Here is a 72089-nt window from a genome sequence, read left to right as displayed (position 1 = left end):
GATCTGGGGTGTAAAAACTCGCTCAGCTGCATCATTTCTCACCAAAATTTCCTCTTCTATGATGTTACGATGGAGAGAAATAATTTTAAGCCTCTGTGTGTAAAGGCTGAGGAGCGAGATAATGCATGACGCTCTCGATGAAAGATACACTGCACCTTGCTTTCGGAAGGAGTTTCCAATGAATGAGTTAAAGCCAGATATTCTCGAGCCACCGCAGGTCTCGCATCATGATCTTCATTGGATTCTTGAACCTACGTAGCCCTCAGCCTTTTACACTTCCTGGTGTATTCAGAATGACGCTACCGTTTACTTGGCATTTTTATTTGTAAACAAATCTAAATCATAATATAATGAGAAGGCACCAAAGCCGCAAAGCAAACTTAATAAATTCGTTATTTCTAGACATGAATAAAAATAAAACCTATCGAAAGAAACAAAGCAGTGTAGTTAAATATTTAATCTACAAAGCGAAATCAGTAAATCCATGTACTGTAGCCAACTAAATTTAATGTTAGTGTGTATTCGTAAATTGAGGGTTGTTGCGCCTAATTCTGTCACTGACATAAACTCTCGAAAATACGTCTATCCAGAGTTGCAAAACTACTGTAGGTTATCATTGACTACCGTAGGTAAGTATAGACTGGGGTAGGTTCCGTGGTAGCTTTGGTCAGGTAAGGTTGCACCTACTTTAACAGTGTGTTGCACATCTATCGGGCGTTACCTCATAACGATCGCTTTCTTTACGTATGTGATCAGCGTCTTACTGTCCGCTCCCGGTAGCTGAGTGGTCAGCAAAACAGAATATCAGTCCTCAGGGCTCGGGTTCGATTCCCGGCTGGGTCGGAGATTTTCTCCGCTCAGAGACTGGTGTTGTCCTAATCATCATCCCCATCGACGCGCAAGTCGCCGAAGTGGCGTCCAATCGAAAGACTTGCACCCGGCGAACGGTCTACCCGACGGTAGGCCCTAGTCACATAGCATTTACATTTTATCGTCTTACTAGATTCCCCTAAAAATCGGAAGTGCTGAACCATCTAGAGACTGGCAAGGAACCCCATGAGCGCGTGGTCGCAAATTCAATCTTTAATAAGGCTCTTTTGAAAGTATTGTGTTAACAATTATGACAGGAAAAATATTAGCTGCTAATGAGTAACCACGTGCACCAAGAGGGCGACAGAAAATTAATGTTCAGGAGGTGCAGAGATCAACCTACTATGGGACATACACCGCCGTCCCTAAGTTTGGAAACGCCAAGTGGTTATGGCCATTCCAGGGTTTTTCTGAGCCTCTAGGAACTTATCATAGTTCTGACACAAGTGGGATATATGTTTCGGGTCGTTGTCTTGCTGCAAGACAAACCCGTTCCCAATCAGACGCAAACCAGGTGTCTCAGCATGTAGCTAGAAGAGGGCACTATTTTCCTTTTGGTTCATTTTCCCACCTAGTTTCACCAAATCTCCGACTTTATTGCCACCAAAAGATCCCAATACTCTAACAGAACCTCGTCCTTGCTTCACAGATGGAATTACGCACTGAAAATTCGATCTTTCACCGGTAAACGGCGTACGAATTGACGGTGTTTACTTCCAGATATTTCGAACTTGGATTCACCAGTGACTCTTTCCCAACCCACTGCTGACCAGTGTTGGAGTGTCGCAGCTCGCAGCTCACTGAAGCCTTTCCTTCTTGTTGACTGGGTGCAACAATGATTTTCTTGCTGCAGCATAACCCTGGAGGTGGTTTTCTGCCGTGCGCCGTCTCACTATTGACTCACTACTGCTGTATCCCTAGTTGCGCTTAGTTCAGCAGTCAGTTCACGGACATTTTTGCATCTGTTACGTTTGCCGGTCCCTACTAAATACTGGCGTTCTGATATTTTTCTGGTACTCCTCAGTGACGACGATCATCATTGCAGGTGTATTGTCTTGACAACTCCACTGCTGGAAACCTTGATATTTGTCGGACACTATTGTCTTCTTGCGACAAGTGATTATTTTTACCCGTGGATCATAAGGAACTTGAACTTTGGCGCCATTTTCAATTACTTTCGCTGCAGCTACTACCTTTTTTCGTGACGAGTCCTTCCTTCATACAAACGGAACTACAACGGAACGGAACTGTAAACACCGTTCCTCTACACAGACGTGCCGTCTACTCGCGCCAACTGGTCAAAATGGACACCGTTGCCATTCAAGGAATGTTCAAAACAAACCATTAACTTAACCATGAACACCGAATGAAAAATGGCACGTCACAATGATCACAAAGGTTCACACCATCAAGATCTAAGGCGAACTCATTGGAAGCTACAAACCATGCAGGATGTTCAGCTAGGTATCCACCCTTAAAGGACGTTTATGGAATCATATTGGTGTAATGGTGTTTGACAACTGATGAAATGTGACGGTGTGTAACCGAATGCGAAACAGTCTGTTGTGAAGCTTAACATGAAGCTGGCTAGCCTTTACGGCGTAGCTGCACATAGTGCGATAATATGTTTTATAGCTACGGAAGAAACAAATATCCAGAGGCTGAATTTGTCCAGTGGTTCCAACTGGTATGAACTGGAATGTCATACACTTCTCAGGGAGGATAGTTCGCTTTAAAGGAGTATTACTTTTACAAGTAAACCAGGAATCAAGCAAAAGAAAGTTATTTTAACCGCCTACTGGCCAAAAGCAGTGCTCATACCATAGTTGTAGTTCTCTTACACCTACTTCCACACTTGATTGCTGCGACGTAAATATTCCCCAAAGCCATTGCAAAATCTTGCACACGAGAAAGAATCGTTGGGGGCAGAGTAACTCGAACCTCTCGCAGCACAATAAATAAGTTTCCAGCCAATTTACCATCCAGATCAACAGTCGGTATAATTGTATACGAATGCGTTAAGGCAGTGACATTAGTTGATCTTGATGCGACTCTCTTGGTACCTCTAATTTCCGCGGTTCCTTTCACATGCATTTCCTCTTCAAATCCTGATTTTTCAGAGTTGAAAACAAGTTACTTTATCTCATTTACAAACTTTCGGACCATTTCCGCAGTCTGTTGTTTATCGACAAGTTGAAGCGTTGTTTGAAATTTCGTTATCTTACGTCCCCCAATTCTGTAGCACTGTTTGAAGTTATGCAACTATTCACTGCCTACCTTGAAATCACTCCAATCTATGTCGAGCGCAATTTGATGGCACAACGTATTAGGCTACTATCATGCGCATCCTGTATCGAGCATCTTTGAAAAACTCAAAGACCAGTCTTTGTAACATGTGCGGCTTGTACTCCTTTGAATATCCGTAGTTTTTCTTATGCACTACACGGTCATTTTGCTACTGACTTATTCTAAATCTGTTCATAATTGTTTTTTTTATTATGCTGCAGATGATGATCTATGTACGTGAGCTGGCCGGAGTGGCCGCGCGGTTCTAGGCGCTACAGTCTGGAACCGAGCGACCGCTCCGGTCGCAGGTTCGAATCCTGCCTCGGGCATGGCTGTGTGAAATGTCCTTAGGTTAGTTAGGTTTAAATAGTTCTAAGTTCTAGGCGACTGATGACCTCAGAAGTTGAGTCGCATAGTGCTCAGAGCAATATGTACGTGATTATGTTTAGTGCGCGATCCTTGGACAACGATTATCGTTTACTGCGTTTCACTGGAGACGAGATTTGTAGCTCCCTGTCTGACAAGGATAATAAACTACGTGCTCGACAGCTGTTTCATTACCATTTTTACATGTTAAGCACGTACCGGCATCAGTGTACTTCTCATATTCATTGTCCGCGCAGCCGAGCTTACACGACACCTCACATTGCAATCACTTACCCTGTAGAAATGCTAATTTACATCTGCCAATTCTTTATTGCTGTGCGAAATTCTTTGGGCTCCTTTCTGACGTAATGTAAAATTCGGCAACTGTTGTTGTAGATATAATGCAATGTTTGCTTTGTTTATCGTTGCCATTGCTCTGCTCTGCTTAGTTACTCGTCGTCTGAGCAGTTCAACTATTCTCTTTAGCCTCATGCTGTACTCAACATCGTATACCTACAGTCCTGGCTATCATTATCATTAGCAGCCAATACAGTTGTGTGGTAGACGTTTTGTTTGGGGCTGGGGGGGGGGGGGGGGGCATCAAATTATGTAAACGTCATTGGCCTTCTTCGACCTCGCTTTCAAGGGGATCCTTGTGAATGAAGGTATAGAAAAGGCCCGGTAACCTACCAAACTTTTTTTTTTCTCTCCATTGTTATCCTCCTGTCTGTTACTTGGGAATAAACATTACTTATAGCAAAACTGAAACTGTCATTGTTTAATTCAGGTTTCGTTCGAAAATTGTTGATTTGTAACGTGAAACAGAGGGATGTTGCGGTAAAAATAAAGAAAACAAGACAGATGTATCATAAAGCGATAGAAAACGCAGTTTCCTCAAGAAAATGATAAAATAAAAAACGCAAACAAAAATGTCTCAAACAACCCCTCAATACTTCCTCGAACTTATATTACACAGACTTCTGTTATTCATAAACAACCTCCGCATTTATCAATAATATTAGGAAACTCTTGCAGTTGGTCATTATGAAGAACTTTGTACTGAGTATAAAATAACGTACTTGCAAACAGTACTTGCATAAAAAGTAATTGCTTTGGTTATATGAAAGCGCAGAAAGTTACGTGATTAACCAATTTTTATTAAACATAAAATGCAATTGATTTTATGTGTTATCTGGAAGAATATAAAATACACAATAGACTAAAACTAAAAGATACGGGATTATAATTATGTGAAACAACCAAACAAATAAAGAAAAGAGACTCATTCGGCCTCCAGTTTCTCTCTTACAATTCATTTATGTTTCTTTCCTTGATAATGCTGCCAGAATCACCGGCGATCCTACCATTTACTACGTCTTTCATGTAGTGTACCAAAACTACTGAAGTGTAGTTCTGGTAGAGACCAACTCTACTTCTATCACTGAGTTTTAAAAAAATCCTCGAATGTAAATAAAACCTATCGAAAACAGCAAAGGTGTGTCAGTAAGTTTCTAATATACAATGCGATATCAGTAAATTCGTATATCCTAGCCAAGTAAATTCGCTGTTTGTCTGTATTCGTCAAGATAAGATTGCAGAACTTACTTTTGTTATTGACGTAAACTTGCTAAAAGACATGTGTCACTGTGTTTAAAAACCTAACAGCGCTGTCTATTGGCTGTTTGGTGTATTACAAAATTAATAGCACAGTCTAGTGTTTCTTTGATGTACTACAAAACTAATAGGGCAGTACACTGTGATGATTAAACTTCCAAACTACTAAGCTGGAAAGATGATTTTAGATAAAACTTTAAATTACCATATATTTTTTTCCGCGTTCCCATTTGGATGAATGTTGCCTATATTTTGCCCCAAGCTACGATGAAGTTACCTGTGAAAACCCCACGAAAAATGGTTTGTCGTTTTGGAGATTAGCGCGTTCAAACAGAAAAACAGACACGACGGTTTACAATTTTAATATTAGTATGGAAGATATAAAAGTCATTTAGCGTACAACATTCTCCAGAATACACAGATGAGTCGAAACACTATAACCACCAGTTAAATAGCTTTTTAGCTCACCTTTGCAACGCAGTATAACAGCGATCCGGCGTGGCATGGATTCAACAAGCTCTTGGTAGTTTTCCGGAATTTATAAGTACGGAGCTGACACCCAGATTTGGTCCACGGGGTTCAAATCAGGTGAACTTGGTGGCCAATCTATCAACGAGAATTCATAGTCATGCTACTCAAACCACTGTAGCACGATTCTGGCCTTGAGGCACAGACAGTTATCCTGCTGGAAGATGTCATACCCGGAGAAGGTAACAAGTATGAAATGATACAATTGTTCCGCAGTAATTTTCACGTAGTGTACAGTGTTCGATTACCACAACAGGTCCTATTTTAGGAAAAGCCGTTAGTCTGGATCGCTGTGTATTCAGACACTATCGTCGACTTGACACAACAAGAAACGAGTTTCATCCGACCATGCAACACGTTTTCACTGAGCCACTATCCAGCTCGACATTACCGTGGCCACTGGTAACCGTAATTGGTGAATTCTTCGAGCCACGTTGAGGATACGTAGGAAGCACCATAATTAACAACGTGCTCCGAGCAGTGTGCTACGCAGCACTTTTGCCTCTTCAAAAGTTATACTTAGTCATCAAGCTTACTACAGATCGCCCTCTTTCCTGCTTTACAGAGTGGAACAGTATCTGATCCCCACGTTATGGCGTGGGGCGCGGGCAGCCAACACCTTGTCGCCTATTCGTAGTTTCACGATCCATCATTCACTTTCCATTGAAGCCCACGACACTAGCACTCCCATCAGCCAACCAGCTTCACCGTTTCCGTTCTGCTCCTTCCCAGGAGCTTGGCCGTAACTATCTGCCCTTTGTCAAAGTCCCTTTCGTACTAGCCCAACACCGGCTCACAATGATATGCGATCATCCCGAATGCACACCCTGTCAAACACGTCCAGAACCATTAAAACTGGTATATTTATTGAAATGATCTGCGCTTTCTTACATAAAAGTATACATGACGAACTGATTACCTTCACCGTTTGGAAGTAGGTTAAAAATAAAGTTTGTATTTTTGCGGTGATAAATTAGAATAGAAACGCAAGTTTCAAACGATAACCTACTTGCCTTCGTCGGGAACAACTGACTGTCGTCAGGCTGCCAGAGCTGTTGCCTATGCTGCGGTGCTAGTAGCGCCTATTGTAGCTTAAACAACACAGCAAATTTATGTGAAGACCAAAACCCACAAGCATCCATCACAAAGATTATATACTGAAAGATAATAGGGATATTAATTTATATTCTTCAAGAAACGGAACAGTGAAGATTTTCATTACTCACTAGACGATCAGACTATTACATTTCCTACTTTACGTGGCCCTAAAACTAGCTAAATAGATAGGATCCTGTGCAAAAAAGGCATACGAACTATTTTCTGACCATCCAAATAGACAACTGAAATACTGCACCTATTAAATTACAGAAAGAGCCCCAGAGTCCATGGTATTTACAAGTGTAACAATGCTGATATATTATTGGTTTTTTCTTCCCATTTTATAATGACTGTCTCGGGTTGTTTGGCTGCATAACTTACTTAGAATTGACATCACAAGAAATCTGTTATGAACCAGCAGAAAAACCTGACGTTGCTTGCATATTCCTTTACAGCTGTGCATGAGACTTCATAGACTTGGCATTTATATTTAGCTTGCTGAAGCAGTATGAGTGGGGACGTGAGTGAAGAGCTTGTTTGCTTCACTAACCCAGGAGAGAGCCATGTAGAGCTGATCGTGCGAAAAGTAACTGACAGTAAGGTTCACGCCTGCAAAATGCTGCGTCTGACCTTGTGCTTTGTTTGAGGTAATGGCATGACACAAGCTCACTTGGAATTGTACACGTTTAAACCGAAATGATAAATATGAAATTTCGGGTATAAGAACTCGCTCACCTGCACCACTTCCTATCATAATTTCCGCTTCTGTGGTTTTACATTGGAGAGTAGAAACTTTAAGCTTGTGTGTGTGTGTGTGTGTGTGTGTGTGTGTGTGTGTGTAGGATTCTGAGAAGCGAGATAATGCACGACGCTCTCGATGAGAGCTACATTGGACCTCGGTTGCGGAAGAAGTTTCCAAAGAGCCAGTTAAAGCCTCATGCTCTCGAGCCACAGCAAGTCTCGCATCATGATCTTCATTGGATTCTTGAAATCGAATATTACTCGGTCTGTTAGTCATTCTGGTGTTTCAGAATTACTCGACCGTTTGCTAGGCATTTTGATTCATGAGCAAAAGAAAATCAGAATATAATTATTGGGTGTCCAAATCACAAAGCAAAGTTAATAGATTCGTTATTCCTAGAAAAGAATATAAATAAAAAGTATCGAAATTAGCAAAGGAATGTCAGTAAATTTTTACTACACAAAGCGAAATCAGTTACCCTGTGTATTTTAGCCAAGTAAGCTCAATATTAGTTTTTATTCGTAAAGTTAAGATGGCGACATTAAGTTTTATCATAGACGGAAACTTCCGAAAATACTTCTGTTCTGAGATGAAAAACTAACTGTGCCATCTGTTAGTTGTTTCTTGTACTACGAAAGTAACAATGTCATCTCTTGTTTCTTGGCTATATTACGCCATGATTAGACATCCGAACTACTGATCTGAGCAGACGATATTAGATTATGATTTTGTTTTTCGTGTTCCGAATTTGACGAAATAAAGCGTATATTTTAGTTCCATCTACGCTCAAGTTACCTGTGAAAATTCCATGTAGTTTCTTCTAGTAGGTCTGGGGAGTAACGTGTTCAAACAGACAGACAGAAATAATTTCATTATTAGTGTAGACAAATTTTCTAATGCTAAGTTACAATAAAGAGAAAAGAATGATGCTAAGTTTATTTTAATTTTGCAGTCTCTCATTCAAGAGAGTACATGAGGTAGTATATAGTAGTTGCTTGGAATGAAAGTTAATGTAGTTAAATAGTAAAGGCTTATGTCATTTTAGGTAAAGTATCTGAAGTTATTTTTCTTTCAGTTTTCAAGAGACTGCATAGGATTTACACTAATTGTCTATTTGTAGTAATCACTGAACACAATATCCGTTGAATCATTCATTTAAAAATGGTACCATGAGTGCTTTTGTTCACAAAAGTTCGGTTATTTTTATGTGGACTTTGACTTGATAACGTATCATGAAAGAATGAAGGGATTATCTTGTAAGGAGGAGTCATAATGAAAATAACAAGTAATGTAGACTGAATAGTTAAACTCTCAAAATAAACTATCTAAATCTGTGATATTATATTTGAAGTTCTCTTTTCTGAAACCTTTCGATGAACTGTACATAAATTTTATAATTTCTCTTTCTACAAAATGTGTAAGAATACTCTGCATCATGAAAAGATGTTCAATAGTTGCTGTATTAGCCGTATACAACGTCGTTCCAGCAATACTTCAACCATTATAATCTACATGTCGCTTATGTGAATCTGCCTCATCATGAATATCACAAACAGTTTATATGTTTCAAACAGGAAACCTCATTCTTCAAGTGGCTTAGAAGTTACACTTCCTTGGCATTTCATTTATAATGGAACTAAGATTCCGTAATTAATTTCGATGAAGTAGAATGACAAAGAAGGTCTAAAAAAAAGTGAGTGAATGCATGTGGAGAAATAGTAAACAATGTATCAAGAACCAAAAACTCTGTATCAAACTTGTGATGACCCTTGGACTGACGTAGTAACGCAATATGTGCTTCGAAGAATTAAACAACCTTCTTCTTTACCTCGTATTGTTACAGGAAGAAAGAGAATAAGTGACGTAAATGACTTGCTCTACCACTAGTCGAGTATGTAAATATCTTCAACACATTTTCAACTTCTTTGACACTAGGAACATACTTCGAAGTATGTCTGCAATAATAACTATATCTTCCACTTACAGTTTAACGCTGAGGTTTTGTCCAAGTATTATACACACATTATATGCAGTTTTATCTCCACTGTTCATTCACTGCAGCATTTTCATTTTCGTTCTTTTAAAAATAACTGGAAATCATAGAAAATAGATTTTTCTCTTTGTCCAGAAGCTGCTTGTTTCCTTTCAGATATCGCAGTTCTCAAAGCATCGGCTTCTGACATGTGGTTTGTTTGGCTTAGTCCTTACAGTTGAACTACATTTTCCCATGAGCTGAAGTAACTGGCGCAGTTTGATCTCCACCATCTTCCAATCTGGGTCTCCCACAAAACGACTGTCTGTATTCCCAGGTTTGTAGTCAACTACAGTTGTTTGGAGCTGAACAGATAGTTCTTCACAAACATGGAAAAAGTGAGAAAGAAATTGTTCCAGAGGAATCATGGAATAAAATAATTTGATTGAAACAGCTTCTTATTGCAAGAGCTCACATTACTGAAAGTATGACACACATAATAGTCACACGTCGAAAACAAAACTAGATCCGTACTTTTTACTAACATTGAATTAAATTGATCGTAAACAGTAAACTTCTACCACAAAAATTATTTTTTAATAGGAAGCGTGTAGCTAATGGATTCACACACACAGTTGGAGTGTTGACATTGATCACACAGTTCACACCTTCATTTATACTTTTTTACGTGAAACTTACACACTGGACAGTTAACATGCATTTAGACATCCATAATCAGATTTAGCAAACTCGTTTGAACAGAGTATTTAATGAGTCTGCACACCGATAATCGAGATTTTTCGTTATGATTGCTGTGCACCGTACAGATACACTCAGAGATTTACTATTTGTAATATTAATGCAACTTTGTTAGTACTTTCAGAGAGTGTTCTGACAGCCTAAAGTTCTCTCCTCGAATTCCACGAACTCGCTTTATTCTGCTTCCCAGTACGGGAAGGAGATCTCCCATTCTTCGTACTAGTAGCACTATTATCAATAGCTGTGTATACTACAAGGCGCGAATGCCTTCTTCTCCTATAATAACGCTGCATTACTAGTCGGTTCAAAAAATGTTTCAAATGGTTTTAAGCACTATGGGACTTAACATCTGAGGTCATCAGTCCCCTAGACGTAGAACTACTTAAACCTAACTAACCTAAGAACATCACACATATCCATGCCCGAGGCAGGATTCAAACCTGCGACCGTAGCAGCAGCGCATTTCCGGACTGAAGTGCCTAGAACCGCTCGGCCACAGCGGCCGGCCACTAGTCGGTGTCAATGCTGCTGCAAGTGCGATTGGTCGACGACAGAAAATAAATGAGACAGAGTTTGTTTCCGTATGGCTTAAAGGAGCCTTTAATTGTAGCAAGATTAAAGTTGTTGATGATGTGACTCATTATTATAGAAACTGCAACAAACTATATATCCTTTTCTTATCTCCCTTGAGATTTTTTTTTAAAGCAGTCTACACATTGATCTTTCCAAAAGTCGAGAAGCGATTCTTCTTGGTGTTGCAGCCCTCAGGGGCACCTTGGGATGCTCTCTGTGTGATCCACCTCTGGGAATCTGTGTGTGTCTCGCTGCCACTGCAACATACTTTGATACGTATGTGCCATAGAATAGTGTAATATGCGTATCTGCGATACTTGAGAAAGAGCGTTAAGTCCGGTACACTGCACTTATACATCACAGAGTGAAGTAAAGCAAGCAATCAAATATTTCACGGTGGTGATATAGATCTAACAAATATGCTTTCAAATACTCATAGTTTGACAGTTGTCAGCTTGCAGTAAAGTGCTATCGTCATGCTGCAGTTCATTGGACTCTGGGACGTGGTACAGACACGTAGCAAAAACCGTCGTTCAGCCTTGTTTCCTCGAAGTTGATTACCGATCAACATATTACAGATCTAATCTACAGTTTTTCTTTATCTTTAAATCACACGCCTATTTGAAGCAGACAGTGATCTTTTAACATTCATTTACCATACTTGTGGTTTGTGGAAAAAGTATGAGGGTAATTGGCTGCGATTGCTTCCCTTAATCTTTACATTATCTTCTCTTATCAATTGTCTTTCTCCTTTGGACAGCAATGTAGAACAATATAAGTGCACCGTAATTCATCCTGGAATGAACCCTGAAGTACCTTGGTACATGCCTGAGGTAACAGCCACGAAATGGCGACGTATTCACCTTCGGGGTTAAAGTCTCCTCCAGCATCCCAGGCATAGGTTTCCCGTGATTTTCCAAGTCGCTCAAGGCTATATCCGGGTCGTTCTTTTGAGAAAAACGTGGACAACTTCCCAACCCAGCCCAGATCTATCCAAACTCGTGCCCTTTACATTTTTAGCCCAATAAGGTAGCTTCTAACAGTATTAGATTTAACTATAGGGTCTAAAGCCAGTTAATTCTTTTGACCAACTGAGGTACCGATAATTTGTTTGTCTCACGAGGGATACGATGTTAGAGACACCACTTTAAGAGATAAAGAGCGATATGAACTATGAACTCCAAATTATTAGTGTAAACGTTAACGTTTTAAGAAGTTTGGAACGATCAACTGGGAAAATGACTAAGTCCATAAATAGAACACTTGTTTCTATGTTCGTTGCCTTAAATGGTTAAGTAAAGGTAATCCAAAAGCGTGAACGCTACATATGGATAAGGTTATAGAAATCAGTGTGACATGCATCTCTAGTAATATATTTCTGTTCAATGAAACTTACTTTCACTACAGTTCAGCATACGTAGAAACGCAGAATATCAAACTACCCTTGCTTTAAAAATATTCAACCTATCATGTAACGTAATACGCGTTAATTTCTCCAGTTGTCTATGGACACATGTTCATAATAAATATTTCGTGTTACTTGATTCGTGGCACCAGTGATGAAAGTTATGGGTGTTGTTGAAGGCATCAAGTGTGAAAATAACTTCACTGGTGCGCAATATGAATGGAATTAAACCGTAATTAGCAATTACTCGTCGATTAAACTCCAATGATTAGGCTTCACAGCTGCGTAAAACTGTTACATCCACTCACGATGGAAAGGTTACAAGCCATTTATTACGTAATTTTGATCGTACTTGTGTATGTAAAACGCAGATAAATGCTTAGTGACATAAGAAAACTTTCTACCGCGTGAAATATCTTACGTAATACAATTATTGACAAAAATATGCGTACCAATAAATGACGGTTAACAAATTTCGTTGAAACCACGAGTATCTGTGCGTCAGTGAGGCACTGTGGAGTATTATTCACAAACACTAACAGCACTTCCATTCAGCAGTCTCTTAAGAGATTCCACGCTGTAATTAATCTTCGTGTGTAAAGATGAGTGGCACTATTTTGAGTAGGTCTGTTACTATAAACAGCCAGTTTGGAAATGCAGTTTCACCTGATTGAGACACTAGACCGTCCGTCTTTATCTGTTTCACACTTTCCTAAGCTTTTCGGAAGTGAGTATGTCAACATAAGGCAATCGCATATTCAGTGAAAATTGGCCTTGTGTTTTCCTGAAATTATCACCTTATATTTACCACGCAAATACCTCCTTTAATATACACCACTACTCCAGAAACGCCCCAAGTATAACATGTCACAGAAAAAAAGTTCTACAAAACGTTTACGCCTTTCCCAACACTGTACATCACAGTCAGTGAAATCGTAGTTATCCGCCTTTTCTACACTACGTAGAGAAGAGTTCTAGTTCTTAGAAAAGATATGTGTTTCCTATAAGTGATATAATTATTAACTGATCACTATTAGTGACAGAAGCACTCTAACATTCGTCGTGCGATTTGCACTCTCTCACTTCCCTCAATTTTTAATTGTGTTAATTGTGTGGTTTGGACGAAAATACGGAAACATTGCAACAAACACGTATTTGAATGTAAATGCAGAGGCTAGTCAAGCCTGTAAGTTATATTTCACCACGAACAGAACCTGTGCTATGTCCTCAACACGTTGAAGATGTCAGTCGTGGTTATAACAGTGTTGTGTGTAATTGTAGTGCATTATGTCGGAGCTAAGTGAATTAGAAAGTTGGCAGATGGTTGGTGTTCGTATGGTGGGTGTTTTCGTAACCAATGTAGCCGATGTGTTTGGTGTTTCAAGAGGCACCGTGTCGAAGGTTTATAACGCATACAGGTAAAGCGGAGAAACACCATCCGTCAGGTCACAACGTGGACGGAAGTGTGTACTGAATGATCGTAACGGACGGTCGAAAGAAGAGGACTGTGACGAAAAATAGGAAGACAACAGCTGAAAAAGTCACTGCAGAACACGATGTGCCACACTCGAACATTGTCAGTACACACACACACACACACACACACACACACGTACACACACACACACACACACACACACACACACACACACACACGTACACACACACAAACACACACACACACACACACACACAGACACAGACACACACACACACACACACACACACACACACACACACACACAGACAAACCACGAAGGAAGCTCCATAATCTTGAAACTGCAGGGGAACCATTCAAAAGCCTGTAAGAAAAAACCGCGGTGCCGAAACCATAAAAACTTGACTATGAAGCAATGGAAGAACGCCATTTGGTTGGATGAGTCTTGTTTCACAGTTTCCAACTTCTGGCCGAGATTACGTCCCAATAGGGATACATATAGAAGGTTAGATGATGATTTGGGCAGTCATATCGTGGTGTTCCTTGGACTGCGGGCCCCACAGGTACTCTGCAGGTCGAATTGCTGTCAAGATTATGTGAGAGTTTTGGCCCCGTGGAACAGTGTTCGTTTCCCAATGGTGATGGTGTGTTCCAAGACGACAGGCCCACTGCTCACAAAGCTCGTATAGTCCGGAACAGGTTTTGTGAGCACGAGGAAGTAATGTCTCGTCTCCCATGGCCACCACAGTCACGGGATGTAAATACACTACAGGTCATTAAAATTGCTACACCAAGGAGAAATGCAGATGATAAACGGGTATTAATTGGACAAATATATTATACTAGAACTGACATGTGATTACATTTTCACGCAGTTTGGGGCATAGATCCTGAGAAATCAGTACCGAGGACAACCACCTCTGGCCGTAATAGCGGCCTTGATACGCCTGGGCATTGAGTCAAACAGAGCTTGCATGGCGTGTACAGGTACAGCTGCCCATGCAGCTTCAATAAGATACCACAGTTCATCAAGAGTAGTGACTGGCGTATTGTGACGAGTCGGTTGCTCGGGCACCATTGACCAGACGTTTTCAATTGGTGAGAGATCTGGAGAATGTGTTGTCCAGGGTAGCAGTCCAACATTTTCTGTACGCAGAAAGGCCCGTACAGGACCTGCAACAAGTTGTCGTGCATTATCCTGCTGAAATGTAAGGTTTCGCAGGGATCGAATGAAGGGTAGAGCCACGGGTCGTAACACATCTGAAATGTAACGTCCACTGTTCAAAGTGCCGTCAATGCGAACAAGAGGTGACCGAGACGTGTAACCAATGGCACCCCATACCATCACATCGAGTGATAAACCAGTATGGCGATGACGAATACACGCTTCCAATGTGCGTTCACCGCGATGTCAGCAAACACGGATGCGACTATCACGATGCTGTAAACAGAACCTGGATTCATTCGAAAAAATGACGTTTTGCCATTCGTGCACCCAGGTTCGTCGGTGAGTACACCATCGCAGGCGCTCCTGTCTGTGATGCAGTGCCAAGGTTAACCGCAGCCATGGTCTCCGAGCTGATAGTCCATGGTGCTGAAAAGGTCGTCGAACTGTTCGTGCAGATGGTTGTTGTCTTGCAAATGTCCCCATCTGTTTACTCAGGGATCGAAACGTGGCTGCACGATCCGTTACAGCCATGCGGATAAGATGCCTGTTATCTCGACTGCTATTGATACGAGGCCGTTGGGATCCAGCACGGCGTTCCGTATTACCCCCCTGAACCCACCGATTCCATATTCTGCTAACAGTCATTGGATCTCGACCGACGCGAGCCGCAATGTCGCGATACGATAAACCACAATCGCGATAGCCTGCAATCCGACCTTTATCAAAGTCGGAAATGTGATGGTACGCATTTCTCCTCCTTACACGAGGCATCACAACAATGTTCCACCAGGCAACGCCGGTCAATTGCTGTTTGTGTATGAGAAATCGGTTGGAAACTTTCCTCATGTCAGCACGTTGTAAGTGTCGCCACCGGCGCCAATCTTGTATGAATGCTCTGAAAAGCTAATCATATGCATATCGCAGCATCTTGTTCCTGCCGGTTAAATTTCGCGTCTGTAGCACGTCATCTTCGTGGTGTAGCAGTTTTAATGGTCAGTAGTGTATTATTGAACCTTTGTTGTGTACCTTGGAGAGAAGCGAGAGTGATCGCTATCCACTTCCATCATTGCTACCTGAAATTGCCGCTATTTTACAGGAAGAATCGTATAAAATTCTTGAAAGCGATATAAGACCATTATTTATCCATTCCGAGACCACTTGAAGCTATCTTGAATACCAACGGTTTTCCTACACAGTGTTAGGCATAGTAATGTGTTGTGTTTGTGGTGTTTCCATGTTTTTGTCCCCCCTCTGTAGTTCTTAAACAGACTCCACATCAAATACTTGTCCAGTCAGTGCCTAATCTCCATATACAAAGAATTATTTTTCAATGTATCGTGTCCAATGCACTTTCATAATCCATAAAAGTCTTTAGTCTATTAACTAGGTCATCATATCCTAAGAGTTTTCTTTCTATAATTTTCGTTGGTCATTCACAACAAGGATTTTGTTTGATGTCGACCTGGAGAGTCTTGCTCCTCCGACTGGTACATTACCTACTAGGTCTCGCATTCTGGAGACGACAATCAGTAAATATACAGTCCCCTCGACTTTCTCTTCGTCATGACTGGTGTTTTGGTAAGTTAACGTGGTATCCCGTTGCTTTCTACATTTATTGTCAACTATTGTCAGCCACGTATGACGTATAGGACACATCTTGGTTGTCATAACCTTTGGTTCACCCAGAATATTTCATGTTCGATTTCCGCTTCACTGAGAAATGTCGGGTGGGAGAACAGAAACCAAAAATGGTTCAAATGGCTCTAATCAGTATGGGACTTAACATCTGAGGTCATCATCCCCATAGATTTAGAACTACTCAAACCTAACTAACCTAAGTATATCACACACATCCAAGCCCAAGGCAGGATTCGAACCTGCTTGGTTCCAGACTGAAGCGCCTAGAACCACTCAGCCACAGCGGCCGGCGAACAGAAACCTTAAATTAACTTTAATATTGGGATATTTAACGTTTCAAGTCTGTCCTTCAGAGAAATGTCCACTATAATATGTGAGTTTAGTACCACTTATAGTGTTATGATGAATGTGCATTCGGGTTTTACATTGCCCTTGTATCTTCATAACCCATACAGATTTATCTTAGTCTCCAAAGAAGCTAATAATTGAGATGAATATAATCTCTGTTCCTGACCAAGTATGTAAATCAGTATGTAAATCATTGAATAAAATAAATAAGTTCAAAAGTCATGCTGCAGGTTTTCCTGTCGGCAACACGAATGAAAAAGGTGCGAGAAGAACAGCACGGATGGCGACCGAAACTGTGTTTCAACTTTCGTCAGCTAGCTCAATTATCCGTAGCTGAGATGCAAAAAACTTGAATATGCAGATCGAAAAAGTAATAGACAAAATTCCTCACGCTCGTAAAAATATATTCTGACTCTTTAATCAAACATCATACGTTGTTTAATATATCTGGTATATGCTTCTCCTTACTGCTGGGCTTTTAAAAAATACATGGTATCACTGAATGTGATGAGAAATAATCTTTGTTCTACAAAATTTTTGAGGTTTTCGTGCCCACTTGTTAATCTATCGCATGTGGCATGTGTCTCGGGTTCTTCGGCCGGTGTTTTCTTTTTCTTTTTTTCGCGGATTTTCTGATGTTTCTTTATACTATCAACGAATCATTTGAGTACTCTCAGATAATAATATCTAACTACGCATAAAACACCGTCCTCGACGTCCGCTCAACTTTGAACTACTATTAAAAAACGAGTATACTGATCAGCCAGAGCATTATTACCACCTTCCTAATACCCGGTATGTCCACCTTTCGTACTGATAACAGCGGTGACGCGTCGTTGCATGGAAGCAATGAGGTCTTTGTAGGTCGCTGGAGGGAGTTGGCGCCACATCTCCACCCACAAGTCACCTACTTCCCGTAATTTCCGGGGAAGGGGCCGCGTTCAATTACATCCCGAATGTGTTCGGTCAGGTTCAGATTTAGTGAGCTGAAAGGCCAGCACATCAATTGGAACTCGCTACTATGTTCCTCAAACCACTCCGTCAGACACATGGCCTTGTGACATGGTGTATTATATCGTTAAAAAACGCCACTGTCGTAGGGAAACATAATCACCATGAAGGGATGCGCGTGGTCTGGTATATGATACTCCTTGGTACGTAGTCTGGTAGACGTTACTCCTTGGCCGTCATGCCGCGCGGGATTAGCCGAGCGGTCTACGGCGCTGCAATCATGGACTGTGCGGCTGGCCCCGGCAGAGGTTCGAGTCCTCCCTCTGGCATGGATGTGTGTGTTTGTCCTTAGGATAATTTAGGTTAAGTAGTGTGTAAGCTTAGGGACTGATGACCTTAGCATTTAAGTCCCACAAGATTTCACACACATTTGAACATTTTTTTGGTCGTCATGGTGCCTTGTATGAGCTCCACTGGAGCCATAGAATCCCACGAGAATGTTCCCCAGAGCGTAATGGAGCCTCCACGAGCTTGTCTCCGTCCCACAGTACAGATATCAAGAAACTGTTCTCCCGGAAGACGACGGATTCATGCCCTCTCGCTGGCATGATGAAGAAGGTATCGGGATTCATCAGACCATGCAATGTTCTGCCACTGGACCAACTTCCAGTGCTGATGGTTACGTGCCAATTTCTGTCGTAGTTGCCGATGTCGTGGTTAACATTGGCACATGCGTGGGTCGTCGGCTGCGGAGGCCCATCGTTAGGAGTGTTCTGTGCACTGTGTGCTCAGACACGCTTGTACTCTGGCCCGCATTAAAGTCTGATGTTAGTTCCGCTCAGTTCGCTGCCTGTCCTATTTTACCAGTCTGCCCAGCCTAGACTGGTGACATCAGTAATGAGGGGTGGCCGCCCAACCCCACGACTTCTGGTCGTGGTTTCACCTTGGTTTCGCCACTTGTTGAAGACACTTACCACAGTACTCGTCAAACACCCGGCAAGTCGTGTAGTTTCCGAAATGCTGCGGAGGCCCATCGTTAGGAGCCTCAGGGGACATTGCAGTCTCCTCTCGGTCAAAGTCAGATAGACCGCGCGCCTTCCCCATTCCACACACCGACAGAACGCTCTCTGGTACTACATGCACCGTGCGCGCGTCTGACTAGTAGTAATTCCTCGACAGGCTATGCTGATATCACCTGGACCGGTTTATATCGATAGTAGGTCGGAGGTCATAATGTTCTGGTGCAGTTGTTAGATCGGTTACTGCTGCTACAATGGCAGCTTATCAAGATTTAAGTGAGTTTGGACGTCGTGTTATAGTCGGGTCACGAGCGATGGGACACAGCATCTCCGAGGTAGCAATAAAGTGAGGATTTCCCGTACGACCATTTCACTAGTGTACCGTGAATATCAGGAATCCGGTAAAACATCAAATCTGGGACATCGCCGCAGCCGGGAAAAGATCCTGCAAGAACGAAAGCAACGACGACTGAAGAGAATCATTCAATGTGACCGAAGTGCAACCCTTCCGTAAATTGCCGCAGATTTCAGTGCTGAGCCATCAACAAGTGTCAGCGTGCGAACCGTTCGGAGCCGAAGGCCCACTCATGTAACTTTGATAACTGTACGATACAAAGCTTTACGCCTCGCCTGGGCCCATCAACACCGACATTGGACTGTTGATGACCGGAAGCATGTTGGCTAGTCGGACGAATCTCTCTTCAAATCGTATCGAGCTGATGGACGTGTAGGGGTATGGAGACAACCTCATTAATCCATGGACTCTACATGTCAGCAGGGAAATGTTCAATCTGGTACATGCTCTGTCATGGTGTGGGGCATGTGCGGTTGGAGTGATATGGGACCCGTGATACGTTTAGATACGACTCTGATAGGTGGCACGTACGTAAGCCTCCTGTCTGATCACCAGCATCGATTCATGTCCATTGTGCATTCCGAAGGACTTGAGCAATTCCAGCAGGGCAATGTGACACCCCACACGTACAGAATTACTAGAGAGTGGCTCCAGGAACATTCTTCTGAGTTTAAACACTTCTGCTGGCTAGCAAACTCCCCAGACATGTACATTATTGAACATATCTGGGTTGCCTTGCAATGTGCTGTTCAGAAGAGATCTCCACCCCCTTGTACTGTTACGGATTTGTGGACAGCCTTGCAGGATTAATGGGGTCAATTCCCTCCACCGCTACTTCAGACATCAGTCGAGTTCATGACATGTGTTGCGGCACGTTTGCGTGCTTGCGAGGGCTCTACACGATATTAGGCAGCTGTACCACTGTCTCTGGCTCTTCAGTGTATATACTGGCTATTCAAAACACTCTTATTGAAAAATACATGAATTCCAAACATTTATGATCAAATCTGCTACTGTCTCATTATTTTTACCAACGCCATTACCTTATTAGCGCCGTTATGTCACATATGCCAGAAGACGTATTATTTCTTATGCCAAATCAATGTTCAGAGTAGTATGAAAAATTCAAAGACCTATTATTTTTGGTACCGTATTTAGTGCACTTCGGCCCCAGGGAAACAAGTTGTGTTAACCACGGATGAATGACAGACCTGGACCACAGCAGACCTGACATTTTGTGACACCCATGAGACTGGCTAAATTATATTATTTGCAACCAACATGATGGCACAAGTGGAGGGAAATTCCTCCCAGTTTGAGCAAGAAATTCGCTTCATTATCTATGATGCCACGTTGTTCCACTAATAGAGTTGTGAAGGTACATTCCGTGTAATTGTGGATCGTAAGCCATTATTAGCAACAGTCAACACAGCACTGCAGAACTCATTGCTCAACGCGACAATTGACTCAGACACTGGCTAACTATGACTACGAAATAAATAACCAGTACACCAACAAACATGCCATGAGTGCGCACTGTGACTCAGTCGAATGGTATTGTCATAGTATTTTAGGCAATGAAGGACGAATGATTTCAATTAGACACATTCACTGAACATGATCTGTGATATTTTGTTTGCTGCCTCTCGGGTTGCTCAAGAAATGGACCATGGCCCAATAGTCCGAGAAATTAACGACTGTGTACGAGAACTGCATCCAATCCATTGTAGGTGGGTATCTTTTTAATACACAGCACTGAATATTCAATTGATTGACGAAGAATGACGCTAACGCTGTGTGCAGAACCAAAACTTACGTGGAAGACTGCATGGAGAATAAAGCCCCAAAATCCTTATCCTTGCCTGTGCAGCTGTGATTTCACTGTTAAAGAATCAAAATTACAGTTTACAACAAATCAAATCGGAAACACAAATTGCTCATTAGAAGCACACAAGAAAGGGAGATGCTCAGAATATGGACCGTCTTACAATAGACTGCGAACGTACATATCCCCAAGAACAGAAAAGTTTGCCGAAAAGTACCAGATGTCTGCTACGAACCGATCCCTCCAAATTACCTCATCAGATGGTAGCGGGGCCGCTGATTGATTCTAATGTTCTTGCTGTCTCCAAACTCCACATTTCAAGAAACTCTACGTGGAGGGGATGGTTCAATGCTGTTTGACTAGCGAGAATTGTTGCTAGATTCATGAAAAAGCGATGGAAAGGACATGTAACTTCCCTCCTTCTGCAGATAATATCCACATTTCTAAATACGAAGTTGGTACAGGAGTGAAGCACTGTCTTTACTGTTGGTAAGCCTTACGCCGCAAGAACACACCAATAATTCTGTTAACTAAACCAAATAATTAGAGCGAACGCAAGTGCTTTGATGCTCGCGCAGAAAAACAGTAATGTCATGCTCAGCTATTCGCTGACGATTGTTAAGGAACCGTGGCATTCACAGCCAACAGCCCAGCTTTAAAAGCCACAGAGCAGAGCACTACCTAACTTCCACGAAAACTGCCCGTATACACAAAACAGATGCTCGTCACCTTATAAGATTCACAGAGTGCAAAAAAAAAAAAAAAAAAAAAAAAAGTGGCTCTGAGCACTATGGGACTTAACATCTATGGTCATCAGTCCCCTAGAACTTAGAACTATTTATACCTAACTAACCTAAGGACATCACACACATCCATGCCCGAGACAGGATTCGAACCTGCGACCGTAGCAGTCGCGCGGCTCCGGACTGAGCGCCTAGAACCGCTAGACCACCGCGGCCGGTCTCACAGAGTGCATTTTGACGGCAAAAGAGGCCATACAGCCGTTCCCAATAATACACCACTCGAGAGTGGAGCGAGCAAGGCTACTTTCCCAAGCACACAGCCTAGCATTCTCACGAAAATAACCACCAAATATCAGCAGAGAATGAACCGATATTGTATAGCAATATGTGACAGTAACGTCATAGAAATTATCTCGCCATGTGCGTTTTCGACTTGCTGGGGAGTGCCTGTGTACAAATTTTAAAACATAAATAGTCTTGTGAGGTTGCATCTAAGCCCAGTGCCCTATGCATCTGTGTACTCTTTAAGTGCCTCTAAACGTCACATGTAGATTTACAAAATATAATAAACACAAATCAAATGACAACACAAATTACATATAAACCTTACTGCTAATAACTAGTAAGAACTTACGGGTAAGGATCATTTTTAAATATCTTATACAACAAACAAAAATTACACATCATAAATTAAAACTAAGGCAACCCAACTGCACAAAAACTTGGAGACTGGAGAAGTGGTGCATCTCAGTTATTCTCCTCACCTGTAATGTCTACAGTATGTGGTCTCTCCTCGTAGTGACTGGTTCTTTGATTGTACCAATTGCTTCTCTGATTTTGAGATCGGCCGCTGCCGTTATTTTCTCCTACATTAGCATTCGTCCACTCATTGTTCCGTAAGTTTCTGTACTGGTTTCGCTCCGATACAGAGCTCATTCTTTTGTCTTCTCGTACATACTAACAGAAATCCATTAAAGTAGCTTAAATGTAATTAGGTCACTCATCTCAACACAAAGTCGGGATCTTTTTTGTTTTTTGACATTGTATTAATGAATAGTTGAATCACCGCGCCATTACTATACAGTTCATCGACATGCTATTCCGTTTTGATACTGCAGATAACATTGGACGCGTGTTGCTGCTAGTAGAGAGGTTCTAGTTTGTTCTGTGGCCGACCAGTACAGCTTCATAATCTTGGATTCGAATTCTTCAAAGGTTGTACAGTACCTGGCGGCTGGCAAAACTCAGGTCGGATGACTACTCATAAACTGTAACTATCTTTGGATTAGCCAGAAGTTTGGCAGACTGTCCTATCCAGGTCTTAATATGCAGGTGTCTGCCTGTGGCGTAGATGAGAAACTTTTTTATTGAAATAAAGTATATATGATCAAAGTCCAGTCCGCGACGGACACAGACCTCGATGATGGATATGTTTCGCTCACATTGATCCTATCTTGCGTTGCTTATAGCTCACCAATAAAACACATAATTATTATAGACATGCTGCTCATTATTAGCTCTTATGCGATTCTCTGCCAGTGGCAGAAATTACTCCACAATTCGCGACCTCTCAGTCTCCTCTCTTACGTTCTCAAGACCTCGTTAAAGTAGGGAAAACTCCTTAGTTTCTGCGAATCGCACGTGTTTTGTGCTTTACGATTACGTACGCTTATCCAGAGTACACACTCTTTGAGAAAGCGAGGTTTCCGTCTCCACACATTCTTCAGATTTGTCTTCGCGTGGACCAGCCTTGTCAAGATGCTTTAGGCTGTCACAGGAATCACAACCAGTTTTTCGTCTACAGAGTTAATACAACATTCGAATTTCCCTTCTAACGCTGTCATCTGCTGCCTAAATTGTTTCCTGTAATGCTTCGGCTTTTCCCCTGTCTGTCTCTGCTCGTTTCCTATCTTCCTAGACTTTTCCGTCTCTTTACTCTGCTTCTTTCCTATTTTCTTCAGCTTTCCCGTCCCTTTCTTGTGCCTTTTCCTGTGCACTTCTGATTTCTCTTTACCTGCCTCTACCTTACCCACAATGAACTATCCATGTTTCGAGACTTTGAGCTACTCTGTGCTACTGTTGATTCCGTCTCACAAATCTCGCTAGTCTCTACCGAATCTTCTTGGCTAATAGCTTCCCTTGCTCTCTAGATCGCGCTCTACTATCCCTCTTCATGAATGAAGTAGTGAGAATGGAAATTACTCTAGAAATGTTAAGATGAACAAATAAACCTACACTCAAAAATACCTTCACACAAAAATACTAAATTTTCCAAAGAAACACAAAAAAATCTTCATCGACAATACAAAATTTTCACACACAATACAAAAATCTCATAAAAGTTCCCAAGAATATAGGTACATGCAAAATATTACTACACAACAAGAAAGTCTTCTTGCGCTACGCTATCATACACTGCAGCTTCTGGCTGTAGCAGAACTTAATGTAAAAAAGAGCAAAATAGTCTCTGTAGCTTTTTGCACCCCAAGAGGTGTTTCATTGCATCAACATAACTGCAGGAAACTCAAAAATGGCAGGATTAAGATCTTGGATCCGGTTTGACATGAAAGTTCCTAGTCTGGTGGTTAACTTGTGAATTAATACCAGCATACGACCAACATGTAATTCTAGGGGAATTCTCTCCCTAGTTAATGTAACCAAATCGATGAGTGATTGCAAAGCTGGTTACTTTCACAAAGAATAAGTAAATTATTGTTGTATTTGGCCACTGCGCCTAAGGACAAAGCCGACACAGTGAAGTTAACCAAATGGGTACACAGCAGGCAATATTTATGTTTAATGGGTCGTCTAACGAGGAAACTTTGTGGGAAAAGTTAAAGGATCTTGGAATTTGAGTCAAGTCTGCGTATAACAAGAGTTTATTTGGTCTGTAAACTTCAAGAACTTAACAAAAAATTCACAGAGAGAAAAATTTATCTGAATTAATTGACCAAGAATGACGCTAACACTGTGGACGATACCAAAATTTTCGTGGAAGGCAGCATGGAGTTCGTTTTCCAAACATGGAGGAGACGACTCTATGCTTTTGCCAATGTGACTTGCGAGAATTCTTGCTACAGTCATGAAAAAGCAATGGAAAGCACTCGTAACGTCCCTCGTTTTGCGTAAAAAAACACACATTTTAAAGCGCGGAGATTGTACTGGGACAAATAGCCCAGACAAGGGAGACTAAAAATTGTCGTCTGGGGGAAAATTTCGGGTAGCTGCAAACGTTTTTCGGTAGTGTTAGAGAGTGCTGTGAACAACATACTAAAAACCTGACAAGTGTGGTGTCAGTGTTGTGGTGCGGAGAGGGAGAGGGAAAGCCATGTTAAGGTTACGTTTTAACGTTTTTCTTGAATAACTCGAAAACCATGGGTTCTATCGTTAATGTTTGTCAACAGAAAATTAAACTACTTGAAATTTCATACAAAAGGGCCTTATTCATATATTCTCTAGAACTAATATTTTCCACTTTGTAGATCATTAAAAATAGTGTTCTAATGATATAAAATTTATGTGTGCAATGGAACCGTATTAAAAGATAGATTGTGTTATGGGGATGTAACAAGACGGAAAGACAGGGGTAGAGGATAGAAGCGTAAGGGAAGGTACGAAACCAAAAAGGAAATTGTCGGAGTTATAGTCTGCCCGTAAACCGCAAAGCGAGGTGCACTCTTGGTGGGGAAATGCCTTTAGCGTAAGAACTTTACAGGTGCCGTATAGGATAACAGAATCAATTTCCACTCTAGCATTGAAGAACAGTGTGCAGAGATTTACATAGATTCTGTCTATACGCACTTCTTACATTTGTATTATTGGAAACTCACACCTGTATTCAGTGCAGTGTTAACTCTATGGAAAATAAACACCTCCCCGCGGAAGTGTCTGCGTACTGCGTTGCCGATGATTCATGAGGCTAGCTGTGAGAGATTCCGTATAATTTTGTGAAATTTTCTGTAGCTGATTTTTGTGATATAGTGCAGTAGAAATAATGGGGAATTGTCTACTCACTCTTCATTTTACAGACCTATTAAGGAGGTAACTGCATGATCACAATTTGGACACCCACCTTCCCTCATGCTTCTAAACTCTATCCCCACCTTTCTATCATGTTACAAAAACAGTTTCTCCCTTCAAAGGTTTCTACTGCACTGTGATATGGTACACATATTTTATAATTGTTATTAAACCACCAGTTTTACAGCATTGAATCTCCTTTTGATAGTCTACGTTTATTTTATCCCCTGCAATGTGGAATCTATTAGTCCTAGAGAGCAAATGAATAGGAACTTTTTTGAAGGAAACGTCATTTACTTTAATTCTGTACAGGAAAACATTTTCGATAGAAGCCGCAGTTTTGGAGGTATTCGAGAAAGTGAAAAAAAGTGACCTTTAATGCAGCTCCCCACCCCTCCGTTCACGAGCCACCGTAGAGGAATTTTAGTATATTATTCATTACACTTCCGGCTACCACTGTACAAAAATTTGAGACTACAAAATTTTTTTCCTGGAATGTTCTTTCCTTGACTGAACTAAAAGGGGTGTGTTCACGATTGGTCAGCCTTATGCAACAGAAACAATGTTTAGAGTGATGCAATGCTGTTGGCTGAACCAAATTTTAACAGAGAGCACAATTGACCGTCCCATGCTGGACGGATGGTACCAGTGTATCTTGCTCTTTGATGTTCGTGCAGAAAAGCAAATATGTCATGCTTAATTATTTTGTGGGTATTGTAGGGTGACCGCAGCATTCACTGAGCACAGACGGTGCAGGTACCAGCGCAGCTTTCGAAAGCCACAGAGTAGTTCTCTATCCTATATCCACAAAAACTGCCCATATCCGAAAACGAGGGGTTCTTCACTTAATGGGATTTACAGACAAAAGAGGCCATAGAGATGTTTCCAATGACACAACACCCCAGCGTGGAGGGTGCAAGGCTGCCTTCCCAAGCACATAGCTCCAATATTCTTACTAAATTGACCAAGAAATGGTGACCGAAAATCAATTAATATCGCGAAATGTGACAGTTATGTCACGACTTCATAATGGTTCAAATGGCTCTGAGCACTATGGGACTTAACATCTGTGGTCATCAGTCCCCTAGAACTTAGAACTACTTAAACCTAACTAACCTAAGGACATCACACACATCCATGCCCGAGGCAGGATTCGAACCTGCGACCGTAGCGGTCACGCGGTTCCAGACTGAAGTGCCTAGAACTGCACGGCCACACCGGCCCGCCGACTTCAGAGATCCTGTAATTGTCTCCTTTTGATGTGACACATCAACACTTATTTTTGGTTTCATGTAGTAAGCCGTTGTGAAGTCTGATCCAAGAACCACGCAACATCTAGACATAACATTTCACGTGACTCTTTGAGAAGTTTCTTCATCATCCAACAACCGTGCAGTGCGTCACGACATAATGCAGGAGGTGTGAGGGAAGCGGGGCGGAGGGGGATCACTGAGGCGTTATTTAGCATGAATGGCCATAACATGCAGCATAAGTCCCAGCAAAGTTACCACACAGCTAGGCCTCAGTGATGCCTACAGTGCCAACGTGACAAGGAGTGCCAGCCCAAAACATTGGTGAGTGAAACCATTTTTGGCAAGCAGTTCAGTCACTGCCTGCAGCCAGCTACGAGAGAAAGTCTGCATCAGTCATGGTCCTGAACTGGATCATCTGGCCGCCGCCGCAAGACGATGTCTTTAGTAAACTGCGGAACTGCCTGCTGGGCTTAAGTCTGGATGCCACAGGGAGTCGAACTGGTTTATTCCAGCTGGTAGGCGATCAGGCCATCAGCTTACTGACTTCCTCTGACTGCCGATGGCCAGCTCGGGCGGGTCCTTGAATCAAACTTCATATTGCCTAGCTGCCTTTTGCGGGTGCACTGTACTTCTGCCTGCGTGCCTAGTGCGGAGATATTCTACTGCTGCTGGTTTGCCCTGTGTGAGCACACCCTACTGCCGCCAACCGCTGTTGCTACCTCCCATGTTGGATCCACGGCTCGACTCTCCACGCTTGATGCTTCCTACACTTCCTCAGAGGCAGTCGCATCTGCATACAACCCTGGCCAGAGCCCTTCTATGGCTTGATTACACTCTGAGCTGGCCACGCCAGCAGACACTGAGATCTGAATGCAGCACCCTCGACGCCCGCCGCGGCCAACGTCCGAATACGACCGCCGCTCTAGACAACACAATCATTGTGTACTGTAGGACAATTGTACAACACTGTTACCCTCAAGATTTATTAGAACGCATCCACCCAGGTCCGAGCCACAGCCTTGCTGAAACCACCCCCATGGTGGAGAGCTCAACACTATTCCGACATCTAGAAGAACGTCTCTTACACGCTCTGTAGAGATCAAGTCACCCCAAGATGTGCTGACACCTTCACATCACATAAAAAGTATTTCTTCATATGTCCCAAAATTTTATCTTTAGCTTACTGTACCTACGGGATAGCGTAAGTAGAAACACTTGATGGTTTTTGGTCGGCACTTCAGTCTTGAATCGCATGAAGGAGTGCACACTACAGACCGCCATTTGGAGTTTCTGTCACTTTCTGCAGTTTTTGCTGTTGCTAGAAATGAGGCTGTATTTTGCGCAGCAATTTTAAACATTTCTGATTCTATTCATTTAAATGCTGTATAATACAGGGTCACCTAAAAGCCCCTCAACATTTTAAAATGCACCAATACACGGAGTAATGTAGCCGGGGAGCTTGAACTTGACATGAAACGACGCAGGGTTTTATTGAAACCAAAGACAAGTGCAAAAACAGGCTGACAGATGGCGCTAATTGCAACACGTCAGTGACGCCCTTTGTGAATAGCGTATAAAATGAGCTGTAGTGAGAGAGGCAATCATATACATCAGCAATTGCGGCATGTTGACTTGACCAGAAAAGGCACTGTTAGTGAAGCATTACAGTCAGAATGAAGAATCCACTACTGCAACTATACTATTATATCGCCATAAGAAGGGTTTTCGAATAGATACAGGTCATATGACAAAGAGTCAGTGTGAAGAAAATGATCACGATGTGCGAAGCCACGGATTTTTTAGACGATTGGCTCCGTAGTGGGTAACCACACACAAATAGTACTGCTCGGACAGTTCAGGAAGAAATGAAGACTTTAGATGGTTCATTCCCGTGAAGTTAGCGCTCGTGAAGTCGCATAACGCACCAGCATTTCACACACTACTGTTTGGAGAGCGCTAAGACGTCATGCTATCCATACAAAATCCAGCATCGTTACGAACTGTTAGCAACCGGAGCATTTTCGGTGTCGGCACTTGAAAATATGGGGGGATGATGCTGATTGGTTTCTAAAGTGTTGTGGATCGACGAAGCCCATTTCACACTCCTAGGGTGTGTCAACACACAAAGCTGCAGAATCTGGGCTAACGAAAATCCTAGAACTATCATGGAAAGCCCCTTACATGACGAGAAAATCATGGTGTCACGTGGATTTACCACATAAATCGTGATCGGACCCTTTTTATTCTGGGAAATGCGGGATGCAGCTTTTCAGACTGCCAGCGTGACGGGTGCGAGGTGCGCCGATAAGTTACAGAATCGCATCATCCCTAGCCCGGCTGATAACATCTACTGGAAGACAGGACTTTTATGAAGGATGGCGCTCCATCCTATATTGCTACTCACGTGAAAGATCTCTTGCGCAAATCGTTTGGTGAGGATCACTTACCGAGCACCCACTTCCGTCATGCATGGCCACCTAGCTCCCCAGACTTCAATCCATGTGATTATTAGTTGAGGGATTACCTAAAGGCGTAAGTCTAAAGCGACTGTCCGACCTCATTAGGGATAGTAAAAGGCAATATCAGTTGGTTCAAATGGCTCTAAGCCAGGGCTTCACAACATACATACGTGCTCGCGGAGCAAGCTGTGAGCAGCCAGGCGCGAGCATGGAGCAGCGTGAGCACGCTACCCCCACTACCGGACCAGAGCGGAGAGTGGGGAGAGTCACGTGGGGCACACAACAGCTGCCGCCAGTCAATGTAAATCCGCGCGGCCACCTGCAGGGATATCACTCACGAATTATTACTGCGACAAATGAAACAAATAAAGGAGAATGTACACCTGCCACATAATTTTATTAGCTTAATGTATGCCTCTACATTCGTATTAATTTGTGAACTGTTACACAATAAAAGGTGTCACTGAAGTGTGGGATTCTCGGTTATCTCGCTGTAATAAGGCAGGCTACCATACTGGCTTTCTACATCCTCAAGAAAGCTTTTAAATTGCCTGTGTTGTAGCCCATGCTTCCTTATATAATTGGTTGTACGAACAACCACACTCATCACATTTTTTAGAGTGATACTCTTTGTACATTAGTTTTCCTGGTGGATCAGACAGTGAACGCCCCTTATTTCATTCAGCACGGTCAGTTTTTTCATTCTCTCCTTCAACAGCGCAATGAAACCTGATTTTTTTCCCTGTCATCGCTGGTGCACCGTCTGTAGACACTGAAACTAAAGAATTCCACGACAATCCTATATTTTGAACACTTTCTTCAACACTACTTAAAATATCACCTCTGGTTGTAGTGTTCTTCATGGCTACTACATCGAGGAGCTCCTCCCTCACCTGAAGATCTCTATTAACACATCTAATAAATATGGCAAGCTGCGCTGTTCCAGTGATATCTTCGTCCAGAGCTAGAGAATACGCCATAAAATCTTTACAGATATTTGCAAGCTGGCTCTGGACGTCGTCTACCATGTCCTGTATGCGACGCATAATGGTCATGTTAGATAATGGCACAATCCGAAACTGTTCAACTTGAGATGGACACAAATGTTCCGTTGCAACTACCAAACATTCTTTTATTAAATCTCCATCAGTGAAGGGGCGCAGGGATTTTGCTAAAAGCAAAGCAATTTTGTAACTCACTCTGAGAGCTGCCTCAGTTGATTTTTCTTCGTCGTCCAGATCTTCTTCGGATAGCTTCCTTTTAAGTTTAATAACTTCCTGTGCACGATCTGGTCCATCACATTTTCCACTTCCATAGTCTTTCGCGTGGTACGACATATAATGTCGCTGCAAATTAAATTTCCTAAAAGAATTCAGCGTTTTGTGACGTACTAAACATTTTGCAACACCATCTTTTGCTGTAAACAGATACAATTCCTCCCAATGGTGGTTGAACTGCGAAAACATGGTTGGGGTTACACAACGGCGACTTGACATGATTCTTAACCTGCGAAGTGACTGTTAGAGCTGATCGTAGTACTTAAAACGTTACAGAGTCGGCGCGAATTCAATAGGCACGCTGCGGCCCTGTTCAAACATGCGCGCGCATTTCCCCTCCCTCCCCTCTCACCCTACTCCACGACCTTGCACCTGCTCGCGATCACGTGCCTGAGCAGACGCGAGTACTCGCGCTCGAAACCGGCCAGTTGTTAAGCCCTGCTCTAAGCACTATGGGACTTAACATCTGAGGTCATCAGTCCCCTAGACTTAGAACTACTTAGACCTAACTAACCTAAGTGCATAACACACATCCATAGATTCGAACTTGCGACCGTAACAGCAGCGCGGTTCCGGACTGAAACGCCTGGAACCGCTCGGCCACAGCGGCTGGCAAAAGGCAATATCGGACTGCAGTTTCTCATCATACCTACTGCTAGGCTGTACCGCGTTGTTGTCCGTCCCCGGTACATGAGTGGTCAGCGCGACAGAATGTCAATCCTATTGGCCTGGGTTCGATTGTCGGCTGGGTCGGAGATTTTCTCCGCTCAGGGACTGGGTGTTGTGTTGTCCTAATCATCATCATTTCAACCCCATCGACGTGCAAGTCGCCGAAGTGACGTCAAATCGAAAGACTTGCACCCGGCGAACAGTCTACCCGACGGGAGGCCCTAGTCACACGACATTTACCGTGCTGTTCACTCCATTGTCCCTCGACTACAGGTACTGTTGATGATTGACGGCCGTCATGTTGAGCATTTGTTATGAAGGATATCGTCTTTGTTAAAAACCAATTGTTGTGTTACTTATTGGTTTTGTATCATATTAAACGCCGTCTGTTCATCATCTTGTGCACACGTTTGTTTGGTTTTAATAGCAGCCCATGTCATTTCAAGAATGTGCGTTAGTTGTTACCTCTCTATCTAGATTATTCTGTGAAGTATTGAATTTATGTTGAAGGACTTTTGGGTAATACTGTAAATTAAAGCTACTGAGCATATATTGTTAATTCTTCATTTACAGAATTTTATGGCTAGTAAAATTCTATATATTTTTAAAAGTAGTCGGTAACGTGTGGGCGGTTGTGCACCATCTTGTACATTGAAGCAGAAGAAGGGCCTTACCATGTAACTTGGGATATCTGCAGATTAACTGACTTTTGTTAAGGTCTTAACAATTTTAACTGTCTTGAAAATACACGGTGTTTATGAATTAGTTGTACAAAAGTAGCCTTCAATTGCAAAAAGGGAAAACAACTTACAGAAATGTTTGATACAGCACTGAATGCAGTATAACTTCAAGTCTTATTCCCACATAACATTGTTACTTTCCCATGTTGCCGCTAGGTGACAAGCGAGAACGAGTTATTCCAACATGTGCCGACTTGGATTGGACGTGGTGGAACAATGTCCTGGCCACCACAATTGCATGATTTCATCCCAATGGACCTCCGTGTAAGGGGTTATATTAAAGGCAGAGTATTTGTTCCTCCACTTGTGGCAAACGTCGGCAAGCTTCGACAACGGATTACACAAGCAGCTGCCACCATACATCAAGACTTGCTTCGTAGGATTTAGCAGGAAATTGATAACAGATGGGACATTTGTCATGTTACGAAAGGTAGCCACACTGAACATTTGTAAATAAAACTATAAGATATACTGCATTTAGTGCTGTATCAAACATTTCTGTAAGTTCTGTATCTTTTTCACAATTAGAGGTTACTTTTGTGTAACTAATTTATAAACAATCCATAAAACATTGTGGTAGTTTGCAATAGCTTCAATTTCAAAAGGTATTTAACTTGCAATTGAAAACGTGTGTAAATTGCTAAGGGACCAAATTGCTGAGGTCATCGGTCCCTAGACTTACACACTACTTAAAATACCTTAAACTAACTTATGCTAAGAACAACACACACAGCCATGCCCGAGGGAGGACTCGAACCTCCGGCGGGAGGGGCTGCGCAATTCGTGACATGGCACCTCTATCCGCGCGATCACTCCGCACAGCAAAAATGTTTTTTTACCAGCGCACTCTCTTGATATACGCTACGTAATACTTAAGAGTTACATTAAGTTGTATTGTACCAGATTATAGAGCTCAAAAAGATCAAAATAAAAGTCCACCAGAACTTATTGTTATCTTTTACTGTTCACCAATAATAATGATTTTTGTCTTTTGAAGTCTCCCGTTTCAGCACTGAAGCGCCTAGAACCGCTCGGCCACAACGGTCGGCCAAGCCTCCGACTTGGGTCTTCTGTTTTGAGGCGTGGACCCCCACAACACCTGGTTGTTTATTCATATTTTTATCATCCTTCAGTCACTTCCCATAGATGCACATAAAAAAGCACGTAAACAGCCGACCACCCTCAGCGTTTCCTATATGCTTATCCCAGGCGCCAAACCATAACAATCTACACTTTGTCAAAGTCCTTATGGCGTGGGATTTCGCCATTTGCACCCCTTATCCTTACTAGAGTGCTGCCCAACTGCGATTTTATAATTTCCTTAGCGTGTCGAGCGAACACAACGCCACAGGGCGAGATTAATTTTTCCGGTGGTTAATGATCATAATCATTAGGTATATTAGTGTATGAAAAATTCTGTTTCTGTGTGGTAGTCTCAGAGTCTTATCTAATTGGACGGTCAAAATATTGCAAAACCGCATCAGAATCAGGAGACTTAATGCTCAGAAAACTAAACTGACCAAGAAGTTAATGGACTTGGTTAAGGTGGGACCTAAGTGAACAGCTTGAAGAAAGAAGAAAATTGTGTCTTGTTTTGGCAGAAACCGGAAGAGAAAAACATTCTCTGATAGAGAGGGTGGAAGATAATAACCGAGTATCTATACAACACGAATATTTCAAAGGAATACTCCAAGAAATACAGACTGAATAGTACATAACGGAGACTTCCGTCCTTTTTATGTTTTGTATACTGTTCATCGTATGAGTGGACTGATTTGTAGTGGAACCACCATCTACACAGATCAAGTTTATTCTGAAATATATTAACTCTCATTTATAGTATGGTTCCATAAATCTTTTACATTATTGGAGCAATATTAATTTGCAAATCTTTTTCAGGTGTACAACAGTTTTTATGAGGGTGCGCACCAAGTGTAGCTTAATTGTATAGCGGTAGATAACAGCAGTTCTTGCAACTGCTACAATACAGTGAAGAATACGTCAAAGAAATTTTGTATATTCCTAATAGACATCAACATCATTATTTTCATATCTCAATATATATACGCCAGTGGTTATCAACATCTTTGTAAGCAAGACAGTTCTTTGTAGACAACACGCTGAAAATTAGCTTCGTTCGGAGAAAGTGAGAAACCCGTTGTGATGATCGGAGTAGCGTCCTGTTGCGAGTAGTTTGTCATTTCCCGTATGAGAAGTGTCACGTCATAGTGTAGATGAGCGTGAAATAAGCCTGTCGAGCCTAATACTAGGTTTGAGTGAGAGGAAGGGTTGAACCCAGTGATGGCACGTAATCTACTGCTCGCGATGAAAGCCAAGAAGTGCGCTGGGTTTCCACGTCGCCTTTCGACAGCGGCTTACGCCGTCGCCGGCTGACGGCTGACAGCGAGGGAGTGCAGTTCCTTGCTTCTCTCTGGGGAGGCGAGGGCGGCAGCGGCGGCCGCTGTGGTCCTCTGACTTCCAGACAGGTACGGACGGCTGCTATCACATTGCTCTGCCATCTTATTTCAAACCTCAATTTTGCTTCCGTACGTGATATTCGATACAACTCGTATTGACGCAGACACAGATTACTTTGCTTGGCAAGAGATCACAATTTTAAAGCTGGCTCTGTCAGTTCACAACACGTTCTCTTACCCTGCTAGTCGAATTCTCTGTTCATTCCTTAGTAAGCACTCAGGTTGGGACATTTTAACACAGCAGCTGGAATCAGAACCCGCGATGTGATTTTGTATTTTGACATTAACAAAATATTGTCAGAGGAGAAAGTTACACTAACTGCTAGGAAGAAAAGCATTAATTTCTTTCACTGTCTTCAGTAGTGACGGTGTACCTGAAATTAAATGTCTGTGTATTGTACGTTGCCGGCCGCGGTGGTCTCGCGGTTCTAGGCGCGCAGTCCGGAACCGCGCGACTGCTACGGTCGCAGGTTCGAATCCTGCCTCGGGCATGGATGTGTGTGATGTCCTTAGGTTAGTTAGGTTTAAGTACTTCTAAGTTCTAGGGGACTGATGACCACAGCTGTTAAGTCCCATAGTGCTCAGAACCATTTGAACCATTTTTGTATTGTACGTTACTGCAATAGTCATCTTTTAACACATTTGTTTATAAACATCACACTTTGTTGAAAATGATTTTGATTTAATTTAAATCTTTTCTTTACTTCAAACGTTTTTCGTAAGTAATTTTCCACAGATTCAAATCATAATAATCTGTTGTTGCTGCCTTTGCCCCCGTGAGGCAATGGTTCAAATGGCTCTGAGCACTATGCGACTTAACTTCTGAGGTCATCAGTCACCTAGAACTTAGAACTAATTAAACCTAACTAACCTAAGGACATCACACACATCCATTCCCGAGGCAGGATTCGAACCTGCAACCGTAGCGGACGCTCGGTTCCAGACTGTAGCGCCTAGAACCGCACGACCACTCCGGCCGGCTGAAGTGCTTTGGTAGCTACTCCATCGCATCTCACTTTCGTTGGTGCTATTAAAAATATGAGTGTTTATAGGAAGAAATTGTTCCTTGCAGCCTGGTGCACACGTTCCGATAACACTAACGCTGATTTTATAACGCTGAGATGAGTAACTTGTTCTCTACAGCAATTTTTTTATTTATATAATTTATGTGTAAGCAACAGCCTACATATTTCATCGCTTAGTAAAGCGTCGTTCATTCAGTGTCATACACTCAGTGTCATAAGTACTTAACTCACTGACTTGTCATGCACCCAAAGCGATATTGCTGTTCAAATGTATTTGAATTCCTAAGGGACCAAACTGCTTAAGTCATCGGTGCCTAGACTTACACACTACTTAAACTAACTTATACTAAGAACAACACACACACCCGTGCCCGAGGGAGGACTCGAACCTCCGGCGGGAGTGGCCGCGCAGTCAGTGACATGACGCCTCAAACCGAGCGGCCACTCCACATTTTGAAACGGTCTCTTCCACAGACCAACCCATTAGTAATTGGACTCCTGTTTCGCAATTTTTTCTAGCTGCGTCAGCAAGTCTTACTTATTTAGAATATCCCACAGTAGAAAATAACTCATACATCACTCTCACAACCTGTTAAGACACAGCTTTTTTCGCTGATAAGCTATGCCTTCCCAAATGAAACAAAATTTGGCACTTGCAGGCTACACAACAATATTTATATTTTGTACCCCTTTGTAAAGTTTACACTTGTCCCGCCGATTGCACTGTTTTATCTGACTAAATCTAATGCAAGGAGCCCAGAGGGTTTCTTTCTGCTTATATGCACTGCATTCCATTTCCTTGTACAAGTAAGTAGTTGGCGTCGGATTCCAGTTGATGCAGCAAACATTTAAACACTGAATAAAATTATGATTTTTGCGACAACGCAGCTGCTTTACCGCGTGTAATGGGCATTGCAGGACATAATTTAGATAGCGGATATTTATTTTATTGGGGACTATGTTGGTCATCAGATGCGTAAGCGACTTCTGAGATATATCCGTAAAATTTATATAGCAGATAGATATAGCAGTAACGCCCTTAATTAATAAGTAATGGTACAGAGAGATACATAACACGGCAAGTGCCATAACCTGATTTCCCAGACTCATCGCACAGTGGAACAGGAGTCGAAATAAGGGAACACGTGTGTTGGCTTGTCCGTATGTACTCGACCGTTTCTGAAAAAACGACTGTCAGAGTTTTCGAGGTCCTTTACGTGTATTTCAGCGAATAAGTAGCGAATAACTACATAGACCGAAGCTAGCGTCGCGGCTTCACACATGTGCGCCCTATGTTCGAAACACGATTATTTATATTTTAACGATTACTAAACGAATGTTTTCCAATGTTTACTGAAATAACGTTGCCCCAGTTCTGCTACTGCTCGTATATCTGGTGAATAAATTAAAAAAAAGCAATAAACGAATGAGAAAATTATTTGAAATTGTTTTCGGTGAAATTCCTGTAGTGTATCTTGATTCATAAGAGGCTTCAAGTGCCAGTTTTGGGACGAGTGATCCGTTATGCGTGGTTTGCCGTGAAATTGTTGCCATCGCTTGAAATCTTCAGCGATGTTAGCAACGTTTCTTTCCAGAGTGAGGACCGTACGTAAAAATGTCATTGTGGCAAACCAGCCTTCGCGTTTTTTGGGGGTTCGGGATTTATATGATTCGTACGTTTTTACGATCGGTATCATTCAAGGGAAAGCACCAAACTTTCATGAAGAATAAACATAATAATGAAATATAAGAATTAATATAAGGATTGATGTAAGTATGAAACATAAAAATATGGGAATTTAAACCAACTGTAAGCCCTGAAAATACCGTAGACACCTCTGTCATATAATAAATATAGAGCACTTACTGCGAAATCCAGCTGTAATTTTACAATTAATATAACGTCTTTGTATCCCCTAAATTGATAAGAAACAGTCGTGCAGTAACCTTCTATGGATGTCAGAAGATAAATTGAAAAAATTAAATAAAATAAATAAGAAAAATAATCGAATTTCGAACATGGGCGCAAAAACAGTGCACTGCGATGCTAGCCACTGTGCCACCATTTCGGTTACGATTACTGCACGCTAAAAGGCACATAATGTATCTCTAAAACTTTGACCGTCCCTTACTTAGAAAGAAACGGTCGAATATCTACGGATAACAGGAGACACGTGTTCACTTATTTCGACTCCTCTTCCACTGACCAAAATTGCTGGGAAATCGGCCTATGGCAACACATATACGACTTTCCGACAATGCAGTTAATTGAGACTTCATCATTATGGACGAAAATTTCGGTCTGCATCACGCTATTGCTCCGTTGCGGATACGAATTGTAACCATTAGCAAGTAATCTTCTACTCTTGCAGATACACTCCTGGAAATGGAAAAAAGAACACATTGACACCGGTGTGTCAGACCCACCATACTTTCTCCGGACACTGCGAGAGGGCTGTACAAGCAATGATCACACGCACGGCACAGCGGACACACCAGGAACCGCGGTGTTGGCCGTCGAATGGCGCTAGCTGCGCAGCATTTGTGCACCGCCGCCGTCAGTGTCAGCCAGTTTGCCGTGGCATACGGAGCTCCATCGCAGTCTTTAACACTGGTAGCATGCCGCGACAGCGTGGACGTGAACCGTATGTGCAGTTGACGGACTTTGAGCGAGGGCGTATAGTGGGCATGCGGGAGGCCGGGTGGACGTACCGCCGAATTGCTGAACACGTGGGGCGTGAGGTCTCCACAGTATATCGATGTTGTCGCCAGTGGTCGGCGGAAGGTGCACGTGCCCGTCGACCTGGGACCGGACCGCAGCGACGCACGGATGCACACCAAGACCGTAGGATCCTACGCAGTGCCGTAGGGGACCGCACCGCCACTTCGCAGCAAATTAGGGACACTGTTGCTCCTGGGGTATCGGCGAGGACCATTCGCAACCGTCTCCATGAAGCTGGGCTACGGTCCCGCACACCGTTAGGCCGTCTTCCGCTCACGCCCCAACATCGTGCAGCCCGCCTCCAGTGGTGTCGCGACAGGCGTGAATGGAGGGACGAATGGAGACGTGTCGTCTTCAGCGATGAGAGTCGCTTCTGCCTTGGTGCCAATGATGGTCGTATGCGTGTTTGGCGCCGTGCAGGTGGGCGCCACAATCAGGACTGCATACGACCGAGGCACACAGGGCCAACACCCGGCATCATGGTGTGGGGAGCGATCTCCTACACTGGCCGTACACCACTGGTGATCGTCGAGGGGACACTGAATAGTGCACGGTACATCCAAACCGTCATCGAACCCATCGTTCTACCATTCCTAGACCGGCAAGGGAACTTGCTGTTCCAACAGGACAATGCACGTCCGCATGTATCCCGTGCCACCCAACGTGCTGTAGAAGGTGTAAGTCAACTACCCTGGCCAGCAAGATCTCCGGATCTGTCCCCCATTGAGCATGTTTGGGACTGGATGAAGCGTCGTCTCACGCGGTCTGCACGTCCAGCACGAACGCTGGTCCAACTGAGGCGCCAGGTGGAAATGGCATGGCAAGCCGTTCCACAGGACTACATCCAGCATCTCTACGATCGTCTCCATGGGAGAATAGCAGCCTGCATTGCTGCGAAAGGTGGATATACACTGTACTAGTGCCGACATTGTGCATGCTCTGTTGCCTGTGTCTATGTGCCTGTGGTTCTGTCAGTGTGATCATGTGATGTATCTGACCCCAGGAATGTGTCAATAAAGTTTCCCCTTCCTGGGACAATGAATTCACGGTGTTCTTATTTCAATTTCCAGGAGTGTAGTTCTTCTTTGGAAATGGTACTGACTACCAACAAAATTCTGAGCGCGAAACCGAGCTGTCGAGCATGTATCACAGTAACGGGCTGTCATACATCTGTTAACAGTGTTATTGTTTTCTGTGAGATTTTTCAATTTTCTCTTGTTTTTTAATGTATGTATTCGATTCCAAAACACATGTGGAGACTGTCGTATGCAACATATCTCATGAGTAAGCGATTAAACCTTGTTAGTGTCATGAGAGCGGCACTAGAACGTGAATTTTTATGAATTATGAGTGGCTTATCCGATAATGGAAAGAGAACTAAAATAAGGATTCAGCTGTGTGGGAGCTTATCAACAATTAATATTGCTTGATTTTGAATTTCAAATACAGCATTCTTAAAAACTTTCATTTAGGAGAACTCAACGCTTGCTAAGAAATAATATCAACCAAAACCAGTACGGAGAAAAGCAACACGAGCATTTAATATAAATTCAGATGTGATTCGCAGCCCGTCCGCTTTCCTAGTTTGGTCCCTAAAAGATTAGCCCATATGACCCACATAGTACATTCAGCAATATCACTGCCGGCTGTTGTGGCCGAGCGGTTCTAGGCGCTTCGGTCTGGAACCGCGCGACCGCTACGGTCGCAGGTTCGAATCTATGGTTGTGTGTGATGTCCTTAGGTGAGTTAGGTTTAAGTAATTCTAAGTCTAGGGGACTGATGACCTCAGATGTTAAGTCCCATTGTGCTCAGAGCCATTTCAGCAATACCAATAGAAAGTATATTACGACAAAAGTGGCACTAGTATCCGACAATGAAGCGGAACAGCTTCGGGTGGTACATGGCGTACTTTGTCCTACACTTACTTAGGATTTCAACATAAGACACGACTGGATTTAGAGACTATTTAATTAAGCAACTCTGATTAATAAGCCAATTCCATTAGAGAAATAAAAATTCTGATATTTTCTAGAAATTACCATCAGCATAGTGAACTGAGTTTCACAAATACGTAACTTCATTGTTCTTCAAGAAGAGTCCAGCGGTATTTCAAAAAACGGTTTACCGTTTCTCATGATGAGTCTTTGTCTTTTTTACTTAGATGTTTTCATTGCTTTTCAAGAACAGTACCGTACATACTGTTTTTTTTCAAGGACAGTATTCAGTTGCTTTCTTCTGGAAGCTTACCCTCCCCTCTGCCCCTCCACCCCCCCCCCCCCCGTCCGGCCAAGCACCCAAGAAGTTTTGTATTTGTTTTCCAAGGAGAGTTTTCGTCAGTTCTGTTCCCAAGAAGCTTCAGGACAAATTCCAAGAGGACCACTTCATTACGAGATCAATTCTTGAGCCAATGAAGGCATTTTTCATCCAATGAAGGCATTTTTCATTGTTAGCATAACGAGGGGCAGAATGCCGGGTTAACGCCCCAGCAACACAAGCAGCCTCTTATGGCACCAAGATGAAGACGTCCAAGTGCAAAATCTGTATACAGGGTGTATCACAATTAGTAGTGAAAAGTGACGCTGTTGAATGTAAATGATAACAGAATCAAAAAACTCTCCAGTAAACTCCATAAATGTTAATGTAAAATTTGATGATATTTTGTGCATTTCTTCCCACTTTCTTGATGGAAAGTGAAGTGGTTTGTTAATTATACACTTAAAAATTTCTGTTATAAAATAAAAAAATAGCAAAATTGGTATTTTCACTCAAAGCTCATCTTTACTGGAGGCAGAAGTCTATAATACGTAGAGTTTCTTGGGCTTTCAGTAAAATCTTTTAAAAATCTCAGGAATTATCTTACATGGAAATGAACTGGAATAAGACTAAGAAATTTGTTTCTGTTACAAAGGACTGTATACGTAACACTAATTTTAATAGAAAAAAATTGTTTATACAATCACTAGATTCAGATTTATTTTCAAAAGTCGAGGAGGTGGGGACGAGGGGGTGGCGAGAGGAATTTCAGTAGATATATCGCCTGTGTTGAGAAATGTTCTTGAACCAACCCTGCACCCAGTTAGGTTTGCGAGGTTGACATGCAGGTCATTCAGCAGTGTGTCGCCCTCAGAGCATAATAGCGTGGTGAATAAACATCTCCAATCAGGTGTGCTCTACCATCAGTCAACTTACTTGTGAGAATCTCTTGCGCTGACTACAACCCTGCTGTAGAGACTGGGGATGTTTTTGTGATGTTCTACACTCGAGGTACCAAGCAATCGACAAATCAGACTGCTTACCGTTGGTTACCATAGCAACTTGGACTGTGAAGATGGCTGTGGCCGATCGGTTCTAGGCGCTTCAGTCCGGAACCGCGCTGCTGCTGCGGTCGCAGGTTCGAATCCTGCCTCGGGCATGGATGTGTGCGATGTCCTTAGGTTAGTTAGGTTTAAGTAATTCTAAGTCTAGGGGACTGATGACCTTAGATGTTAAGTCCCATAGGGCTTAGAGCCATTTGAACCATTTGACTGTGAAGATGTACACTCCATCTCTCTAGTGTTGTCTGAGACCTACACTTAATGACAGCTTCACTGGACCAAATAATGACTTTCGCTACTAATTGCTCTCTTGTTCATCCTATGGAGTATAAAAAAGGCGGCGCAGTAATATGGACAGACAATTTTTCGTTTTCTAGCCACATGAGTTAGTGCTTCAACAGGAACAACAGTACCAGCGACAAAACCAACAATAGAAACAAACAGTTTTATGGCGACCCTGTTATTGGCCTGTGTTTCAGACTTCCCGAAATTATGCCGCTTAGAGATGAAAATCGGACAGATAAAACACATGCAAAGACTGTTATTAATGTGTGACCTGAGCCGAATAGCTGATGTAAAGACATTGTATTTTATGTAAGATCTGTGCACAAGAAATTTGGGGATACCACAAGTGCGGTATCAAGGTACATATGAGCTCAGATAACTATCTTATATGAAGGTTGCACCTGAGGCAATTGAGTTTGTTACCTTCAAAGTCAGTGGGAACCCTACACCCCACACTACTCCCCCTGGGTAGACCTCACATCTCAGGTAATTGAATGTGTTTCATCAAAGGTCATCAAACCACCGACAGAGTTCTAACCCAAATAACTATCTAAGCCAACAGGATAGTGGGAAAGCCTTCTCCTTCCCCTGGACCAATAGAAATTAAGTTCCGCTCCCCTTTTTGTTATAAATCCATTTGTTTGAGTATTATCATTTGAAGTGTGCGCAGTAATGAAAAGATCACGAAGTGTCAGCAATATGGGTCAGCCTGCATCCCCAAGCAGAATAAAAAGAATAAGAAGTGACGTAAGAACAGTTAACCTCTGTCTCCCGTAATTACTTGTTATTTACAATTTGTGGGTAATTGGTTCAAATTCTACCGATTTTCCAAATACTAACATCTCTAGCCTAAGATATATTCGTATATAAATACAATGTCAGAGTATTAGTTAAAAAAGATGTCATTATTATAAGTTAACATTTCCCACAACACATTATTTAGCAACAAATACAGTTTTGTGTTGTGTCTAGACAAGACAGCCTAGACACAATGAGAGGAAGCCGAAAGGCACGCGCTAAGTTAAAGCTGGATGGCGTGAGGTCTGAAACAGGATACGTAATGAATGCTATAAAGAAAAGTACGTAGCTTCTGGAATACTTAACTTTAATCCATCCTTTTGGTACATCTGGAGATAGTGGCGATACAAGTGAGACTCTTTAGATACATGCAATGTTACTAATGGCGCCTTGCTAGGTCGTAGCCATTGACTTAGCTGAAGGCTATTCTAACTATCTGCTCGGCAAAGGAGCGAGGCTTCGTCAGTATAGTCGCTAGCTACGTCGTCCGTACAACTGGGGCGAGTGCTAGTCCGTATCTCGAGACCTGCCTTGTGGTGGCGCTCGGTCTGCGATCACACAGTGGCGACACGCGGGTCCGACATGTACTAATGGACCGCGGCCGATTTAAAACTACCACCTAGCAAGTGTGGTGTCTGGCGGTGACACCACATTTTGCTCTTCAAATGTTTAACAAATAACACAGTGTGATATTTAAACAATACACTGACATTCTGCATTTAATAATTTTCACAACACATTATCAATCCTTTTTCTGATACAGACGCGCTCTCTGCACTCCATACTGAGCGTAGATTTATTGTCGCTGTGGTGCTCACCAAATGCTGCTATCTATGCTGATAGATGCCTTTCTAGCCACTATGAAATACTTAGTACACGATGTAGAAAAAAAAAGTGTTACGGGGAAAAAATTTTATTTTGCACATTTTACAGTCTGATATCTTCAGTCGATAAAGGACGGAATTTCTTTTTGTTTTTCGTCAAAACTACTGCGCCACATCAAATTAAATGAAACATTACACGAAAATTTAGAGAGTGTGCAGAGGTAAAATCGCATTGCTTACACGTTGCATATGGTGGAATTTAGTTCATACACTGGAGTGTATGAAATGTAGATAAGATACAGAAATTATATTTAGAATTAAGAGCAAAACGATATTTCATTTTATTCTAAAGTTATCGGTTCTTATATTCGGTGCATGGTCGCACGCAATGTGCTAATTTCTGTCCCTGCACATCGGGAATTATGTGGTCATAAGAATAGTTGTATTTCATGAATGGTTCAATATATCGAAACCTGTGTGCACACAAAGAAGCACATATTTCATATAATAAATACTCGAAACTTTTCTATTCATTGTGATATGGAGCCGGCCGGGTGGATTAGCGGTTCTAGGCACTACAGTCTGGAACCGCACGACCGCTACGGTCACAGGTTCGAATCCTGCCTCGGGCATGGATATGTGTGATGTCCTTAGGTTAGTTAGGTTTAAGTAGTTCTAAGTTCTAGGGGATTGATGACCTCAGAAGTTAAGTCCCATAGTGCTCAGAGCCATTTGAACCATTTTGTGATATGGAAGAAAATAGTTCGCACCAGCGAGAGGGCGGCAGAACAGGACGTGTAAGCACACTAATATTGCTTAAAGTAAACGCAGGGGCCATGTGTAAACACATCTTCAGCACCTGGGGAGTGGTGGAGCATGACGTTTCACCTCGTCCTCAGCAATCAAAGGGTTAACAAGAAAAAGGCACTTGCTGAGGCTTTAAATGATATACAAATACTACAAAACTATATGTAAACATAACCTCTTGCAACATACTTAATCCACGTCATACTTATAGTACTAATGCGTCGAAAGTCATAACGCGTGTGTGTTGAAACAGGGGCGTTGTCCTATTCACAGAATTACTGTGATATAACGATGTCATGGCTTTTTCTGTAAGCACTCCAAAGCAAGACCACCAGCCAGTATTCGAAAAACATACAAGTAAATATGAGACACTTAAATGCTAACGATATCTGTCATGTAGAATTTTATAACAGAAACAGTCTTAATAAGTACCAAGTCAACATTTTTCCATCATTATTAGCGTGTGACATCACTGTATGAGTACCCATAGTGGACACGTGAGTATCAATGACAACTCCACACACATGGCATTGACGAGTTCACACTGTAAAAAGTTATCCTCACCACTGGTATAAAACTGACTATGTAGTTTGTTAAAAAAACGACATTACTAATAGGATGGCCTTAGAGATGTCAGAATCTAAAAGTATATAATATACTTTTAAATTGGAATGGAAAATCTGTTGGGAACATTTCTACACATCGCTAAATTGCACAACAAACAATTACTGCGCCACTGGATGGGAACGGTGGAGAAATATACTTCATTAAAAACACAAAGAAACAAAGAAATAATGTACATGTAATGGTGTCCACACAAATCCCCAGCCGCTCACTGCCCATTGCCCCCACCTCGAGTGGACGCTGCCTCGCCACAACCAAAAGAACTGCCTCGGTTGCCAATCACCACTACCACGCCTGTATCAGCAGCTGACATGACCCCAACCCGCCAGCTTCATGCGCGTTGGTGGCCAGCAACGGGCAAGAGATAATAGGAACTGTGCGACTGTTAAAGAACGAGATAGTAACTGGGGAAAACTAGCCGCGATGGCATATCAGATGCTAAGGGCCGGAAGCAGAGATTTGATAAGGCAGACAGGATAACACAAATCGAAACACCCGACAGCAGAGTAGAGGGAAACTGTACTAAATACTCCGATTTTTTTAACTACATGTTGTTCTAATGTTCCAGGATATTTAAAAAAATTGAATGCTATTAACGTACTACAACCGCTATCAAAGGTCTCCTGTATAGCAAATATTTTTAAGTGGACTGTACTAAAATGAACTTTCTGGCACGTTGACAATGGCAGTTATACAGTGCGCTGTTTAATGGCCATAGGCTGATGACAGTCATCGAAACATTAAAAAATCTGTATATCGTACGCATGCAGTAGTAAACTACAATCACTATATTATGTATCATTGTGGAAGACGTGCCTCCCCACGTTTTTTGCTACTATGTATTGTCAAATCATGTTGCCTAACCTATGAAAGGTGCAATAAAAAGAATTTGTGGTTCCTCAGTAATATTGTAACTAATTGTGTTGCTTTTCCTATTTTCATTTTCTATGCATGTGGATTGGGTGATGCAGAATGAAACTCCGTCGTTACACACAATTCTTGATCAGTTGGGTAAGGGCGGTCTCCAACTGGGTGTGAAAAATCGTGGTACAGATGTATGATTGTAAGCTCCAGTTGCGTGGCATCATTTACCAATCATTTTGCGTGTACTTAATTTTTAATTAATTCTCGTAATATACAGTATTCCCGCAAAACCAGAGAAATTTATTTTTACCCAAAACACTTGAACAGCATGCAGGAATGACTGCTTTTCTAAATGCATCCATAAACTAACATAATATTACAAAGGACTCTGACATGTGGTGCAGACGGCGCCAAACACATCTAAAAAACGTACTTAAAAGCTAAGTCATTTTCAGAAACATATCATGTAAATAATAAGTAATTCTAGTTTTGGTACTTTGTAACTACTAGAAGTGTCAGCGGCTTATCATAAATAGAGTAATGGGAAAGAAACACATTTCTACGCATATCTTTTTGTATTTGTATCGTTAGAGCAGTAGGATCATAACGATGACGAGCACAAAACTACCAGACACTTTGGATTACCGCAGTGACATTAGCGCTACACGTATGCTCTTTTATATTCTAAGCAACTACTCCTAATTCGGTAATACCCAAACTTTTGATGGTATTGTTGCATGCAAAAGATCTAGTTTTACCTCAATATGTTTAAACAGTGCACTATGGCAATCATTAGATGTCGGGACATCGACAGGGAGGTACCGCCTGGCTGTCAGATTTTTGCTCTGGCTGGAGCTTTAGGCACTTGTTATGGCAGCAGACCTATGGTACCATGGTTTGGCGGGCGCAGTAACGAGTCAAGTGCTGTAGCTGTCTCGGACGAACTGTGAATGTGTGTCTACAATTCAACGTACACGATGCAGAATATCCAAATCATCAACTTATCTTCCGTGTACTCTATGTCTGAAATATCATCTAATTTAATATACATATAGTACTCAGAACCATATGTCCTTCTAGACAAAACTTCCGTCAACACACAACGCTGACTGTCGTGGAAAGACACTACAACACACACATTTGGATTGTAAATAATGTTACCAATTCCCTGGTAGTCTTCCTCTTGCACTCTGAAGTCTTGATTTGATGTTAGTCACACAAATCCATTTTGTTAAAAATCCCAGCAAAGTCTTGCATTATTTCCCTGTAACTGATGTAATAGTCTAGGTGCTTGAACCTCAGAACGTGCATTTTAACGTCAGCCAGCTCCACTTTACATGACATAGACAAAGGGTTTTTTATATATTTCTTCTAAATGGTTTCCAGCACTTACCTGCAATTTGTTTTTTTTTCTGATATGCCTATTGCTGATGCAGTACGGCCCATGTAAGGGATAGTATCGTAGTTTCATCAATATAATGCACCACGTTTTTCGCTTTTACAGTAGATATATGTGGCATCATCTCTCTACTATATCTATGTGGTGTTTACACCAAACGTCCTACCGTAAGTTACAATTACTCCCTCTGTATAATTCTTTTTTGTTTAGTAAGTGTATGTGTACTGTGATCCCTCTCATATACATGGTTGTATAACAAATTTTGATTACTATTTGTGTATAAGCACAGATCATCTGATGACTCTACTAGACTGTAAATGACAGCATCAAGTGCAGACGGTCTAAGAGGGATGCTCAAATTGTCTCCTAAATCATTTGTATAGGTCAGGAACAGCAGTCAGATTACAAATCTTTCTTGGGAAACTCCAGATATCACTTGTGTTTTACTCGTTGGCTTTCCGTGTGATCTTCCTGACACGAACTGCGACCCTCTGCAAATCTAGAAATATGGAATCAACTTAAGATCTCCTGTCGTTAACACTCATTACTTCATGAGAGTTTTTCACGCGAGTGGGTATTTTCCGAATCCGCGCTGACTTTGTGTCGATACATCGTTTTCTTCGACGTAATTCGTAGTGTTCAGACATATAACACGTTCTAAAATCCTACTGAAAATCCTATTTCACAATTTGTATTGGCGTGAACTGTGCGAATTTCCTGTCTTTAGGTAAGGATCTTTGGGCGAGCGAGCGGTTGTAAATGATGGCTAAATTTGCAGCTATTATATTAGAGTACTCTTAAAGGAATCTAACTGGTATACAGTGTGGACTGGAAAACTATTACGCGATTCGATTTGCTTCGCTCCATCGAGGCTATCTACTTCGTAGTTACTCATGTTGACAGCTTCTCTTGATTCGAGTTCTGAAATACTTACTTTATTCTCGTTGGTGAAGGAATATCGGAAATTTTTATTCAGTAATTCCAATTTAGTGGCACTGTTGTCGGCAATATTAGCATCGCTGTCACGCAGTGAAGGTATTGATTGTGTCTTACCACTGGTGTACTTTACATGCGAACAAACTTTCTTAGGATTTTTTGCCAGCTTTAGAGACATGATTTCGTTTTCGAAATTGTTAAACGCATCTCTCACTTGAGTCCGAGCAAATTTGGAGCATCTTTAAAATTTCGCCAGTCTCTGGGATTTTGCGTTCTTCCGAAGTTAGCATGGTTTTTTTGTTGCTTCTGCAACAGTGTTCCGACCTGTTTTGTGCGCCATGTGGAATCTGTTACTTGTCTTCTTAATTTACTTCGGATAAATCACTCAGCTGCTGTCAACACTATTTCCTTGAATTAGATCCGCAACTCTTCTACGCTTACATAGTTAGTGTGGAAGGAGTGGAGGCTGTCTCTTAGAAAAGGATGAAGCGAATTTTTATCATCGGTTTTAAACAGAGTGTAAGTCCCGCTTTGCAAGATACAGGTTCCTAGTTAGCATAGGGTCTTTTCCACTACCATTGACTCAGCGTAAATGCGCTGTCAGACTAGAACACAGCAGTTTCCGGTGATACTTGGTAAGTAATGAAGACGCTTCTAAGCACTGCTCTAGCTTCATTTACAAAGCACTCATCTTAAACAGTTCGGTTTGAATTTACATTTAATTTGATACAGCATTTTAAGGAGAAAATGCGAAGGTTTCTGGAATCTTGTTCGTCGTAAATTTATCTTGGTGTAAATACAGATGTTTTGTATAGTGTGTCATCCAGGTAAGTGGCAACGCCCAGCACTTCCCACATAAGGAGTTACAAATACCTCTGAAATATCGCTGGTACGCTCGCAATTCGAAAGGGCAGGCGATTGTAGCAGAAGGGACTGAAAAGCGTGCTTATCACCAGCAAGTCTCGCGATGTCGCATCCAATAGAAGCTGTAAATATGCATCCTTGAAATCAATTTTCAGGAAGATTTTGCCCCCCAGCCAGCCGAGTAAGAATCTCGTCGACCTTTGGGATAGGGTAAGAATCAACAGTGGACTATGCGTTAGTGGCGTTCTTGAAGTCGCCACATTTGTGGAGGACAAGCGTGATGGGTATCGGGCACTGACTGCTGAAAACAGCTGTCAAACGTTGCAGGTCTGCCCGTAGCTTATACCACAAGGCGAATGGGATGTTCCGAGCCTTGAAAACACGGGAGGTGGCCGTTGGTAGGTAGGTGATTTGAGCTCCAAATCCCACGACGCCTATAGTAGAAAGCTCAAAAACTGAACGATACTTCGAGTGAAACGCGTGGAAATAAGAATTGTCCATGCCGGGCAGGCTGCTATTGGTTCTAGTTCCAAAGGATCAAAAATATCAAGTCCCACCAAGTCCATCGCCCCACGCATATCGACGACAAGGTGGCGCATCTTGCATGTTGTGACGCCATGTTGGATGAGGGCTGCGCACTATCCCTTGACAACAACTATGGCGTTTCTGTAACTACGAGGGTTGTCAGGAAAGTAAATTCCGATCGGTCGCGAAGTGGACACCATAGTGAAAATCCGATGAAGCTTTGCACATATGTGTTGGGTAGTGTCTCTAGTATGACCGTCGATTGCATCAAGACGCTCTTTTCAGTTGTGAGCGCACTGTGAGCGAGTAAAGGTGCCTAGAACAACGATGTCTCCCGCCAAGTAGGGGGCCCGCTGAGAGGCTTCGCCTTAATGAATGCAGCCCACCTAACGCAACTGCCATGCACTTCCTTCTTCATGGCAATTCTCAGCCACACTCTGCAGGGGCAGTGAAGATGCTCCTGCAGCCTTTTCGATGGGAAGTGTTTGGTCATCCACAACACAGCCCTAATTGGCTCGTCCTGAGTATCATCTCTGTTTACATGAAACGCTGGATACGATGACAACCCTTGGGCGCAAGCTACGCGCTATAGACCAGCGTAGAGAATTATCAGAAAGCACAGGCGGCTGCCTTCTATGACGATAGTGTTGGAAATTTGTTATAACGTTCCGACAAATGTCTAAGTCGCAGCGGCGACTATGTAGAGGAGTATCTGGAAAGCGTAGCTAACTCTTGCAAATAAAATGTTTCTGATTTTCACTGTGGTCTCCATTTAGCGACCGATCGGAACTGACTTTCTGGACAACCCTCGTGCAAAGGCGCTGGTTGAATGTATGGACAGGAGGAGAGCCCAACCGCTAGTAGGGATTCCACACGACGATCGACGAGTTAAAACCGGTGTGGACTGGGTGGCTAGTGACGAATACCTGCAGAGATAGTTGTCGATCCCGCACGGGGAATATTACATGGATGTGGAGGACACCTAGGTCTATCACACCAGATTGCTCTACAGGGAAATCTCCCACCTTAGTGTAAACCACCTATGTCTTGGAGGAGGCTCGGTAGACCTGTTCTTTGCGGCCTCTTTTGCCACACGAGCCTCATTCTGCACGGTGGAACTGACACAGGTGCTTAGGATGCGTGACGAAACAGTGAATGCAAGAGTTCAACTGCTGTCGGAAGCGGTTTGAGAATGGTGGTTTACTAGGAAGGTGAAGCTCAGCAGAGTTTAGGGGCTGGTGGGTCGGTGGGCGGCAGATGAGGAGGGTGGCTTAGACGTGAGTTTGATTCCCACGCGCATGATCATGTCGCGAACAAGCGGCACGGCATACGTCTGTTGACAGTTATCGTCAAGATCTACTCCCGATATGATTGCCCCTGTTGCTTACGGGAGCTAAAGAATTTGTGCAGCACGTCCGTAACGTGCAATTGGGAGTCGAGATACGCTTTCAAGCAAAATTCCAATTCTTCATATGGCAGGACGTGCTATTCTAGTTCAGACTTTAATTGCAGGAGAGGGCAGAGTAGACTTCTGGTCCAACTCAGGCGAGGAGGAATGCCGGACGAATGGCGTCGCTAGAAATACCATAGCCAGAAAATGCTGCTCGAGGCGGGCCATATAATTGGCCCAAGGTTCCGCTTTCTTGTCACAAGCCGGAAATGGTGGAGGAGATCCGCGGAAGGCTTTAGCCACACAGTCAGTTCGAGAAGAGTGTTGTGATCCATCAGCGGATTCAGCGGTAATGTCCGCCATTGTGTTTACCAGCCACTGCGTGACGAGCTGCATATCTCGCAGGAATAGCAACACTTAACGCGTCAAATCGAGCCGTCCGGGAACCGGGCGTTCTGCCGTAGGAAGCAAGAAGATCTGCCATGTCTGCTGACCTGGAGGGAGTTAAGAACAAAGCTACTCAGACGTGACCATCTGGATCCAAAGAAAACCTCGTCACCAATCTGCAATATCTCACGTAGTGAGATGCTTGGGAAACACGTTCCAAATCAATAAGATAAAGGATATTAACTAATCAAAAAACGTCTTCTCACAAAACTTAATATCAAACTCTCTCAGACTTGCATCAGGCATTCGCCTGGAAAACAACGAAATTAATCAAGATTAAGGGACGTAAAGACTAATACAACGAATTTTCCCGCTGGAAGGAAGGAGTGTGTACTCGGCAGCAGCTGCCCGAAGATACTTCAGGAGGTGTCTCTGGAGAGGTTCGAAGTCCCGCCGCAGTGATACTGACAGAAGTACAGAGCGTCGGCAGAGAACTGCTGCAGTGAAGCTGGACCTCTGTTAACAGCCACGGCGCAGAGGTTTACTTCTGGATTTATTTTCGCACACGTGATTCGGCGTTGTAAGTAGATCCCCAGCGAGGAGAACCTCTGGCTGCGCTTGCTCCTCCATCAGTTGCAACGTGACACTTGCCAGCGGCCGAAGTCTTGGGAGGCGACGCCTTGGATGTCTGCAAGCGCGCAATGTTCCTCCGTCTGCAGGGTTGCCTGTCCGTCAGGCGCACTGCTGGTATAGGACACTATGGGTCTGCCAACCGTGGTCCAGTCGCAGCCTGGACGGGCTGGGGATCGAGCTAACGTCCTCTCAGCTCCGAACCACTGGGATATGATAGCGCCAGCTACCGCCCTCCAGTCACCGGTCCTGAGTTTGATTCTGGACTACTTCCATCTATAGCCTGAGCTGCACACCAGCGTGTTCCAACTGCAGTTAGAGCAGAAGCGCAGGGACGCTGCAGCCTACCACAGCCCCGAGGCGGTATAATGCGTTGTTAGCAAGGTCGCTGCCGAGCCGTACTGAACTAAAAAGATAGGTATACCATCACCAGTCTGTCCGGCCCAGAGGTGCAGAATCTGCCCGCGGCCACCACCACCCGCCTCCCGTGGGTACAGAAGCTACGCTTGCCCAAGACAAAAAATTCTCACCACTGGCTACATTCATGTTCTGCACGTACTGTTCACCTCCATCAGAGAACTACATACCCACATTTAGTCCACACTTTTACGCAATGAGCGGGAGTGGCTGAGCGGTTCTAGGCGCTACAGCCTGGAACCGCGCGACCGCTACGGTCGCAGGTTCGAATCCTGCCTCGGGCATGGATGTGTGTGATGTCCTTAGGTTAGTTAGGTTTAAGTAGTTCTAAGTTCTAGAGGACTGATAACCTCAGCAGTTAAGTCCCATAGTGCTCAGAGCCATTTTTTTTACTCAGTGAAATTAAGCAGTCGATTTTCAGGGAATTGAATTAGAAAACAATACACTGTAAGAATTAGACGAGTTTTGCTGTTTTATAAGCAAGAGAATTGATGATAGCTGAACGAGAGTGAATATCAAACTACAGACTAGTATTAGCAACAAAAGCATTTGCAGAAATGAGAAATTTATTAACATTTATTATAAATGTTGGTTTTAAGTGGCGTTTTAAGAAGGCATTTGACTGGAATGTAGCATGATAAGGATACGAAATGTAGATGATAAGAAGTTAAACGTGGATAGAATTCAAGCTTTTGAAACGTGTAGCTACATGAAAGTAATGAAGAGCAGATGAATAGATAGAGTAATTAATGAGAATGCAGCGAACAGAATAGGGGAAAAAAGAAATGTATGGCGCAACACGACCAACGGAAGGGATAAGTTGATAGGACACATCCTGCGGTAGAAAGGAATAGTCATTCTGATAATGAAGGGCAGAATGGAAGTAAAAATTGTAGAGGCAGATCTAGGGATGTCTGCAGTGAGCAGGTTCAAATGGATACAGATTTCAGTAGCTGTTCACTGATGAAGAGACTTACTCAGGACAGACTTGCCTGGAGAGCTGAATCGAACCTATCTTCCGACTGACCAACAACGACAAGTATGTTTAAACCTAGAAGTCTACCATCGCAAAGAGTACTATGTGGTTTCAAAACAGTAATACCTAACAAAATTTAAGCATTCGTTTCGTCTTTTCTGGTATGAGTGATAGTTTGTTGTCTGTGTCGACGATAAATAGCTATTTGGCTGCAAAGATAAATATTTTATTAACATTTGCAAGTATATTAATCTCTTCCTACAACACACACGAGTTAAGTAACTCCTGATACTACTTCTAGCTTTTTAGAAAGCCTAGGCGATTTCATGGTAAGGTGTAGCTTATTAGTTCCTACAGATTACTTTATTTTTCCATGTTCCTCATTCATTTCCTGTACATCCTGTAAGTTTAGACGTTTTTTATAACCACGGAGATCGACTACAGCTTTAGACAACAGTTATATGAAACACAATAAGACAAAGATATTTTTGCTGAATTAAACCTGCATTCCGTTGCTTATTGTTCACTGTACTGAAACTTCCTGACAGATTAAAACTGTGGGCATACTATGCCACATATCTGTGCTGGAGAACCTCTGTGTATATGCGAATACAGGGGAGATATATTCATACTTCAAAAGGGTGAAGTGGGTCGACGACAAACACGTGTGCATATCCTGTCGATAAAATACAATCATGTTAGAAGGCACGGGTCCAGGTTCTAGTTACGAATTAGCAGTTACCTGTCACCTTTCAGGAGAGGGAACTTTGTTTGACCTTGAGAGTACATGGAGATGAGCTACTGTAGATTAATATTCTTATAATTAACAACTCAGCCAAAGCGATTATTTACTTTCGTGGGAAGAAGAATGAAAAATAATAACAACAAAATCACAGTAACTGAAATAAATAGGAGTTACGAATTTTTGAACACGTTTATGTGGTCACATAGCCGGTTTTTGGCTTTGGAAGTTAGCTGTGAATAAACAATTTGGCTAATGCGAACTAAACATGCTTGGAAAACATTTTTCTAATCAAAAACTTCCTGTCTTCTCAGAATTTGTGGCAACAAATAGATGCATTACTATTAACTCGTAGGAAATTTTGGCGATGTCTGATTCTTTTAAATTTATTTCATGTACTACTGTTCAGTCGTTAAGCATAATAAAGAAATAAAACCATATTCCACTAACAGGATCTTAGAGAGATAGCTAAAAAATTCAAGATTTTTGGAATAGCAGAGCTTCGAAAACTTTTCAGCAGAAAGATACAAACCTGAAGAGGCACATTTCGAGAAAAGTAATAAATCCGGAAAACCTTTTACGCAGCAACAAAATAGTTTATGGAGCATAGGGATACCTGCAGCTGTCACATATTCTTTTTATTATCATTACTGTTACGACATTCGTTCCCTAAGGTAGATGTCTTCATATTAGATGGCTGACTTTTTAGGACTTTCCTTCCGTTCTGTGAGAAGTACTTAGAGTACACCCCACGTCACTTCTCCAACCCCTTAACCTCCGGCTCAACAATGTGCGAGTCACTTTCGCTTTCAAGCTTCCCTCCTGGAATTGTTCGATTTCACTCCTGTGAGAATGATTTTATGTAAGTGAGGCTGTGTCAAATGTATTATCAGAGTTAGTTCTATAATGAATTTGTAACCTTTTTATACGAGCAAAAAACTTGTGTTTTTGATTTCACCTTTTTTTCCTACCGCAACGTTTCTCATTTTATTGGCTAAAATGTCTGACGTTTTGCACGTGGTAAGATAACGTCTTAGTCTCGAAACGAACAACTTACCTTATCATAGTTTATTGTGGATAGTTCATTGTGGTCGTTGTCAAATCTCACCATCGATCAAGCACCCATCCCTGATTTACAGATGTTGTATTGTTTTAATTTTGTTCGCCTTGGACATTATCGTCATATTTCTCAGTGCCACGTACATATGCGTACAGAGACTAACGTATTAATGAAGAAAATTCACGGAGACCACAAGTCGATCCGGGTGCATACAGGAGTGCCTCCACGTTTAAAAAATGGTTCAAATGACTCTGAGCACTATGGGACTTAACATCTGTGGTCATCAGTCCCCTAGAACTTAGAACTACTTAAACCTAACTAACCTAAGGACATTACACACATCCATGCCCGAGGCAGGATTAGAGCTTGCGACCGTAGCGGTCACGCGGTTCCAGACTGAAGCGCCTAGAACCGCACGGCCAAACCGGCCAGCCCTCCATGTTTGCTACGTGCACGTAGATATATTGTACGTTAATACGTTAATGTGTGGTGGGCTGCCTACGAGTCATATTTAAGTAGCGGACGTCGCGTACACTACAAGTCGACTGCAGAATGTCCAGGACTACGTGGGGCACTGCGCGAATCCATCAGACCCATCGATAAAAAACTCCAGTCCGACAACTCCCAAAAGCTGAATCTGTAGTCCTCTACTATTAGAACTGTCATTTTAGTGTATCTATATCCTTTAAAGGAGCATAATGGCGCCTATTCTGCACTGTGCTTAAGTTACGTTACCATATAATCTCAGAGAGACTCTCTTATTTCTTTGAAGATACTCAAGTGTGATTCCACGCCCACTGATTATTGTGCAGAATAATCTGTTGTACAATAGCTAAATCTCGTCATATGCACAGCATAATTCTCTCGCATTAAGACGACCCTCACAGGGCTCCTAACAGTTCCCCACTGCAACCCACATTCCTAAAATCAGTTCTGTTCTCGCATCCAACCTACACTGTCTTCGTCAAAATCTCATTATATACGCCTGGTTACACGAAGCTTGTTGTTAAAGGTGCAGTTAACCATCAGCAAGGCCAACGTCAATTTCTTCAACAATGACATGAACATCATGTTGGTCACCACTGAAGTCATCATGATCATCTATTTCTAATTCTGTTAGCCACATTGCAGCATATTTTAATGATTTAATAATTATTTTTTAATTACAGTAATGTGTTTGGCTGCAGAAATGCTACTTAGTGTGTGGCTGTCACCCATGAACAAATGAAAGATAATACTGGGGAATAATGGAGATACACAACATATTGCCTAGTGCTCTCTTTTCTGCATTTTCTTCGATACACAATTTTACATGACACAACTATAATAAGTGTTTATATTGTTCGTTTAGTATGTAAAGACTCTAGTGCCGTAAAAATTAAAAAAGTAAACCATTTTGCAAAAATCTTCGTTTTCAAGGATATTTCGGAAGCTTGTCACCGCCAAGCGGCCCCTTTATATATTAGCACACATACATTTCTAACTGAAAAAAAAGAACTGTATGGAAAGGGAAAAATGAGCTGATATAGAATTCAAAAGTAGCTAAACATCGGGAAAATTCCTAGTAAGGTAAGTCTAAACAATATGGTGATAATAAAGTTGATTATCTTTTCTGAAAGAATGCTATATATTGCTAATTGTAGCTCTCTACGACAGAAACCAAAATACAATGAAATTTATGTAAGTAAAAATTTGTCTGTTCTTAAAACAAATGTTCATAAGTCCAAGTAAGGTTTTTAGGGAAAGAAAAGTGGAAAAACTAGCTCTGAAAATTGGGAAATTTAGGAAAAAGTGAAAGTATATTTTTCTATGGGATGTTTGTATGAACTCAAGACCATAACTAACGATTCTATCGGTGGATATTCTTAATTCAATATTGTTTTGTCTGTTATGGTGTTCGAAAAGCTTTCAGGAAAAAAAAATCGTGACGGTTAAAAGGTAAGTCGGAAAATTCGGACAAATTAAAAGAATATTAATGTATGTATACGCTCTGGATCACAACTGACGATAGGAACAATATATTTCGTTGTTAATCTTTTTGTTTTGTTTGTTATGCTCCTGGGATGGAAATAACTCAACTGAATGTTTTCAGTTGAAAGGTAAAAAAATATCTGTGAGATCTGGAGAAAAATCTGAAGAAACGCATTCCAGTCTAAATTAAAATTACGTTTGTTTTTACGTTGTGTTGCATCGCGATCTGTCGAACAATTGAAGTTGTTTTATTTCTGTTACAATTCAAATTTATTTCGCTACTATGAGCGTAAATGTCGTTTGACAGATAATTTTAAGATTGTGAATCAAGCCAATCGGTTATATAGCGACGAAAAATTAATTCAGTTGTTTATTTTCGGTTGAATTGTGATTGTCTTGTAAATTAATCGTAATCTTTCCATGAAATGAATAATGGTCCCTCGTTTTATCTCAAACATATTTACAGATTTACCTACGAACTAACGTGAGCTTTGAAGAGACAAACGGTTATACAGTAACTACAAAGTGAATAAATTGTCTCTTTTTAGTTGAACTGTGATTATTCGTATCGCTCGCTGTGTGACGATCGACACAGTTGAATTGGACTGACGCAATGTAATCGAAATGCAACGCCGTCAATGAGACGGAACAACTTAGGTCGTAGAACTCGCAATTCTATAAACCAAACGAATTTTCCATCTTATCGAATTGCAGAGCAACGTGGAATCGATTATCACAAACATGTCCAGCACATATACAACAAGAAAGGTAAAATGCAAATGAATTTTAATAATAGTACAAGAAGACAAATAAATTTTGCACTGAATACTCAGCAAGCTACGTTCCGTTACAAGATAACACTTGATTATAGTGCACATCAATCTGTTCCTACTGGATCGATGATCGTTGTCTGATAGCAATGTAAGGCATTGAAATATAGAAACGAAATCCTTGGATTCTGTTGCATGAGTGGCAATGTCAGATTTGCGCCATTGGTCCCGCCACCAGAGACATTGTGCTCATTGTTGTGTGGAACAGGAACAGATTCCATACATCTCCTAACATAAATCCTAAACTACAACAGATGCTTCCAAATGAGTTCATTTGGAGCAACAAACGTGGTTAGGGATAATTTAAAGTCCTTTTTCAAGTTAACTACAACACACTCATGTTTCAAACCATTCGACATTTCCACACAAATTGATTGTTCGAAGACAACATTATTTTCGTCTTATATAAATTTTCATTATTATATGCATTTGCCTTTACAGATTCAAGGTCAAATAAATGATCGAGCAGGTTCCCTATTGCCCCTGCCAGATGAAGACTAAAATTCTGCAGATTTATTTCATAGGCAGGTCACACACGATATACATCACCGTTTTCCAGACAATATTTCAGTGAAAGACTAGTTATGCAGCTACCACAAACTTCGCTTCACCAATACAACAAACTGGTTGCATTTTTCAAAACCGCACTGATGGCATAGTGTCTGACACACGAAGTTGTAATAGAGCCGATAACCTACCTGCGGGAGAACAAGAAAAACGTTTCAGTGCACCGAGAATTTATTAAGCCCTCATTGTCGTCGTTGGCGAAAATTTGGAATCCTGTAACATCGTTCTACATCGGCAGAAAGATCAGCTACAGCGTGTGTACGAAATGCACCGATTATAAGCTGCGTTACACAGTATCCCATCATATTTTAGAAAGGTGAAGGAGATTATCATTTCTCGATTAAGATGACAAATCCGCTTACAGGCGAATAGCAAACCTATATTTTTTGTAATAAGATTAATTCATTTCACTGACCCAAAAATTCACTTACAGGCGCTGAAACGAAAATAACATCAGTTCAATGAACTGTTATTCATGTCGACTGATGGTTCGTGAAAATGAGAACAATCACATCTTGAAGTATCGGCGTCTGTTTCACCAACAATATGTTGATATGCACTTGTACATCAAATCTGAAACAGAGCGACTGACCTTTTATAAGACTGAACTAGACAATTCTCCGTTTCGAGGAGCATATTCACCTTCGAGATGCCATCAACGCTGACGGAAACGTACAGAATGTCTGCGAAATGACGATTCTCTCAGCAACGTACGTCGTAAGTCCCGACATATGCGTGAATACGCTCAAGATACCATTATAGCACATTAGATTTGTTCATCACGTTCACGTACAACCGCATTGGACAGAGAATCGACAAGAGTTATTCCCTGGACAATCACCCATCGATCTCCATGACATCACTGCTAGAGTTTTCAAACAAAAATTGAATTCACAGATGGATTACAGTATGAAGCATTCGTTGTTCGGCGAGACAAGCTGTTGGATGTATTCGCGGCGGAAATTCCCAATGATGAAAAAGATCGAGCCTAGCATGAGGCTATTACTAAGAACACGATTCATGGCGCCTCTGGAGCATTAAATAGCGATCTTCCGCGTGTGGTCGACGGGAAATGTTCAAAGCGTTATCCACGGGCATTAGTAGCAGAAAAAATTAACAGTGTATCGTTCCGGATCGACTGCTGATTCGAACAATGAAAGACCAACAACTGTCAAAGTGAATGAACAGGACATTGAAGTTGATAGTCGTTGGATGGTTCAGTATTCGACATTGTTCTCGAAGACACGCAAACCGCACATCGAATTTTGCAATTCCTTGAAATCCATCAAATACATCTGTAAGCATGTGACCATTTTCTCATTCGCCATGCGTAGAAAACATCCCACTGCTGTTCACTTCGCTGTATTTCTGGAGAATGCACAAAGTATATACTTGGCTGTGGAGAATGTATTACAACGAGCTGATTGACCGCCATCCACAACACTGACCAGTTGTTTTGAAATATGCCAGGATGGTGACTTCGCCCGAACGTTGTTATGTTCCGAAATGCTAAACTGTTGTACTTTGAATCCACCGTCAAAGAATTTCAACGAAGGAAACAAGGAAATCCATTTCCAGGTTACCCACATTTATTTTCCAACTATGCGTTAGATTACATTTACATAGTCTATTAAATCAATGACGAGTTTTTCTATTTGCGTTTGCTATTAGTCAACGTTAGTGGCCCAGCATCATTCCATCTTCTACGAACTGTTAATGGCGAATTGTGTGGCACATTAGAGAACCCTGTCAACGTTTACGACTGCTAAAGAGTGACACTCCTTCGGATTACCGCCTCGGACATATTGTGACTCATCAAATACGAACATCGTTTTCGATAATTCGCTCAACATGCTTCCCATCGAAACCGATTGATTTGTGGACCAAATACAAAGATGATAAGTCTAATGTTATTTTGCAGCAAATACGTAGTAGAACATCAAATCCAGATATGCCACTGAGCGAAGAAGGCATTACGTCAATTAGGCACAACAACGCCCGATCTTCCGATGTAAGACACATTTAATCAAGAGTTGAAACGAGGAAAAAATATGGCTGCGATGCTTTGAGAGAATCTGAACGAACGTTTCGCTGTTCAGTCCACAACAAAAATATGCCTACGACAATCTCATAAAAGTTGTGAACGAAGGAACTGGAGAATTTCCTTCTTGGACGCTTCCGGTGAAACAGGAAAAACTTTTTTGATCGCATCCGTTTTGACAACGTTTCTCTTCCAGAATGAAACTGCACTTGGACTTGCTTCGTCAGGAATTGCGCCTACGTTGTTAGCACCCGGTCTAACACCTCATTCGGCACTCAGATTGCCGTTCAACAACAAAATCCATGAAACTCCAATGTGTACCCTTTCGAAGAACTGTGCGGCGGTCAAAGTTCCGCAGCAGTGCAAATCGATCTTTGGAGGCGTTAGACCGAACGGTGCAAAATCTACGAAACAATCAATACCGCTTCGGTGGTACTACAATTCTGTTGGTAGGTGATTTTCGGCATTCATTGCCAGTGATTCTATGGCCACCCGATGAACTTCATACATGTTTGAAGTCGTCCTTTTTTGTGGAAACGTGTCAAGATACTCAATTAACACTCAGTTAAGTATGAACATACGTGTTGAGATGCAAAACGACCGATCTGAAGAAGTATTTTCATGGCACCTGCTGGACATTGGCAATGACAAAATCCCCGTTGACATTTCGAATGGCTGCTTTACACTCCCCGTCGATTTTTGCCAGTTCACCGAATGAATGATTGAATTCACCGGAAAAGTGTTACCAAACATTGCTCAAAACGACAAAAATCATACTTGGTTGAGCGAACATCCAGTACTGGTTGCAAAAACCGTTGATGTCGACGAATTGAATTTCAATATTCAAAATTAAATTGCAGGCCAATTGATGTGGATTCCATTACTAGCCAAGATGATGCCATCAAATATCCTCACTGGAATTGCCCGGATTGCTGCCTCACAATCTCCAACTGAAAGTCAGATCGGTAATCGTAATGTTGTGAAATGTCAACCAACTACGTCTTAGTAATGGCGCCTGGCTTGTGGTAAAGAATCTGATGAGGAACATCATCGAAGCAACAGGAAAGTAAAGACGACACGTTTTGATACCACCTAGCCCAATGATCCCAACCGACATGCCATTTGCCTTTAAACGCTTGCAGTTTCCGGTGCATTCGCAATGACAATAAACAAATCACAAGGACAATCACTGCGTGTTGTTTGCCTCATTGACCTTGAAAATCCATGCTTCCTGCGTGATCAAATGTACGTCGCTTGTTCCCCTGTCGGAAAACCATTAGCTTTGTTTGTTACCGTGCCAGGCAACAAAACAAAAATATCGTGTATCACAAAGCATTGCCATGGACGTGATGGCGATGTGACAGCAAAATAATCGAAAGAAAGCATTTTTTGTATTGACTGCTTAACTGAACATAGATCTTACAACCGAGATTGAAACGTAAATAAAACACCCGATTTCAAATGTAATGGAAGAAAATAAATAATTTGGTGGACATGAAATTTTAACTCAATTAGACGTAAATTATGGAACAAAACCGCATAGTTCCATATCGATCACATTCCAGACACATGACGCATTTCCAGTATTTCAGCGTTCTAATGCGGAATGAAGTTAACTCAAATGTAAAATTTCCCACTGCTGTACATCTGAATGCACTTCTCCTCAAAATGAATATCCATGGACACAATCGTAAATAGGTGCTAAAAAAAACGTCGTCTTCTTTTACTTTGTTTACACATTCCCAACAGCTTTCCACAAATTCACAAAATGATCACAAACAAATTTATTGAAACTCGACATCTACCGCGTCAGCTAGTTAGAGATATAAAACACCAGTTCCATTGCATAGTGAACTGGAAACAGCATTTTCCGAAAATTGTCTGGAATTATTGAATTGTGTGACAAATCAGTTACACAAAAAATGCCAATACCATTGTCACAAATGCTTCATTAATAAGAGGTGATGTAAGTTACGTATGTGGCTCACAGTAATCTTTTTAATCTAAACTGACGTGAAATCACATATCTGACGCGATACCTTTATAGCAGAAGGAGAAGAAAACAGAGAAGGACCAGGTGAAGCACAGGAAGAAGGAGAGGAAATTTTTGTGATTGTATTTCGTTTTATTCAACGTTAGTCACTCCTTATCTGTGTTTGAATTTTATTAGATTTTGATGTCGTTCCAGAACAGTTATTAAGTGCTTCTCTCGTAAGTCATCGCTTTGTATCAGAAAATAGCTACTTCCAGACGTCAGTGTGTTTGATAGTGCGTAGGTGGCAGGCAGCCTCACGGTTGCCCAACGACAGAGTGACAAAGCAGAGAGCGGAACACAGCTCACAGTATGAGGTCATTCTGCCTTATCAGCCCAAGCTAACGCAGCTGACGAACTGTTGAGTTGTGAATCATCGAATCTGTAGCAACCCTGTTGTTACCGCAGTTTATAATCAAATGAATCAACTAAGTGCCTTTCGTTCTCCACCCGCACTCGTGAATGACCCGAAAGGTCGGAAGTACGATCCTAAGGACGTTAGTCAGCCAACGAATTCCTTGGTGTGTTTGCGTAATCACCCGTCGGACTTGCAGTACCTCGGTACTCCCTCGGTGTCAGTAAGAAATGGTCACAGAATACGTCATTGTATATCCTGAACTTACAAAAAGAAAAATACCAGAATAATGAAAATTTGAATTACTTAATGCCAAAATGATAGTGGAATTAAAAAAAACGAATAATAGTAAAAAATGTGACACCTTCAGTTTTGTTTAATTTATCTAAAGCATAATAATTAACAAAGAAGATGAAAGGTATCGGTCACGGTCTATTAGTAGGAATCTATGTCTAGGCCATACTCCGCAACGCACTTAACGGTGTGTGACTGACGGTACTTCTGGTACTGCTAACTGATCCCCTTTCCCTGTTCCACTCACGAATGGCGAGTGGGAAAAATGACTGTCGTTAGCCTCTGTATTAGTTCTCATATCTCGTATTTTCTCATCGTGGTCATTTCACGAGAAGTATGTGGGAGGAAGTAATATGTTGTCCGACTCTTCCCTCAAATTTCAATAGCAGACCTCTCCGTGTCGCACAACGCCTCTCTTATAATGTCTGCTACTGGAGTTTGTTGAGCATCTACAACGCTCTCGCGCTGACTAAACGATCCCGTGACGAAACGCACCGCTCTTTGTTGGATGTTCTCTGTCTTTTCTATCAGTTCTACCTGATAAGTATCTTAAACAGATGAACAACATTCAGGGATCGGTCAAACAAGCGCCTTGTTACCACTTCCTTCGTGGATGACTTACATTTCCTTAAGATTCTTCCTGTGTATCTCGGTCTGGCATTTGCTATTTCTAGTAGGAATTATACTGCTATTTTAGTAAAATGATTTTGTAAAACCATACAAAAGTCGAAATCAGAATGGGCAGACTACAAATCCGTATCTTTATTCGCTTTATGTGAACACTTTTCCCCTTTTATATGCAATTTAGTAAAATATAAAGAATTTAACACACACAAAAGGAAATGAGTATTTATATTACATAATAACCTTCAATTTATATCAATGAATTACAGTCACATAACAAAAAGTATGGGACCTAAAATATCACTGAGTCATTAGAAGGGTCTTGTGTGGAGAAAAGCCTTCAATGTGAGATTGAAAGCATATGGTTGTCTGTAACAGTCTTCATTTTTTGTAGAAACCTACTGAAACTGTGTGTATTAAAAAACTAAAAACCCGCCTCGATTGCGAAAAAAGCACCTAGTGTTAAGTGTTAACCCAGGTTTCCGCGTAGATAACTACACCTTATGGCGGGTCATGGCCCATCGAACATAGGCCGGTGTGAGGTGGAGCGTACACCATTGAGGTTTAGACTTTGTACATATGTACTGTTTGTGTTTTCCTTTTCTTTTTCGTTTATAAATGTATAGCTATGGTGTTCTTTTAATCACTGACAAAGATCTTCTTAGGCATTTTTGGCATTTATTGTTGTTCTGAAGAAGGTGTAATTATCTACGCCGAAACCTGGGTTAACACTTATCACTAGGTGCTTTTTTCGCAATCGAGGCGGGTTTTTAGTTTTTTTATATATTAACCAACGATTGCAGACGCGCTGCGATGTTGAAGGTTCTTAGAAACTGTGTGTCATAGAGAACTGCATACAATTTTGATCAGTACTTTAGGACATTCTCTCTGAATATAGATCGATTCTCTGTATCTGATATCATGAATTCATATTGCTGTTCCATAGAAATAGATTCATGGTTTAAAACTCGAATCTCACAAGTGACTCGATGTGCTTGACGTCGGTGTAAGAATACCCTGCTTGTTAAATAAAGGCCTGTGTCAGCATAGGTAGTTAACACCACGTAGGGTTCAGACAGGTCACTTGTTGACTGAAAATATTCCTTGTGCCTTTGTTGAGTTGCCCCCAAGTATAAAAGGCCATGTTAAGATAAGGTCCGCTGTTTCCGCCAGTCACAGTTTGTCGGAACTTTAGTTAGTGCACGAAAAATAAATGAATTTTTAAACAAGAAAGAAACTGAAGTGTAGTTAGTAATAAATTAGAAACGTAAAAACAGATTATTTTTGTTCAACTTATTAACTTTAATCAGAATGATGGCTCTCTTTTTTGTCATCAACAACATTTTTTTGATGCTAGGAGAGCAGGTAGGGGCTGCCATTCAAATAGAGTTGTCCAGTTAGTCTGTTTCCGTACTTGTATTCTGTTAAATTTCGGACTGGAGAAAGAAACCTCACACAGATTTGTAGAGCTGAACATTACCTTCACTTTGCGATCAAACTGAACCGAAATGAGGTATTTCATTCGGTCAAGATGTCTTTCCACTACTAAACGGTTGTAATTACTTTTCCATTCTGCGATCATTTATCTGAGTATCTGCTATTCCGGCGTTCATTCAATGACTGAAAAGAGGGACAGTATTACAGTTTTCCTCTGTGAAACATCCTTGGACGACCTAATTCAGTAATCCGGCCTCCTACCTGTTGTCTGCAGTATCGGTGCCACGGGCGTTAAGTTGTTCTTCCCACATCATAGGTTCTTGGAAGTCCATTGGTATATGATGATGAAAGGGTGGGGTTTCATGTGAGTAAGCTGGGTGCATTGTTGGATGGAAAAGAGGATGTGGTGGGTAGAAGTGTGGCACACCACCACTGAATGGATGGGAATGTGGCATTCCTTTGAAATTAATGGGATTAGAGATACTGGGTGCCAGTATGGTCACTGAGTGACTGACTAGGTGATTTCAAACTGCTGACTGATTTTACGTAAGACCAAACCAGCTTAGGGTTTTTAGTCAGCGTGTTTGGCAAAATTTTAGTTCCATAGTCACCGAACGTTTCTCTCATTTCTCTCCTTACGCTCATTTGCGCTTCGTTCAGCATTTGTTTGTCGGCTATGTTGAGTCTATACCTATCAATCGTTTGAGATATTGCAAGACTTCTGTACGTCCCGTGAAATTTAGTTTCCATGCCACGATAGATTGTCAATCTCGCTGTTATGTCGGAAAGGAAATAAATGAATCTTTCCCCTTCTCTGATAAATTGCAGACGCCCATGTGCTTAACGCCGTGCTGGAACGTTTCCGTTTATTGTGGAGTCAACAACAACGAGATTGTTCCCTGAACAAAGTAAAGTATGTGTTGTTCACAGGAAACTCCCCGTGCTGGAGGAACGCCTGAACTCACCCCACCCTGTAGCCTCTCCCACCGCAACTTTCTCCCACCACCGCTTGTGTATCCCCACTTCAATGCCTCTCTTGCAGTCCACGCAGAGCACGGTTGACATTCAGTTTCAGTGAGGTCTCTGTGAACAGTTCAACTTGTCTTTGCAGTTCGAAGAACGTCTCAGTGCTTGGTTAAAGTTTTAGACTCTTTCTTAGTGGTATCGCTCTACAGTGCGTTATGTCCTCACAGGATTCCGCTGACGCACAAGTAGATCCTTCCGTGGCGGCTCAGTCTCAGCGTTTAATCCATGGACAGCTCTACTTCCTAGATGGTTTTACCTCTAATCCCATTAATTTCAATGGAATGCCACATTCCCATTCATTCAGTGGTGGTGTGCCACACTTCTACCCACCACATCCTCTTTTCCATCTAACAATGCACCGAGCTTACTCACATGAAACCCCACCCTTTCATCATCATATGCCGATGGGCTTCCAAGAACCTATGATGTGGGAAGAACAACGTAATGCCCGTGAAGCTGTGTATGCTATAAATGCTCATCCTGGAGATTTTATGGTAATTGATGATGCACCATACGACGTCATTCCTCATTGTAAGTTTAATAGCGAGACAGACCCCATTCACAACAAACGACCACAGGGTGTTTCAAAACCCAGGGTTTCACAGCAGCTGCACAAGCACTCACAACCATTAGGTCAAGATCGGTCAACTTCAGGAGCTACAAGCCAAAGGAACTCATCACATGCAGCACCATACACAGTCACTGAACGTGTCGTCACAAACTCCGGTGAGTATAATTTAATGCTTATGAATCCCTTCAGTTAACTATCTAAGCATACGAGTATTACACTATGTTTTTACCACTGACGTCTTTGTAATAGTTCCTGTCATTGTGTTACCATATCCATGAGATGCGCTAAAGTACTGCCAAACTATAGAATATCGGTACTACCACCTTGAGACAAATGGTGATTTGAAGTAACTGTCCTTAATCACAAACAAAATTTCTTATTTCACAGGACATGGTAACGTACCTAAGTTTGATTTAGAATTTTGACTATGTAACATGCATGAAATGTCCTTGAGATTTACAGTCTAAAAATCCTAAAGAAAAAAAGAATTCTAAAGTATACATGTTCTATATATACTGAGCATCATTGTGTACAGCCTGCAGCACATACATTTTCTCTGTGCATTTAGGTTTTAAGTCCTTCTATTTCAGGACTGAGTATTTCATATCATTTCTTATGTCTTATACACAGTCAGTTCTAGATTTCTAAACAGCGCAAAAATTATAATGACGTGAATTTATATACGAGTGTGGTTTGAGAAGTTCTAGGAATCACCACGAGATGTCAGCGCTAGCGCAACGAGTTTTTCCCGTGATATTTATTGGACCGTTGCGAGAAAACACGTGCCACGTCACAGCTCTTGGAAGAGAGCTGTGGCTGTGACGCGCCACTGTTCTTGTTCCCGCATAGTGATTTGCGAAAATGGAAAAAAATCGAGATTCGAGCAGTGATTAAGTACTTCGTAAAGAAAGGTATGAAAGCAAAGGACATTCATACAGATTTAGAGAATACACTGGACGACTCTGCTCCTTCAAATTCAACGGTTCCCGAGTCGACAGATGAATTTAAATTTCGTTGTGAGAGCGCAGATGATGATCCGTGCTAGGGATGGGCAAATTGTGTCACTACTCTAGAGATCATTTGCAAAAATGCACAAAATGGACATAAAGGATCGCCGATTGAAAGCACATGAAAATGCTCATGCTTGCCAGATGTCATTTGAAAGGGTATGTCACATTTTAACCAAAGAATCATAAATGAAACAATTATGTGCAAAATGGGTGCTGCAACTCTTCCAGTGCCAACACACATGAGCAGTAGAACAAAGTTTGTATGGGCCCACTCTCCATTGTTGCCAAAGTTATTCAAGATGACCGCTGGCCAGTGTGGCTGAGTGGTTCTAGACGATTCAGTCTGGAACCGCACGACCGTTACGGTGGCAGGTTCGAATCCTGCCTCGGGCATGGATGTGTGTGATGTCCTTAGGTTAGTTAGGTTTAAGTAGTTCTAAGTTCTAGGGGACTGATGACCTCAGATGGTAAGTCCCATAGTGCTCAGAGCCATTTGAACCATTTTTTTATTCAAGATGGCGGATCCAAAATAGTGGTGATAGATATGGCAACATCGCAATGACGTCATGTTGTGAAGTTCAGATTTTGGCGGGAAAATAGGTCAATTGGGCTACCACCACTAACCTAACCCCCTCTATCCTCTCCCCTCCCCTTCCCAGGAAATGGTGGTAAGTTCAAATTCCAGCAGGACAATGCAACACACGACAGCTACCACCACAAATCTAAGAAAATGGTGGGAAAATAGGTCACTTGGGCTAACTCCACTAACCTAAGTCATTCGACTATCACCTCTTCCTATGAATTGGTAGGAAAACGGCTCAGTCTTTAATTAAACTGTTTGAGGATAGTAATTTCATCCAGTTTGTTTCCCATGAGGTCCAGAGTCCAACTGACATAGTAAACACTACTGCCACTAGAGTGTGCCATCATCCCTCCCATGTTGTAATCCAAGATGGCGGTCTGGGGGAGAAAATGGAGGGAAAAGGACTAAGCCTGCACAGGGATTACTGTAGAGAGGAAGGAGGGTGCCTTATTTATCTCAGAACAATTTATTTAGGGATGAATTTCATGAAGTTCATTTATTAGACTGATACAAAACACTCACCCTGATGTGATTGAGGTCGCAGTAAATACTCTACAGACCTCCAAACTACTTGTAAATAATGTGGTACACTGATGTGCAGAGACACAAACAACTCATAAATTATCGAAATACTGCAGTACACAACATACAGACATGCAAGCTATTTGCAGATCACTGAAATAATGCATGTGTAATGTTAAACAAATATGCGCACAATGGTTACACATACGAAAATAATGCAGTGCACAAACATGCAGTGCATGTAAAAAATGCAACGTATCACAAAACTGTGAGAACATGAGCACATTCTTTGCTGGGGCAGGCAGACGCAAGGCAGCACTGGAGCACGAACCATTGCTATCACGTTGCTGCCAACGGCAGGTGAAAGTTGTGTCTATTTGCGGGTATATAATTAGATTTCCTCGAGTGTTATACTGAAGTCACATGTCTATGTAAATCAGCCCCAAGCCACCCACTGGACTCTGCACAGATGTTCACCATTGCTGGCGCAATTCCTCTCTCTATCTGCTGTCCAGCAAACACCTTATTGACCAGCGAGTCACACTCACAGACGCTGCAGAAATCTGTTCCATTGCTTCCCAGAATAGCACAGGGTGCAGTGTTCCTAGCGATCCTAATCGGACATGCCAGATGCCTCTGGCTGTGTATGTGCTTACCTAGCCACCACATGCCCTGCCAGTCTAACGAAGGCCTAACTGCCAAGCAAGAGATGTCTGCATAGCTACTTACCTGAGAAGGTGCAGTTAAATGCTATACTGATGTTTCATGTCTATGTATATAACAACCAAGCCCTCTCTGGATGCGCCACAGGAATCGTCTGCAATTCTTTCAGAAACTGCTAGCGAAAATACTCCAGAATAACACTGACTGTATTCTTTCCAATGCTCCTAATGGCAGAGCTCGCCTATCAAATATCAGCCCCTCACGAAAAACGTAAAGTGTCCCAGAAATAGATAACAGTCGCTTTTGTAGGAGCTTTTGTGGTGTCTCAGGTTGTGTGCATGGAAATTCTTGCCCAAACAGAACCTGTTTACGAAAATAGTGCAGAATAACGCCGAATGTATTCCTCCTGATGGTCTTACCATGGTACCCCATCCATCACGTCTTACCCTTCCTGGAAATCGTTAAGTCCTGCTTTCAACAAACATCTCAGAAACGTTAAACCTTCTCACCGCTATGTAGATACTCCTTTGTCCTGCCATTAATGATGTCTTCTGACTGAATGGAGCATTATGATAGGCTGGTATTGAGTTTACCCGCCGAATTACTGATGCCGCCAGTGTGGAAGCACTGTCCAGCTATTTTTTTTCTGCAGACGAGACTTTCAGCAGCAATAAACTACTTTGCACACATCACCATATTGCACCAACAATTAAATCCTATGAAGTGGCTTACAGATCGTCAAATACGGAAAGACTCTTACTCAATTACACCGCTCTGCCACTGAGAGCGGGAGCTTGAATATTAGAGCATGAAACCGATCTCCAACCTGGCAATATATCACTGCACGCCATGTTCTTGTAGTAAAGACACAATTCGTATCCTGCACTATACACAATCGCCACTTTTACATCATTTGTACAGTTATCGACCGCCAGACACTCATACATATACCATGAAGACATACAGCATAAGCACATGCACTGTAGGTACACTCCTCACTGCACCAGATATTTCCCACGAGGTCGGGCAGGCATCCACACCCAACACATGACCAGAGCGCCCTCAGTGGACTGAAGTTACTCTCCAAACTCTTCTACAAATTTGGCGTTGGCTCCTCTTGGCACAAACGCGCAACTGTTTCTGGTCCCGACCTGCTTGCTTGCTTTTCTACAGCAATCTCAAGACCCTGGGATTACAAGAACATATGTAATTTCATTTGGTTTTCCAGAATATCATGCCATTTTCGAGGTATTTCTCGATATCAAGCACACAGCAATATCGCTCGCACTGTATAAGTCCGAAGACATAGACTGGAAATCATTTCTCTAGAAACCCGAAACTTTAGCGAGTTGAAGTGTGGTGTAAATCACTGAGTAGCTAGAAACGTATCCCGTCTGTGAAGGCCTTTATGTGAAACCTCGAAAAAACTAGAGGAAACTGATATTTCCACTCGCAAATACTGATGTCAATTTTGGTAAACATTTTTGGAATGCAGTGATCAATTAATTGTTATATTTAGATTAAAGTTCAGTCTTGATCACGTTATGTCTGTTTTAATGAGTAACCGGTTTCGGTTTTTTCTATAAAACCATCATCAGACCTGTGAATAAATTTTAAGAAATACTAGATACCAATTTTTAAATGAACCAACCCAAGGGACCAATGGGTATAACTAATTTTATTTTATTTTGTTAAAAATTTTGATATCATTAGACTTTTTCATTCATTTAAAAATTGGTATCTAGTAATTCTTAAAATTTATTCACAGGTCTGATGATGGTTTTATAGAAAAAACCGAAACCGGTTACTCATTAAAACAGACATAACGTGATCAAGACTGAACTTTAATCTAAATATAACAATTAATTGATCACTGCATTCCAAAAATGTTTACCAAAATTGTGCAAAGTTTGTCTAGTCAGGCAATTGGAAATTACAAAAGGTTTAGAAATATTAGAACCAAAATTATGAAACTTGGTATGAAAATTAAATTTAATAAAACTTGCCTCATGGAACATATCATACCAAAATATGCTAAAATCAATATTCAATCCAAATCTAGTAATGTAACATATGTACAACAAAAGAGTAGTATTTTATGGATTAAATCTGAAATTAGAGAAGCTTTTAAGATAAAAGATTTTTTAAATGTCGAAATGTATAGTCTGCATTTATTGCTAAGTAATGAACTCTCACCTTTGATTTTTTCTATTTTACTAAGCAGCATTGATGAGAAAATAGACTTTTTACGGAAAACGATTACCCAAAGACATCAGAGAAAAATTGGTTTACTCATAGCTAAACAACAAAATAAGCTTTCAGAAAAGGTCAACCATATACATCAATTCTATCCAAGGACAATGAATCTTACAGATATTCAG

Source organism: Schistocerca americana, chromosome X (assembly GCF_021461395.2).
Source record: "Schistocerca americana isolate TAMUIC-IGC-003095 chromosome X, iqSchAmer2.1, whole genome shotgun sequence".
In the NCBI taxonomy this organism is placed as follows: Eukaryota; Metazoa; Arthropoda; class Insecta; order Orthoptera; family Acrididae; genus Schistocerca; species Schistocerca americana.
This window is presented reverse-complemented; position numbering follows the sequence as displayed.